The sequence below is a fragment of the Zea mays genome, chromosome 1 (assembly GCF_902167145.1).
Source record: "Zea mays cultivar B73 chromosome 1, Zm-B73-REFERENCE-NAM-5.0, whole genome shotgun sequence".
NCBI lineage: Eukaryota > Viridiplantae > Streptophyta > Magnoliopsida > Poales > Poaceae > Zea > Zea mays.
This window is the reverse complement of record NC_050096.1, coordinates 223489974-223562062: the sequence shown is the minus strand read 5'-3', so window position 1 is coordinate 223562062 and position 72089 is coordinate 223489974. Positions and strand designations below refer to the sequence as shown.

Below are 72089 nucleotides of genomic sequence, written 5' to 3'. Positions count from 1 at the left end.
AGAGTCCTGAGCTGCTCATGACCGTGAGCTCGGCTAGTATACCAGTTTTACACTCTGCAGAGGTGGTACCCTTTACCCACAAGTCATGTTACCCATCTGCCAAGGGATCGCGACTTCCCATACACCTCTACCGAGGAGGCGAGGCAGGGTAACACTACGAGGCCTTTACAAAGTTCCACTAGCTTCAGAAAACCCGCTACAGTTTATAGGAAGCTCCAATGCAGGGTTCTTGCCTGACCGCCATCGCAGCAAAATCAACCAAGGACCTCCCTACACTGACCACTCCCCTACTGCCCTTGCCCCTTTCAGGTAAGGTAGTCCTCCACTAGCTTTCCTAATTAATCAGCCAAGGGCGTCCATAAACCCTTGTGGTGGCACGTGTTTCTCAAGTTAAGCTCTATGTTCCAATTAACATTAATGATCTTGACATGAACATAAATAGAATAACAAAATAACTGGAACATAGATATGATAAATAATTATCCCAAATCCATGTAAAGCAATAGCAAACTACCTAAGTGATTCAGGGGTAAACAAGGTAATGAGATAAACAATCTAGGGTAACCTATTGGGTCCCATCAAAATTAACCTATGCATGAATAAATGATATTAAAGAACATTATTGGGTAAAAAGTGGTCAAGGACACAACTTGCCTGAGACTTGAGATTCCAGGTACCAGGATGATCTTCAGGAGACACGTGTCCTCACGCTAGTCGTAGCAATACAAACAAACATGGTATAGGCAACATAAACATCACACCAAACATAAGAACAAACTACGCAGTAATAATCTACACATTAAAATAAAATCCTAGGAACAGGAATCATAATTTTTGGAGTTATAGGTTTTAAGATATGAATTTTTTTCAAGGTTTAATGTGCTTGAAATAGGATTAAATGAGAAATTAATTTTCTTACTGTTGTCATGATAAAACAGAGGCTCTAAGTGATAGATAATAAAATTATAAAATTTTAGGAACTGGAATGGAGTAATTTGGAGTTAGTATGAATTTTCTATGAATTTATAAAGTTTCTAGAATTGTTTTTGTATTAAAAAGAATTTCCATAATTATTTCACTGTTTTTAATCTTCTCTGGACTAGGCCTCAATTTCCAGAACACTCAGGGGCTACGGCGAAATATACTCTAGACTCAGCGCATAGTGAAGGTGGACGGCGGGCTCTATTTCCTACTTCCCGAGGGACTCATTTGCAATTACCCAGAACGAACGGGTATCGAGCGCTGGCAGACGTCGGATTAGAATTCTATGGCCACGATTAGAATACCACAGAAGCAAACCGGTATGCTATCCCGTTCACCGAATCTTAAATCAACGGTCCTGATTCTAATCAGACGACGGAGTGCATCGTCTAATCGTAATCGCGCCCTCACAATCGGACGGCCCGGATGCGTCGGTCACAGGGCGACTCCCCAATCCCACAGCCACACGGCCGCGCGCGGCGGCGCAAACGCGGACACGACGGCGCCATCGTCGGTGCCATCTAAATCTCACCCCTACGCGCCCAAACTTCGATCGGGCAAGGTCTACATGACTAGGACGCAGCTGCGAATGCTTGGGTGAGGCTCGTACCAGTTTTCCAGTGGTGTGCAGCCCTGCCCACGGCGCACGGCGAAGCCTGGGTGACGGCGAAGAATCGTGGTCACCGGGATCTCCCTTCCTCCCTGCCACCGCCCCCGACGCGATCCAGATGCATGACAGGAGCCTCCTGACCGCGCACCAACCCCCGATGGAGAACACCCGTGGTGAATCCATGCGGCGGCATCACTCAAATCTCTCTGTGCTTCGTTAATGGCGGACGCAATTAGAAGGTGGTGGTGAGGAAGCAACGGTGGCCAGTCCTGGCGGTGATTGTGGTCGAGGCTCGGAGTGGATGAGGTCGCGGTCTGGGAACCCACCTGCCCCCCCTTATGAACCCGGAGCCCAGGCGGTCAGCAGTCTGCGCCATGCGCGGAAGCCGTTGAGCGCAGTTTCAATGGAGGCGACCCGTAGCGCAGAGGATAAGGTCCAACCACCCCTGATGGCGATGGGACGACAACAACACGTGCGAGTTCTTCTCCCTCCCCTGCGGACCGGAATGGGTCAGCGCCCGCGGAGGTCACGCAGATTTCATGGGAGGTTGAGGATGCTTCTGACAGGGTTGCCCCACTAGGTCAGTGAACGAGTCCACGCGTGGATGAAGCCACACGGGGCGACCAGCGCGGAAGATGGGCCGAGGATGCAGGAATTCGGCCCAACAGCAGGTTTGCCTTTTCTCTTTTTTTTATTTTCCTTTCAAATTCCCTTTATTTTAGATTTCAAAATTTAGGTTCTAATTTGGTTGTGAGTTTCTCATTTGGGATAATTGAACAACTTCAAGTCCAAGCATAGGAAGAATCTAGTTTTATTTATGTATTTATTTTCTGTATATAGTATTTTCTCCCTCTCCCCTTTTTATCTGTTATTTAAATTCCTAAATTTGCACATTGGGCCTTACACCCAAGGAGCACTTGAAAATCTTGATGATGTAGGTGATGAGCCACTTAGGGAAGCAATGAAGAACATGCCTATTGGAGCTATCAAACCAAAAGAAGATGAAGAAGAGGTGCAAATCATTGATAGGCCTTCTTCATCAAATGTACCACAAGATGATGAAAAAGATGGGAGGCATGCAAATGAAGATACATTTGTCTCTCATGAACAAGCAAGGGTACAAGCCGAAGATGTTGATGCTCCAGGATCTTCTTCCCAAGTGGTTGACAGGAGAAACTCATCACTACTTCAACCTCATCCTCAAAACCAAATCATCAGGAGTCCTTCACAAGGGGTTATTACTCGATCACATAGACATGCTTCTTTTATTGAACATCACTCCTTTGTTTCTTGTGTTGAGCCTACTTGTATAGATGAGGCGCTACAGGATCCGGACTGGGTGAATGCCATGCATGAAGAACTTAACAACTTCACCCGTAACGAAGTTTGGACCCTGGAGAAGCCCCCACAAGATGCAAGAATCATTGGAACAAAGTGGGTGTTCAGAAACAAACAAGATGATCAAGGTGTGATTGTAAGAAACAAGGCAAGACTTGTTGCAAAGGGATTCTCTCAAGTTGAAGGCTTAGATTTTGGAGAGACCTTTGCACCGGTTGCTCGACTGGAAGCCATCCATATCCTACTTGCATATGCATCATGCTATGATATAAAACTTTATCAAATGGATGTAAAAAGTGCATTTTTAAATGGCTTCATAAATGAACTTGTATATGTTGAGCAACCACCTGGATTTGAAGACCCTAGATATCCTAACCATGCTTACAGGTTGTCCAAGGCGCTATATGGGCTAAAGCAAGCTCCAAGGGCTTGGTATGAGCGCCTTCGCGACTTCCTCATCGAAAAGGGCTTCAAGATCGGGACCGTCGACACAACTCTATTCACAAAGAAACATAACGGTGATATTTTCATTTGTCAAGTATATGTTGATGATATAATCTTTGGCTCGACAAATGACTATCATTGCAAGGAATTTGGTGAGTTGATGTCGAAGGAGTTCGAGATGTCAATGATTGGTGAGCTAACATACTTCCTCGGCTTTCAAGTCAAGCAAATGAAAGATGGTAACTTTCTCTCACAAGAGAAGTATACCAAAGACTTGTTGAAAAGGTTCAACATGGAGAAGTGCAAACCAATCAAGACCCCCATGCCTACAAATGGACATCTCGACTTAGATGAGGGAGGTAACCCGGTTAATCAAACTCTCTACCGTTTTATGATTGGTAGTTTATTATACCTTACCGCATCTAGGCCCGATATCATGTTTAGTGTCTACATGTGTGCTAGATTTCAATCTAATCCTAAGAAAGCTCATCTTCGCGCTGTTAAGAGAATTCTTAGGTATCTCAGGCACACCACAAGCGTTGGTCTGTGGTATCCCAAAGGAGCTACTTTTGATTTAATTGGCTATTCCGATTCGGATTATGCCGGTTGCAAAATTGATAGGAAAAGTACTTCTGGGGGATGCCATCTGCTTGGTAGATCACTAGTTTCATGGACATCCAAAAAGCAAAATAGTGTTGCCTTGTCAACTGCCGAAGCGGAATACATTGCCGCAGGTGCTTGTTGCACACAAATTTTATATATGAAACAAACTCTTCTAGACTATGGTGTAGTTCTAGAAAAGGTACTTTTGTTGTGTGATAATGAGAGTGCTGTTAAAATTGCTAATAATCCTGTACAACACTCTCGCACCAAGCACATTGATATCCGTCATCACTTCCTTAGAGGTCATGTTGCTAAAGGAGATATCATTTTAGAAGGAGTGAGGTCGGAAGATCAATTAGCGGATATTTTCACTAAGCCACTTGATAAGACCCGCTTTTGCATGTTGAGGAATGAACTAAATATTCTTGATCTCAGAAATTTTATGTAAAATGTCAAATGGTGTTGTCAAGCTTGATTTGCATGTTTAAATTTCTTGTATTGCATCTAGGGCTTGTCTAACCTTGTTGAGATAACCGCCAACAAAGCGAGTGAAAAAGCTTAACTCGGATCAAACTTGACAAGTCTTAGTTTTAAGCTTTTAGCACTTAAACTCTTACTTTTTATGCAATTGTTGGTTCTTGAAATATGCATGAGGTACTGCACTTAGGGGGAGTATTCAAAACTCATATCACTCATGAAAACCCCTAGTGCAAGCCAAAATGCAAATTTCACCATTTGCCTATTTTCTCTAAAAATTATCTAGCCTATGGCAAAATATTTTGAAAAGTATATGAGGGTGCCAATACCTGTCCCAACAAGTGTTATTTTGTGTGATTATAAGTTGGGATTTGGTTTGGTTGGAAATTAGATAGAAAAATTCAAAATTTTCCAATCTTCCCTCTGTCTGGGCTCACCGGACAGTCCGGTGTACACCAGACACTGCACTGTGCAATGTCCGGTGCACCAACAGCCGCGCGCTAAAACTCCATCTCCTGTGCGATGTCCAGTGGTTCACCGGACAGCTACTGTGCGCTGTCCGGTGTGCACCGGACAGGCACTGTAGACTGTCCGGTGCGCTCATATCCGGTTTTTAAAAAATCTTTCCCCTCTCGCGCCCGAGGCCTGGTACCTCACTTCTCTGTTCTCAGCCTCTACTCTCGGGTTCTGGCGATCTCCACCCTCGCCGGCGATCTCCCCTCCCCGACGGCGATCCTCCGGCGACCCTGCTCCTGCGCTCATCCCTTCTCCCTCTGGTGAGAAGCCATGTCCTCACCCCACTCTCTCTTCTCTCTGTTCAACTCAGTGAGATCCCCTCCACCGCTTTGTGAGTGAATTCCTATTTCCTGTGAAATCCAGTGAAACCAAGTTGTGCAATGTGTTCCTTTGTGGCCATTGAGTGTCCTTGCAGGTTCCTAGCTCCTTCGTGAGGGTTTTCACTCCTCAAATGGCCATTTCCCCGAAACCCTAACACTCCGCCCACCACGTGTTCGGTGAAATGCCCAAACCAGCCAAAAATGCTCCAATTGAACCCAAATTTTTCAGGCACCTTCACAACACTTCCAGTAACATATTTGCCAAATTTCACGCCAATCCGAGATTCCAGGCTTTAATTTCACCAAATTCCCCGTTTCGAGCGATCGTTTCCGAGCCGAGTGCCCAAATCTCTTTTTCTTCGCCTAAATTCAAACCAAGCACACACTTCACTCATATTCACCTATATAAACCTATTCGTGAAGTATCGGCTCAATTCCATGTCGTTTCGTGCCTCAATTCAAATTCCAAACCTCCTATGGCACTGTCTATCGTTCAAACGTCGTTTTTACGTCGTTTGACCTCTCGATCGTCTCATCTCTTGTTTTCTGTGCCATATTTCTCTGTGTATGTACTTATTCACATCTCATATACTTATGACTATGTGACTAATGCGTGCTCACCTCTTCTGTCATTTCAGTGACCTTGATTGCCCGTGTGCCGTCTCCTGTCCTGCCTGGATTGTCACCTCTCGTGTGAGCTTTCCAGGTAGTCATCTCATCCTTTGCTATTCTATCGGATATTATCGATCTGTGCTTAGTCTCTCTCTCTCATTTGTAGTCATCAGTTCAGGATGCCGCGCACGAAGAATGTGTCGGCGCCAGGGGGAGGCGATGATGAGGATCCTCGTCGCCCCTTTAGGCAGGTCAAGGGCAAGACAGTTTACTTGGAGCAGCAGGAAGGCCGCAAGAAGCGGCGTACGGACAGAGCAGCCCGTGCAGCGGCAGCAGCAGCAGCAGCCGCTGCGCAGGCCGAGCTTGGAAATCAGCCACAGACTCCGTCAGATCAGATCGCATACCGTGTTCGTCGTCTCGCCTCCCGGCCTCGCTCCTCCACTCACACCACTTCTTCCACACCACCACCCACTCTGCCTGCTCCCGTCACCCCTGTTGCGCCATCCACCACCACAGCCATACCCGCTACCTCCACTACACCAACTTCCACTGCTCCTCCTCCCACTCTCGCTTCAGCTCCTCCTATCCCTCCACCTCGTTTCCGGGAGCGCGATGAGACTGAGGTACGACCCCTTGCTGCGGATCCCAAACTTTTTGATCTTCAGCGTGCTACAGCGGCACGGGTACGTAGGTTCAGATACGTACCCGTGTAGTCTTGGTTACCGGCCCAGAGGGACCCTGCAGCAGTTGACCTATTCAGCACCCGTATTCAGGAGTCCTTCTTCAGGGCACAGTTGTCTGCACAGATTGCTCTGCGAGTGCACCGACTTTTGGATCTTCCAGCTTTTCTGCTTGCCGCCGGTGCTGACTCTGAGGCGCACCTCACATATCTGCCTGGCCTTCTGACCCTTTTGACTACCAGCGGTAGGTATGTTGAGGAGTGGGTCCGAGTCTTCTACGCGTCTATATGGATAGACCCGGATCATCACTGGATGAGGTTTCGTTTTGAGCGAGAGGATGTCCAGCTTCTACAGCAGATCCTGGATCCGAGACTGACTCTGACCCCCCGCCGGCGTTCGCTCTGCTGCCTCGACCGCGCCCAGATGCGCCCCCGCCGCCTCCTCCTGCTTCAGATGTTTAGGTTCGGGTACCCTTTTGGTGTTTGACGCCAAAGGGGGAGAGATATGAGTTGTGAGAGCTAGGGGGAGTTAGAGAGTTAGTAGAGAGTCATTTTAATGTAATATATGTGCTTGTTACTCTCTGTACTAGCTTGGTGCTTTTGGCTCACAAACCCTATATATACTCTCGTTGCTTATGATTGACTGTGTGTATTATGTTTTCACCTTATATTTTATCACCAGTCTTCTAGTTCTTGATTCATTGATTTAACTTCACTTTTATATGAACAAGAATCTTATGATGTGTATGCGCTCACTCTTATTATTATGGTACACGTTCTTTCTGTCAAAGATTACTGAGTATAACTAACCATCCTTTCTATTGACAGAAACTTCAAAACAAACTACTCTCACAAATCTTGTAGGGTTGTCATCAATCACCAAAAAGGGGGAGATTGAAAGCATCTAGGCCCCTGGTTGGTTTTAGTGATTAATGACAACGTAATATTATATGTGACTAACGTGTGTTTTGCAGAGACAAATGGTAAGTTAGGTCACATTACAGGTAGAAGTACTACAATAGTGAAAACAAACCCAGAGATAAGAACTCGAAGCGATGGCTAAAACGACGAAACAAAAGGTGAAGGACTACGGAGTCCGAGTGTCAAGGAGATGTGGACACTCGTGATTTAAGTTAGGCCTTTTATTCTCTTTTAGTCGTACTATAAAGAGGGGTTGTCGATGAGTAGTTTGACCAAGAGAGTTCTAGTGTAGTGTTGGTGCACAATCACACTCACATACAGTGCTAGGTGTCACTCTAGAACTCACTCACAAGTTAGAACGAAAACCGATTTGAAAAATAGCTGAAAATCATGAAGTAGGGTTTCTGGCCCTAGGGCACCGGACTGTCCGGTGTGCACCGGACTGTCCGGTGCACCCTCTGCCAAGTGGGGCCAGGCTGGCCCGGGGAAGATCCTTCTCCACGCAGAAACCCGAGAGCGCAGGTTCCAGAGTTGAATTTTAGTGGCGCACCGGATAGCGCACCGGACATCGCACCGGACTGTCCGGTGTACACCGGACAGTGACTGTTCACTGCCCGGTGTGCCATGAGTCCAACGGCTAACTGTCAGAACTAGCCGTTGGAAACGACCGTTGGCGCACCGGTGGCGCACCGGACTGTCCGGTGCGCCATTGCGCAGTGAGATGCCTGTAACGGCTAGTTGGTGGGTGAGGGCTATTTATACCCCCTCCACCCACCATATTCAATGTCTTGCACTCCACATTTATTCCAGCACATTGCTAGAGCATTGCAAGCACCAAAAGCCTAGTGAGGAGATTAGAGAATCTTAATCCGCGTTTGTTCCTCATTAGCGCTAGCAAGAGCCACCTAGAGCACACACCACTTGCATTAGGCTTCTCTTGGTCAAGCGAAAGTCTACGGCTTGTTACTCTTGGTGATCGGCATCACCTAGACGGCTTGGTGGTGTTGGGAGCTCGGTGATCACCGTGAAGATCTTGTTGGTGACCCGACTCAAATTTGTAAGCGGTCTCGAGGGATCCACCGCGCCGGAGTGGCAAAGGATCATCTCGTAGTGAGCACTTGGTTCTTGCGAGGATCAAGGGGGAGCGATACCCTTGCGCGGGTGCTCCAACGAGGACTAGTGGAGAGTGCCGACTCTTCGATACCTCAGAAAAAATTGGAGGAGTCTTCTAAACCTTGCTTTACGTTTCGCACTTAATTCAAGCACTTTACATTGTGTATTTGTTTAGCAAGTATTTGAAGTATTGTCTTAGCATTGTTGCATTTCTCGTATTATATTCTTAGTGCTAGTTGTTGGGGTGAAGTTGGGCTCTTGCTTAGCTCTTGCTTAGGTTTTAATTAGTGTTGATTTTTAGAAAAGCCCAATTCACCCCCCTCTTGGGCATCGTGATCCTTTCAATGTACATGGATGGGACACGCATAACAAGACGCTATAGTTCCCTACCTATTGTTTTGTTGTGCACCTGAGCCCTGTCCGTTTTCGAGTGTTTGGGTCCATCTGTTCGCATGTCAGACGGTCCCAACATTTGGTGCCCACTGTTCGTGCTCCGAAAAACAAAACCCGCAATGGCTCCCAAGAAAGTGACCACCAGAGCCAGCTCCTCTCTAGATGACACTTTGAAGGTGGCCTTCATCGACAAGAAGAGAAAGGGTGCCCTCGCAGACGACATCCTACCCGCCGCAGCTGAAAACAATAAAACGGGGACAGTCAATAGCAAGCACCCTTGTATTGAAGACTTGCCTACCCTTGAAGGCAGCATGCATACATTCATCATCGAACACCTCCCACGCAATGATGCCCCACAAGGTTCTGTCCCCACAGCGCATCTCCCAGCCCAAGAGGCCAAAGACATCATACAAGAAGGTGAAGATATGGGAATCTTAGCTGAACACCAACTCAAACTGTGAGCCCTTCACATAAAAACAATCATCTTCAGAAGCAAAAGGAATTACTTGCAGCCAAGAGGTAGCGAACGAACGTGCAAGCCAGAGTGAGACAACTGATCATGGACAAGGAGGAAAAAGCAAGAGAACTGGAGAAAGAAATTGTAGATATGCAATGTGAAGACCCCTCACTAGCAACTAGCTAGCGTAGTCAACAACCAAAATATTCATCACTTCCATAGGCCTGCCAACATGCAAGTTGCTTTCCAAGGATTAAACTACCTCGATGAGCGAAGCCTTTTATCGACAAAGCTCCAGGCCTCCCGTGGCCACAAAACTATAGAGCAGGCACATATCCAAGTACAACGACAATACAAACCCAACCCAGTGCATGATGAGCTACCAGGTCACCATCGCATCATTGGGAGGAGATGACTCCACCATGGCTAAGTCATTCATCATTTCTCTTGATGCTCCCACCCTCACGTGGAATTCAAGGCCACCACCATTGTCAATTGATTCATGGAAGACCCTTCGCGGTTAATTCTTGCTCAATTTTCAAGGCTATAGACCTGAGACAGATGCATTAGCATGATTGTCCCTCTGCAGGCAGCAGAAAAAAGAGAGTCTTCGCGACTACTACAAGAAATTCCTCCTCCTTAAATCACAACTACCCATATTTGATGACAAGATCACCATCCATTATGCAATCAGTGGCCTTCGTGCATGCGTACTCTACAATCATTGCACAACAGAACCCAGCCAACCTCTAGGAGTTATACCAGCTTTTCAAAAAAAAACGCCTGTTCAAAGGAGCTCCACCACAGGAAAGTTGAGTTCCACAATAAGACCACCCCCACCAAGACCGCGGCCATCAGCTCCAATTAATAATATTGCCAATCAGTGGCAACCAGGCAAAGCCCCCAGCACTAGGACTACCCTCAGCGGTAAGGCCGCGACAGCAGGCAAGCCAAGAGGAAGAGGCCAAGGCAAAGCCCCCCAACAACCCAAAAAGTTTTGTTGCATGTTCCATGACGAAGATTCAGCGCACCCAACCAGAGATTGTCCAGAAACCAAAGACTGCATGGCCAGAGCGGCCCCACAAACAATCAAAGAGCCATCGCTCACACTTATCACCCTCACCAGTACCTCCATCCTCTATACAAAAATAAACACCCATACCACACTCAGTCGCAGCTGAATTACAACCAAAGTGCCCCCATCATCCATAACTCTAGTACCAAGAAAGATTACCACTCCCACCTCCACCGCCCCCTAATTAAACCAGCAACTTGTCAACCATAACCACCCCTAAAGCAAGAAGATGACTTCGCCCACCCTTAGTTAAGGGGAGTCATCCACATGATCGCTGGAGTGTCCAACATAGAATTTGAGAACAAATGACAGAAGAAAAACCACTACCAAAGGGTCAATTAGGGTGCCCTCACTAGCCCCATGGTCCAGACGAAGTGGTCTGACATCTCGCTTACTTTAGACACAAGGGACGTTGACCTTCGCAACGCGCCCCACACAAATGTGCTGGTGATAAATTATAGTGTCGCATGGTGGGCCTGCACAAAGTCCTCGTCGATAATAGTAGCCAAGCCAACATCATATTTATGGATGCCTTCAACCGCATGGGCATAAATCATAGCTTGCTCAAGCCAGCTGACAACCCCCTATATAGCTTTGGAGGAAAACGAACACTCCATCTGGGCAAGATAGAGCTACCATTATCCCTCGACACAGCTTAAAATGCAAGAAGCGAACAGGTCACCTTCAACATAGTCGACATGGTTTACCCATACAACGTTATCATGGGACGGGGTCCATAAACAAACATGAGGCATCTATACATGGATTATACCTGTGAATGAAAATTCTAGGCCCCACGGTATAATAACCGTGTTCAGGGACCAGCAAGTTGCCCGTAACATCGAGCGAGACTTCGTCCCCAGTCAACGCTGCGTACATTGCCTCACCACTAAAAGCGAAGGCCCCAACAACCATCGCCCTGAAAAAACAACACCAATAAAATCCCAGATTCAAAGTAATGAAGAGGCCAAGAAAGTCCCATTGGAGGCCTTAGTACCAAACCAGACAGTCCTAATCAGCAAAGACCTTTCCATAGAGGAGTCCAAATTGCCATCATGCCTAAGTCACAACAAGGACGTCTTCGCCTGGTCAGCTTTAGACCTCGTGGGTGTCAGCCGTGCTATTATCGAGCATAGTCTAAGCATTGACCCATCCATACGCCTAAGTAAGTAGAAGCTCTGCAAAATGGCAGACGAAAAAACAAAAGCCGGAAAAGCCGAAGTCCACACACTGCTTGAGGCCAAATTTATCGAACCAGTTGATTACCCAACCAAGCTCACCAATGCATAGACTTCACCAGTCAATAAAGATTTCCGCAAAGATGACTTCCCTCTTTCCAGAATTGACAAAATCGTCGACCCAGCAGCAGGATGCGAAGTCATATCGCTACTGGACTGTTTTTCAGGGTATCACCAAATATACATGATATGAAAGACAAGCCAAATACGAGTTTCATCACACCCTTCGGCACATACTGCTTCATATGTATGCCCGAAGGCCTAAAAAATGTTGGTTCCACTTTTTGAAGGATAACAAATACAATACAGGAAGATCAACTGGGGTGAAATGTCTTCACTTATGTCGACGACATAGTCGTCGCAAGCAGAAACAAGGAAGACCACATAACATACCTTGCAGAAACATTCACGAAAATGTGTGAAGCAAGACTTCACTTGAACCTAGAAAAGTGCATTTTTGGAGTCTGTCAGGGCAAAATCTTGGTCTACCTCGTATCCCATAGAGGAATTGAGGCCAACCCAACCAAAATAAAAGCAATAATGGAAATACAGCCTCCACAGTCAACAAAAGATGTACAGAGACAGACAAGAAGGTTGACAACATTAAATAGTGTTGGTCTCTTATTTATGATTGCTGAATCACAAAACAAGGCAACACAAGTATTATATAAAAGTACCTTCGTCCTTCGAAACATCAAATCATTTCGAGTTTCATGGTTCTCGAACGAAGGTTATGAAGAACAAGTCTTCATCATCCACAAATACAAATATGTATCTTCAAATGTAACATTACAATAGTTATTTATATCATATTAAACATAAAATAACATTGAAGTTTATATCATTTATCAACAAAGTAATAAATAATATATATTCATTACATTGGTACCTTTGGATTGCTCGAAGGGGAAAATGAGAGTACAATCTCAATTTTGCCTGAACAGTACGGGGGTATTGTTCATCTATTTATAGGCACAGGACGTAGCCCGGATAAAAATATATTTATGACCCTAACATATACACATAATTCTAATGCAAAACGTTAGGGATTAACTAGTCTTTTCCTCTTCGGCTCAACATCGTGTTTAACCTTCATAACCACCTTAAGCTGAAGCTGTCATCCTTCGGCGCTTTATGCATGCTTGTTGTAGCTTCGGCATTCAATTTTGTTGCTTATAGACAATTTCTCTGTCTTGAGGACCTTCGGTAGAGAAGGAGACCCCCAACAAATAGATTTATCTCTCGTTCCGTAGAACAAAACCTACTGTGAACACAAGATTGACTTGTTCCTTGTGGTTCGGGATGATGATGAGTGATTATCAACGGGTAGTGTCTCGGATCGAGTCATGGACTTACTGAGGCATGAGATTATTTACTGTGCTACCATGTCGGTTGGCTTGTGGTGTGCAGGTGTGGAGCACAGGGACGGTGGTCGACGGCTGAGGTGAAGGTCATGCGGGCACATGCTTATGGACAAGGAGCGATGAAGGACGAGTGTTGGGACTTGGCTGACGGACCGGAGCAGCCAAGTGACTAGCCATGGTGGATGACACCTATGACACGCACTCGTGCAAGGACTTGGCGGATTGGGTCGTGTTGTTGGCGTGATCGAGGACTGGCGGGACACGTGCACAGGACGTAGGGGACGCGCATGCGGTGCGATACTCATGGCGGTTTGGTGGTTGAGCCTCAAAAAACCACCTTACGCTACGGATGGCGGGTTTTGCTGAGTTTGGGCCTCAAAACTCGGCGGTGGCAGTTCTGGAGGGAATCGATGGCGACACGCAGCACCACAGTGAATGGTGCGTCAAGGCGAAGCAACTTCGTGTGGAGCATGTTGCCGTCAGATTGAAAACCTAGTAGTTGGTCTATTTTTTCCCTGGTGGAGTGGATAGACTCTATGTAAATAGGTGTACTTTAGTAATGGAAATAACCCTCTATAAATAAGAGGGGAGGGCTAGTTAGTTTAGCATCTCTTTGGCTTAGTTTCATTTGGCTCTTATTTTAGAACTCTTAGTTTTCTCTCTTGGTAGTCACCAGTTTAGCCGGGAGATCCATAGAGATTTCGTTCTGTCGACTGTGTCTTGGAATCCACAATGATTCATCGAGGAAGGGTGGCCAGTTTTGCCCAACCACAAGTTTGGATTGACCTCAATCTCAGTTTGCATCCATTGCTGAATTTTTGTATCACTTTTCTCTTGTGTTCTTCCCTTTCCTTTTCTTATGGATTTGTGGAGAACCCTTGTGTTCTTGTGAAAGGATTTGGTTTGGGGATTTATTGGTGGTGAGTTGCACTTCTTAGATCACTGCATGCACTCCATTGTTGCAGATTTTGGTCATGGTCTGAGAAGAACTCGGTTTGAACTCGAAATAGAAAACCTCAACAAAACTCCACTGAGATAGTGTTTCTGATATGCGCTTTGATCTTTGAGTTTCTCGGGGTCATAATTCACCAGCTGACATCTTTCTCCTCGCGTAAACTTTCTGCAAAGTTTGAGGCAATTCTGTCTGTTTTAGGTGGTCTGGCACTGCCTCCTGTGTGCGCGGCACTGCCGCTGTCCGGCATTACCAGCCTAAGGTTAGGCACTGCCACACCCTCTGTTTTGTGTTTTTACTGTGATTTTTGGCAGACAGTTGGGTTGGTCTGTTTCTAGGTTTTTGATGTGTTCAAACAACACTGGTTTGAAATACGCAGTGATCTGGTTGTTTGTGAGTCCCTTGAGATTTCAAGGTAATTTTTGGGTTTCAAGTCATAAGTGTTGTTCTCGCAGTTTGAGAATTTGTAGTGGCTCCTATTCACCCCCTTTGGTCGCCGCATGTTCTGCCATTCCCATTCTCTGTTATCCCATTTCCATTCCCATTCCCCATTCTCTCTCAAGCTTCGGCTGCCATTCCCATTCTCTGCCTTTCCCATTCCCCGTCCTCTCTCTCGTGCCCACTGCCATTCCCATTCTCTCCCTTTCCGTTTCCCCTGGTTCTGCTACCAGTCGATAAAATGGCCAAAAAAGGGACGCCTATAGGGATCAAACTCTGACCAATACAAACAGCAAACACAACTCAATGCTTCTAACGAATAACACTGTTGTTCTTTCCTCTTATATGAAGGAGCTTTCATTCATCTATTTCTAGGCTTTCTCAGAACCATCATTCTTCCACACCTCGCAATCAACGATGCAGAACCGCTGGCTCCCTCTCAGTCTTGCGTCCATCCATCCCTCCACGATCTCCACTCGCCCCTCTCCCTAGTCACCTAGCACGGCACACGGCGACGACGCGGCCCGCTCCATCTACCACTACTTCCCACCTCATCGACGATCTCGTAGCTACGACGCACATGGTGAGCGAGACCATCTCCGAGGTACTATACTTCACCCTAAACCCTAGCACCTCCTCCCTCTCCTCCCCCTTCTTGATCGCTCCTCCCACTTGGTGTCGGTGACGACACATGCCTCTCAGGCAGTTTCTCGATTATGTGGGTGAGGGGGATGACGTGGAACTAGACGTCTCCATGAAGGAGCAAACTGGATCCCTCCATCGCTGCTCCACATAGGCACACCTTCGCCTTGCCCAACCATTGCCTCGCTCCCGTCCGCCATTCCCCAAATCTCGAGAGATACTATCTGGTCCAATCTGACAGATCCCTTCACGTGCGCCTGAGATTTTAGGTATAGCGCTTTGATTTCCCCGACCCTGCCTATGTGATTTGTGCATTCCTGATTTCTTCTCGACTGCTTGTTCGTGCAAGTCTCAGTGATCTGTGCGACATTTTTTTAGTGAGGGATCATCTGTGTCGAGTCCGGTGTGCCGAGCGACGCTGGGTCCATCCACTTTTCTAGCTCTGTGACCATATCAATTTTGTTTTTTCGATAGAGCAGCCAACTGCATCTTCGATGTCTATAGCTATTGATTCCTGAGTGTAAGCTGATGTGTTTTTTCAATGGCTTCCAAGTGTTTGTGTTAGCCTCCAAGCCAAGTTCTTCTGTCATAGATGATTCTTTCACTACAAGCCACATTGTTTTACTAATTTTGTACTCCTTTAAGTAGAGGATGCTCAAAAGATCATAGGGAGTGTGATGGATTGCTTTGAGAGAGCAAGTCTCCCCTTCCTAAACGAAGAAGAGAGGAAAAAGAATCTTCATTTTGTTGTTGTGGATGGTGGACCTACTACAGTGGAATTTGCAGCATCCATTTGAGCCTATAGGCATATCTAAATGAACTGAAAACTGCAAGAATGAACTGGAGACAATAAACAGACAATATCCATTTGAGCTTCTAAAGGTAAACATTCTTGCTTGTTTGCTAGCATGTTTAATATTGCAATGTTGTCACACCCGGATTTTAGGGCCCAAACCCGGGCGCGATTCACATGTGTGCTGGGATAAAGTCTCACACATATGATGACTCATATTACAGAAACGAATGTCACATCTTTAATATATAACAGAGTTCTATACAAAATAGTTAAATAATTACATCATACAAAGACAACGATCTAGCAACCAAATTTGACTGGGAGACGACAACCTAGACCTCTCACGAACTCATCGCGACATCCTTCATGCGCCTCATCATGCGGTACTTGTTCTTGACCTAGGGGATGTGAGTACAGCAAGAGTAAGCTCACATATGTTCATCGCTCAACAAGTTGTGGGGAATAATGTGCATGAGCTCACTTACAGTGAGGCTCATGTGAAGTGTAAGGCTTACCAAAGGAGATGGTTAAAAGCTGAGCATTGCTTTTAAAGTTGGTCAAAGTTTTATTAGCAGTTACTAGGTGTAAGTAGATGCCAACCCAAAAAATAAGAGATCAAGATTAATAATAACACCCACAATGCAATGTGAAAGGGAATTAGGCTTACACCTAGTTCCCATATAATTTTGGTGGTTGAATTGCCCAACACAAATCTTTGGTCTAACTAGTTTGTTCTAGTGTATAAGTTTTACAGGTGCAAAAGGTTCACACTTAGCCAATAAAAAGACCAAATGTTGGGTTCGACAAAAGAGCAAAGGAGCTACCGAAGGCTCCTCTGGTCTGGCGCACCGGACAGTGTCCGGTGCACCACCGGACAGCGTCCGGTGCACCAGAGGAATCCAACTCCAACTTGTCACCTTCGGGAAAATCTAGAGTCGGCGCGCTATAATTCACCGGACTGTCCGGTGTACACCGGACTGTCCGGTGTACACCGGACAGTGTCCGGTGCTCCAACGGGACGCGGCTCTGGAACTCGCCAGCCTCGGGATTTTACGAAGGCTGCTCCGCTATAATTCACCGGACATGTCCGGTGTGCACCGGACTGTCCGGTGCGTCCTCGGAGCAACGGCTACTTCGCGCCAATGGCTACCTGCAACGCATTAAATGCGCGCGCAGCGCGCGCAGAAGGCAGGCGCGCCCATACCGGCGCACCGGACACTGAACAGTTCATGTCCGGTGCGCCACCGGACATCGAGGCGGGCCCAGAAGTCAGAACTCCAACGGTCAGATTCCAACGGCACTGGTGACGTGGCCGGGGCACCGGACATGTCCGGTGTGCACCGGACTGTCCGGTGCGCCATCGACAGACAGCCTCCACCAACGGTCAAGTTTGGTGGTTGGGGCTATAAATACCCCAACCACCCCACCATTCATTGCATCCAAGTTTTCCACTTCTCAACCACTTACAAGAGCTAGGCATTCAATTCTAGACACATACAAAGAGATCAAATCCTCTCCAATTCCACTCAAGGCTTTAGTGATTAGCGAGAGAGATTTGTCGTGTTCTTTTGAGCTCTTGCGCTTGGATTGCTTCTTTTCTTTCTCACTTGTTCTTGTGATCAACACTCAATTGTAATCAAGGCAAGAGGCACCAATTGTGTGGTGACCCTTGCGGGGAAGTTTTGTTCCCGGCTTTGATTTGAGAAGAGAAGCTCACTCGGTCTGAGGGACCGTTTGAGAGAGGGAAGGGTTGAAAGAGACCCGGCCTTTGTGGCCTCCTCAACGGGGAGTAGGTTTGCGAGAACCGAACCTCGGTAAAACAAATCCGCGTGTCACACTCTTTATTTGCTTGCGATTTGTTTTGCACCCTCTCTCGCGGACTCGTTTATATTTCTAACGCTAACCCGGCTTGTAGTTGTGTTTATATTTGTAAATTTCAGTTTTCGCCCTATTCACCCCCCCTCTAGGCGACTATCAATTGGTATCAAAGCTTGGTGCTTCATTAGAGCCTAACCGCTCGAAGTAATGTCGGGAGATCACGCCAAGAAGGAGATGGAGACCGGCGAAAAGCCCACTACAAGCCACGGGAGCACTTCATCGGAAGAGTCCCGCACCAAGAGAAAGGAGAAGAAGAACTCCTCCAAAGGGAAGGAGAAGAAGTCTTCTTCACACCAAAAGGAGAAGAAGGAGAAATCCTCTTCTCACAAGACGCGTCGGAGTAGGGACAAGAAAAAGAGGATGAGGAAAGTGGTCTACTACGAGACCGATTCTTCATCACCATCCACCTCCGGCTCCGACGCGGCATCCGTCACTTCTAAGCGCCAAGAGCGCAAGAAGTATAGTAAGATCCCCCTACACTACCCTCGCATTTCTAAACATGCACCTTTACTTTCCGTCCCATTAGGCAAACCACCAACTTTTGATGGTGAAGATTATGCTAGGTGGAGTGATTTAATGCGATTTCATCTAACCTCACTCCACAAAAGTATATGGGATGTCGTTGAGTTTGGTGCACAGATACCATCTGTAGGGGATAAAGACTATGATGAGGATGAAGTGGCCCAAATCGAGCACTTCAACTCTCAAGCAACAACAATACTCCTCGCCTCTCTAAGTAGAGAGGAGTATAACAAGGTACAAGGGTCGAAGAGCGCCAAGGAGGTTTGGGATGTGCTCAAAACCGCACACGAAGGAGACGAGCTCACAAAGATCACCAAGCGGGAGACGATCGAGGGGGAGCTCGGTCGGTTCCGGCTTCGAAAAGGGGAGGAGCCACAAAACATGTACAACCGGCTCAAGACCTTGGTGAATCAAGTGCGCAACCTCGGGAGCAAAAAGTGGGATGACCACGAGGTGGTTAAGGTTATTCTAAGATCTCTTATTTTCCTTAACCCTACTCAAGTTCAATTAATCCGTGGCAACCCAAGATATACACTAATGACCCCCGAGGAAGTAATTGGGAATTTTGTAAGTTTTGAGTGCATGATCGAAGGCTCGAGGAAGATCAACGAGCTTGATGATCCCTCCACATCCGAAGCTCAACCCATCGCATTCAAGGCGACGGAGGAAAAGAAGGAGGTGTCTACACCAAGTAGACAACCAATCGACGCCTCCAAGCTCGACAATGAGGAAATGGCGCTCGTCATCAAGAGTTTCCGCCAAATCCTCAAACAAAGGAGGGGGAAAGACTACAAGTCCCGCTCCAAGAAGGTTTGCTACAAGTGTGGTAAGCCCGGTCACTTTATAGCTAAATGTCCATTATCAAGTGATAGTGACAGGGGTGAAGACAAGAAGGGGAGAAGAAAGGAGAAGAAGAGGTACTACAAGAAGAAGGGCGGCGATGCCCATGTTTGTCGGGAGTGGGACTCCGACGAAAGCTCAAGCGACTCCTCCGACGGCGAGGACGCCGCCAACATCGCCATCACCAAGGGACTCCTCTTCCCTAACGTCGGCCACAAATGCCTCATGGCAAAGGACGGCAAAAAGAAGGTTAAATCTAAACCCTCCACTAGATATGAATCCTCTAGTGATGATAATGCTAGTGATGAGGAAGATAATTTACGTACCCTTTTTGCCAACCTTAACATGGAACAAAAAGAAAAATTAAATGAATTGATTAGTGCTATTCATGAAAAGGATGACCTTTTAGATTCTCAAGAGGACTTCCTTATTAAAGAAAATAAGAAGCATGTTAAGGTTAAAAATGCTTATGCTCTAGAAGTAGAAAAATGTGGAAAATTGTCTAGTGAGCTAAGCACTTGCCATGAGACTATAGACAACCTTAGAAATGAGAATTCTAATTTATTAGCTAAGGTTGATTCCATTGCTTGTAATGTTTCAATTCCCAATCTTAGAAATAATAATGATGATTTGCATGCTAAGATTGAAGAATTGAACTTATCTCTTGTCAGCCTTAAGAGTGAAAATGAAAAGTTAATTGCTAAGGCTAAAGATTTTGATATTTGCAATGCTACTATTTCCGACCTTAGGACTAAAAATGATATATTGCATGCTAAGGCTGTAGAATTAAGATCTTGCAAACCCTCTACATCTACCGTTGAGCACACTTCGATTTGCACTAGATGTAGAGATATTGATGTTAATGCTATTCATGATCACATGACTTTAATTAAACAACAAAATGATCATATAGCTAAATTAGATGCTAAAATTGCCGAGCATAACTTAGAAAATGAAAAATTTAAATTTGCTCGTAGCATGCTTTATAATGGGAGACGCCCTGGCATCAAGGATGGCATTGGCTTCCAAAGGGGAGACAATGTCAAACTTAGTGCCCCTCCTAAAAGATTATCTAATTTTGTTAAAGGCAAGGCTCCCATGCCTCAGGATAACGAGGGTTACATTTTATACCCTGCTGGTTATCCCGAGGACAAAATTAGGAGAATTCACTCTAGGAAGTCTCACTCTGGCCCTAACCATGCTTTTATGTATAAGGGTGAGACATCTAGCTCTAGGCAACCAACCCGTGCTAAGTTGCCTAAGAAGAAAACTCCTAGTGCATCAAATGATCATAACATTTCATTTAAAACTTTTGATGCATCTTATGTTTTGACTAACAAATCCGGCAAGGTAGTTGCCAAATATGTTGGGGGCAAGCACAAGGGGTCAAAGACTTGTGTTTGGGTACCCAAAGTTCTTGTGTCTAATGCCAAAGGACCCAAAACCATTTGGGTACCTAAAGTCAAGAACTAATCTTGTTTTGTAGGTTTATGCATCCGGGGGCTCAAGTTGGATCATCGACAGCGGGTGCACAAACCACATGACAGGGGAGAAGAAAATGTTCTCCTCCTATGAGAAAAACCAAGATCCCCAAAGAGCGATCACATTCGGGGATGGAAATCAAGGTTTGGTCAAAGGATTGGGTAAAATTGCTATTTCACCTGACCATTCCATTTCCAATGTTTTTCTTGTAGATTCATTAGATTACAATTTGCTTTCTGTTTCCCAATTATGTCAAATGGGCTACAGCTGTCTATTCACTGATGTAGGTGTCACTGTCTTTAGAAGAAGTGATGATTCAATAGCATTTAAGGGAGTGTTAGAGGGTCAGCTATACTTAGTAGATTTTGATAGAGCTAAACTCGACACTTGCTTAATTGCTAAGACTAACATGGGTTGGCTCTGGCACCGCCGACTAGCTCATGTTGGGATGAAGAATCTTCATAAGCTTCTAAAGGGAGAACACATTTTAGGATTAACAAATGTTCATTTTGAGAAAGATAGGATTTGTAGCGCATGCCAGGCAGGGAAGCAAGTTGGAGCCCATCATCCACACAAGAACATCATGACGACCGACAGGCCACTGGAGCTCCTACACATGGATCTATTCGGCCCGATTGCTTACATAAGCATCGGCAGGAGTAAGTACTGTCTAGTTATTGTGGATGATTATTCTCGCTTCACTTGGGTATTCTTTTTACAGGAAAAATCTCAAACCCAAGAGACCTTAAAGGGATTCTTGAGACGGGCTCAAAATGAGTTCGGCTTAAGGATCAAGAAAATAAGAAGCGACAACGGGACGGAGTTCAAGAACTCTCAAATCGAGGGTTTTCTTGAGGAGGAGGGCATCAAGCATGAGTTCTCTTCTCCCTACACACCTCAACAAAATGGTGTAGTGGAGAGGAAGAATCGAACTCTTTTGGACATGGCAAGGACCATGCTTGATGAGTACAAGACTTCGGATCGGTTTTGGGCCGAGGCGGTCAACACCGCCTGCTACGCCATCAACCGGTTATATCTGCACCGAATCCTCAAGAAGACATCCTATGAACTCCTAACCGGTAAAAAGCCCAACATTTCATATTTTAGAGTCTTTGGTAGCAAATGCTTTATTCTTGTTAAAAGAGGTAGAAAATCTAAATTTGCTCCTAAGACTGTAGAAGGCTTTTTACTTGGTTATGACTCAAACACAAGAGCATATAGGGTCTTTAACAAGTCCACTGGACTAGTTGAAGTCTCATGTGACGTTGTGTTTGATGAAACTAACGGCTCTCAAGAAGAGCAAGTTGATCTTGATGAGATAGGTGATGAAGAGGCTCCGTGCATAGCGCTAAGGAACATGTCCATTGGGGATGTGTGTCCTAAGGAATCTGAAGAGTCTCCAAAAGCACAAGATCAACCGTCCTCCTCCACGCAAGCATCCCCACCAACTCAAAATAGGGATGAGGCTCAGGTTGATGAAAAGGAAGATAAATCAAATAAGCCATCTCAAGATGACGGCAATGATCAAGGGGGAGATACAAATGATCAAGACAAGGAGGATGAAGAGCAAAGGCCGTCACACCCAAGAGTCCACCAAGCAATCCAACGAGATCACCCCGTCGACACCATCCTCGGCGACATTCATAAGGGGGTAACCACTAGATCTCGTGTTGCACATTTTTGTGAGCATTACTCTTTTGTTTCCTCTATTGAGCCACACAGGGTAGAGGAAGCACTCCAAGATTCGGATTGGGTGGTGGCGATGCAAGAGGAGCTCAACAACTTCACTAGGAATGAGGTATGGCATTTAGTTCCACGTCCTAACCAAAATGTTGTAGGAACCAAATGGGTCTTCCGCAACAAGCAAGATGAGCATGGTGTGGTGACAAGGAACAAAGCTCGACTTGTGGCCAAAGGATACTCTCAAGTCGAAGGTTTGGATTTTGGTGAAACCTATGCACCCGTAGCTAGGCTTGAGTCAATTCGTATATTATTAGCCTATGCTACTTACCATGGCTTCAAGCTTTACCAAATGGACGTGAAAAGTGCCTTCCTCAATGGACCAATCAAGGAAGAGGTCTATGTTGAGCAACCTCCCGGCTTTGAAGACAGTGAGTACCCTAACCATGTCTATAAGCTCTCTAAGGCGCTTTATGGGCTCAAGCAAGCCCCAAGAGCATGGTATGAATGCCTTAGAGATTTCCTTATTGCTAATGGCTTCAAAGTCGGAAAGGTCGATCCTACTTTATTCACTAAAACTCTTGAACATGACTTATTTGTATGCCAAATTTATGTTGATGATATTATATTTGGGTCTACTAATGAGTCTACATGTGAAGAATTTAGTAGGATCATGACACAAAAGTTCGAGATGTCTATGATGGGGGAGTTGAAATATTTTCTAGGATTTCAAGTGAAGCAACTCCAAGAGGGCACCTTCATTAGCCAAACAAAGTATACTCAAGACATTCTAAACAAGTTTGGAATGAAAGATGCCAAACCCATCAAGACACCCATGAGAACTAATGGGCATCTCGACCTCGACACGGGAGGTAAGTCAGTGGATCAAAAGGTATACCGGTCGATGATAGGTTCTTTGCTATATTTATGTGCATCTCGACCGGACATTATGCTTTTCGTTTGCATGTGTGCAAGATTCCAATCCGACCCTAAGGAATCCCACCTTACGGCCATAAAACGAATCTTGAGATATTTGGCTTATACTCCTAAGTTTGGGCTTTGGTACCCTCGGGGATCCACATTTGATTTGATTGGTTATTCAGATGCCGATTGGGCGGGGTGTAAAATTAATAGGAAGAGCACATCGGGGACTTGCCAGTTCTTGGGAAGATCCTTGGTGTCTTGGCTTCCAAGAAGCAAAATTCGGTCGCTCTTTCCACCGCCGAAGCCGAGTACATTGCCACAGGCCATTATTGCGCGCAACTACTTTGGATGAGGCAAACCCTGCGGGACTACGGTTACAAACTAATCAAAGTCCCTTTGCTATGTGATAATGAGAGTGCAATCAAAATGGCCGACAATCCTGTCGAGCATAGCCGCACTAAACACATAGCCATCCGGTATCACTTTCTTAGGGATCACCAACAAAAGGGGGATATCGAGATTTCTTACATTAACACTAAAGATCAATTAGCAGATATCTTTACCAAGCCTCTTGATGAACAAACTTTTACCAAACTTAGGCATGAGCTCAATATTCTTGATTCACGCAATTTCTTTTGCTAGATTGCACACATAGCTCATTTATATACCTTTGATCATATCTCTTCTATATGCTATGACTAATGTGTTGTTCAAGTCTATCTCAAACCAAGTCATAGGTATATTGAAAGGGAATTGGAGTCTTTGGCGAAGACAAAGGCTTCCACTCCGTAACTCATCCTTCGCCACCTCTCTGCGCTTCTCTCCATCTTTTGGGGGAGAGTTAAAAGCAAAAGGACTCCATCTTTGGTATAATCTTCACTTATTTATGACCAAAGGGGAGAAAGTAGTTAAAGAGGGCTCTAATGATTCCGTTTTTGGCGATTCATGCCAAAGGGGGAGAAAGTATGAGAGCCCAAAGCAAAAGGACCGCACCACCACCAATTTTGAAAACTTTGTGTTTCCAAGAATATTATCAATTGGTTTTCCTATTGTGTTCAAAAGGGGGAGAAAGTAGTATTTCAAAAATGATATATCAAAACCCTCTTGAACACTAAGAGGAGGATCTCATTCAGGGGGAGTTTTGTTTAGTCAAAGGAGAAGCATTTGAAACAGGGGGAGAAAATTTCAAACCTTGAGAATGCTTTGCAAAATCTTATTCATTTACCTTTGACTATTTGCAAAAGAACTTTGAAAAGGATTTACAAAAGAGTTTGCAAAAACAAAACATGTGGTGCAAGCGTGGTCCAAAATGTTAAAAATGAAGAAACAATCCATGCATATCTTGTAAGTAGTTATATTGGCTCAATTCCAAGCAACCTTTGCACTTATATTATGCAAACTAGTTCAATTATGCACTTCTATATTTGCTTTGGTTTGTGTTGGCATCAATCACCAAAAAGGGGGAGATTGAAAGGGAATTAGGCTTACACCTAGTTCCCATATAATTTTGGTGGTTGAATTGCCCAACACAAATCTTTGGTCTAACTAGTTTGTTCTAGTGTATAAGTTTTACAGGTGCAAAAGGTTCACACTTAGCCAATAAAAAGACCAAATGTTGGGTTCGACAAAAGAGCAAAGGAGCTACCGAAGGCTCCTCTGGTCTGGCGCACCGGACTGTCCGGTGTGCCACCGGACAGTGTCCGGTGCACCAGAGGAATCCAACTCCAACTTGTCACCTTCGGGAAAATCTAGAGTCGGCGCGCTATAATTCACCGGACTGTCCGGTGCTCCAACGGGACGCGGCTCTGGAACTCGCCAGCCTCGGGATTTTACGAAGGCTGCTCCGCTATAATTCACCGGACATGTCCGGTGTGCACCGGACTGTCCGGTGCATCCTCGGAGCAACGGCTACTTCGCGCCAACGGCTACCTGCAACGCATTAAATGCGCGCGCAGAAGGCAGGCGCGCCCATACCGGCGCACTGGACACTGAACAGTTCATGTTCGGTGCGCCACCGGACATCGAGGCGGGCCCAGAAGTCAGAACTCCAACGGTCAGATTCCAACGGCACTGGTGACGTGGCCGGGGCACCGGACATGTCCGGTGTGCACCGGACTGTCCGGTGCGCCATCGACAGACAGCCTCCACCAACGGTCAAGTTTGGTGGTTGGGGCTATAAATACCCCAACCACCCCACCATTCATTGCATCCAAGTTTTCCACTTCTCAACCACTTACAAGAGCTAGCCATTCAATTCTAGACACATACAAAGATATCAAATCCTCTCCAATTCCACTCAAGGCTTTAGTGATTAGCGAGAGAGATTTGTCGTGTTCTTTTGAGCTCTTGCGCTTGGATTGCTTCTTTTCTTTCTCACTTGTTCTTGTGATCAACACTCAATTGTAATCAAGGCAAGAGGCACCAATTGTGTGGTGACCCTTGCGGGGAAGTTTTGTTCTCGGCTTTGATTTGAGAAGAGAAGCTCACTCGGTCCGAGGGACCGTTTGAGAGAGGGAAGGGTTGAAAGAGACCCGACCTTTGTGGCCTCCTCAACGGGGAGTAGGTTTGCGAGAACCGAACCTCGGTAAAACAAATCTGCGTGTCACACTCTTTATTTGCTTGCGATTTGTTTTGCACCCTCTCTCGCGGACTCGTTTATATTTCTAACGCTAACCCGGCTTGTAGTTGTGTTTATATTTGTAAATTTCAGTTTTCGCCCTATTCACCCCCCTCTAGGTGACTATCACAATGCATACGACAAATTAAGTTTAATTCCATAATTTAATCATGTGAGTGTTGGAGTTGCTCATGACCGTGACCACGGCTGATATACCAGTTTTACACTCTGTAGAGGTTGCACATCTTTACCCACAAGTCATGTTACCCATTTGCCAAGGGATCGCGACTTCCCATTCATCTCTGCCAAGGAGACGAGGCAGGGTAGCACTGCGAGGCCTTTATAAAGTTCCACTAGCTTCAGAAAACCCGCTACGGTTTCTGAGAAGGGCAATATAGAAATCCCTCGTCCAAAAAGCCATCGCAGCATGATCGACCCGAGAACCTCTCTATACGCAGCTCCCCTTTCAGTTAAGGTAGTCCTCCACTAGTTTTCTTAATTATAAAGCCCGTACCACCCTTGTGGTAGCACTGTTTTCCTGGGTAGTTCTCCATGTTCCAATTAACATAATGATATTATCATGAACAAAAATTAAGATGGCAACACAATTAGAACATGACCATAATATAACATTAATTTCCCAAACCAGGTAAAGCAATAGCAAATCTACCCAATAGTTCTCTTGTTTGCAAGGTGTGGGATAAACAATGTTAGGGAAACCTATTGGGTCCCATCAAATTCTGAGCATGTCACGGTGATTAACAAGAACATTATTAGGTAGAGAAAAGTGATCAAGGACACAACTTGCCTTAGACTTGAGATCCCAGGTACTTCACCAAATTAGTCTTCAGATTTCTCGTGACCTCACTGCTACTCGTAGCAATACATACAAATAGGCAAGGAGTACATAAACATAACAATACACCAAATATGAGAACAAACAGTGAAAGAATATTCTATACGCTGCTACGAGGTCGCAGGTTCAAGAACCACTGAATTCGGAGTTACGGTTAAAGAGTTATGATTTTCTGAAGATTTAGGTGTTAGATATAAAACAAATTAAGTGCATAATTTTAACCTATATTTTATGACAAAACAGGGTTACCAGATGATAAACAATATTAATACGAATTTAATGCAACCGGAATAGATCAATAAAGTGTTAGAATGAATTAAATATGAATTAAACAAGTTTCTAGAATTATTTTTATACTAAAAATCCTTTTCTTTATTAACTTCACTCATTTTATTTCACCTTTGGGCTGCGGCCACTATTTTAGAATAGTTCAGGGTTTATTTTGTAAATTCTAAGACCTCACTGTAATGATTTTAACATTGACCTGGACGGCGGGTTGATTTCTCTGTTTTCCAGGGACTCTTTAGCAAAATCATCGAGACGAAGGGGTATCCACAATTCTTGGCTGCCCGATCAAACCGAACAGACACGATTAAATCACCATTATGATGAAACGGTACGTGTCCACAGCCATCAGATCTGAGATCTACGACCGCGATTTAAAACAGCTGAGATCCGATCTCACCCGTCCCAGACTAAATAAACGACTCGGATGAGACAACCGAACGGGTACCCTGTTTTCTAATCTGAACCACCCATCGCCGAATCAACGACCTAGGTTTCAAACGCACGAGATCTAATCCCGGTCATCCACACGGAAATCAACGGCCATCGAGTCATCTTCACCCTTTGCCCCATGTCCCGACGCGGTGGCGCAGCCCGCGACGGCGGCCATGGCCAGCCAATGTGCTACAGCCCTTCAGTCCCCCAAACTCCACCCTGAAATATGCAACACGAGCATGTGTTACTGTTGATTACGAGTAGGGGCATCATACCTCAGTCAGAGGCATGGAGTTCGCCGACCACGGAGAAGCACAACTTTGCGGTAGAGAACATGCTCCGGTGAGCAATCGCCCAACACCAGCACCCACACTGAGCACATCGAGGCCCCGGACATCACCGAGGCACCCTAACAAATCTCCTAGGCCACCCGCTCAAGCTTAAACGACGGTGGTAGCCAATTGCAGCCGCGACATCACCGTCACTCTTCCGTCGTCGCCCTCTGCGCTCCAAGCTCACTCCGTGATTGGTTCGAATTACTGGGGTGGAGAAAAGGGCGCTCGCAGCCGTACTTATACGCATCGAGGAACACCAGCACATTGAGGGTCGTGGGATTCATCGTGGTTGTTACCTTTGTACCCCAATTTTCTGAAAAGAAGTTAAATTTCCATTTCTCTTTTCTTTCATGTTCTATGGCATTGGGGTTTGGAGTTTCAGGAGGCATTCCTCAGGGAAATAGTAGATCTTTTGGCATTTTTTTCGCTGGGGTCGGGAGCTCAGATGGGAGAGCGAGTTCGGGCCATTGATCTCGATCCGATGGATGGGAGCCCCCCTCTCCTCCCCAACCCTAGCCGACCCCTCTCCCTCTCCCCAATTGTTGCAGCCGCCCCCTCCCTCTTCCTCTCCTCCCCATTTGCAGCCTCCCTATACCCTCTCCATGACTTCCTCCCCCCTCTAGATCTCCCCACGCTGCAAGGATCGAGAAGAGGAGGAGCACATTGAATTGAAGAGGAAGAGAGGATCAAGGAGATGTTCTACCCCATCTCTTCTTGCAGTTTTTTGGGGAAACCCTAGGTAAGGATAAGATCCATGTTCCTCCCTGTAATTATGTGTTTTTTGAGGTTGTGAATCATGGGGATTGAAGGATTAGAGGTTGGATTAGATGAAGGGTTAGTTTTTGATCTCGAAATTAGTTTCTGCAGAATGGCAGATTCGACGGTTTCTGTTCCTACCAGTTTTCCGTGCTCTTGGTGGCCTCAAAAAAATAAAAAGTCTATCTACGAGTCATAGATAATTTGTAGATCTTTCCGTGGCCGCGAAGAACACCCCAATCGGACATCAGATCAGAAAGTTATTGCAGTTTGATTATAGCAGTTTTTCAGTCTCACAATTCTATGCAGAATCTGTTCTCTTAAGCTTTAGGAAATTTTATCAACAGAAATAAACTTTAGGTTGGTAAAAGAAGTTGTAGATAATTTCATAAGCTTTCCATATTGTTAAAGAGTGCATTCATATGAATTTGGAAACTCCAGTTATGTTTGTTTTACTGTGGCTGTTCTGGTTTTTCTGACAAAAATAAGCGGGTCTGTTCACTGGTAGGTTTCATCTAGTAAATGGCCGAATCGGCTCTTCCAACTATAGAGACTTTTGTAGATGGATAAAAGATCTTACTGCCAGCAGAATTTCATAATTTTTGGTTGAGTAGTTTGGGAGATAACGAATTTTGAAATTAACTCTGCTGCTGTCTGAAACATATTCAGTCAGTTATCTTATCAGATGTTTTAGAACTTATAGATGACTGAATTTAATTATCCATTGAATATCGAAGTTGTAGAGTATTTTGTGTAGATACTCCTAGAGTATTTGTTTGATATCATCACTGTTATAATTTTAAAGATACAAAATTAACAAACAGCACTGCTGCTGTATGGCATGTGGTTCAGGGTGGGAGTCTTTCCACCAGGTCTTGGTTTCCAGTGTAGGAGCGAACTGTTGATTACTGGCAAATATTTGTGAAATATTTGTACTAAGTTTTATGCGCGCTAGCAAGTGGCTACACTCCAGATCATGCCCAGTACATTTTTCTTCTTTGATGAAGGCAAGTGAATGTAGCGGTGGTTGCTACTGTTTTGACCTTTTACTTCTATCGCTTACACTCTAATATTCAGAATTATTAAATTCTTTCATAATTGAACTATATGATGATATTTTACTTGATTGTATTATATTGATGCTCTATCATATATTGATGATGATTATGGTTCGATTATGACCCATGAGATTAATTCACACCCTTGAAGGCAGATGAAGCATTTTTTGAGGTTGGTATTGTATCTGAAGGCAGATGAAGCATTATTTGATGTTGGTATTGTATCTGAAGGCAGATGAAGTATTATTTGAGGTTTGTATTATACTTGAAGGCAGATGAAGTATTAATTGAGGTTTGTATTGTAACTGAAGGAAGTGTAGTTTATTGATAAATGCAGTATGCCATAAACATTGCATGACTCATTTGCATCTGAAGTTTTGTCGTGACCTTTGGTCCAACCGTACCGGTATAACTTAGCATCGTATGTTGCCCGAGGAGGGGTACGATGCGGCTTCATACCCTTATAGGTATGAAGGCAGAGGACATATGCATTGCATTCATATGCATTCATTGAAGTGATATTTGCAGATGATGTGGTTTTATACCCTCAGAGGTATGAAGACAGAGGACCTACACATTGCATTCCTGTGCATACATTGAGTGATATTTGCAGGTATTGTTGACGCAGGGAAGTGTTATACAACCTATCGTGGTTGTTCGAGGAAATGAGATGGTATTGGTTATATTGGGACTAATGAGTTCTATATCTACAAGTATTTCTGATCTTATTTGTGATTCTTTTAGAATGTTGATTAATTCAATTTGTGGTTTAAATATCTCGTCAAAACAATTTGCTTGCTGAGATGTTTCATCTCACTCTTGCATTACTCAATGCAGGTGTTTGTTATTCATCAAGGGGAGTGGGAAGTAGCAGCACATCCACCTTCATTCTCATAATAATGCTGCCTAGGAGCAGTCATGATTTAATTAGAAACTTCTTGTCAAAGGATGTTTGTTTTTAACTAGTCGTGTGCAGTGGTTAATTCAGTTCATGTCGTTATGGTTGTGTTCCCATTGCTAGCAGATTATTAATGTCTGTTATGTTTTCTTATCATGATATCTATTTATACTTTGTTGCTTCTCCGTTTATGTAATTTTTAAAGGGGATGCTATCGAAATTTTATATATGAATGTTAGATGTGTAGTTTAGTAGCATTCTGGGGTATTTGTGGATCCGGGGTGTTACATTATCGGCGCACGGATCTTGGTGAGGAGTTGGGAGGATGGAGCTGACACCCTAGGCCCACGCGACAGGGACAACGAGCGGCGGCTAAAGGCTGGCAAAGGGGCCCATCCGTCCGCGACACATGACGCCGGGGCGCACCCGTCGACCGCCCTGCTCGTGGGACCCACCCATCAGAGGCTCGATGCGCAGAAGAAGGGGAAAATGGAGTGGGCCGCGCGGTGGAAGGAATGGTAATGGGCCAAGGGGAGGGAATTCATCCCAAGAACCACTTTGCCCATTTTTCTTTTCTTTTTCTTTTCTTTTTCTGATTTCTTTTCTTATTCTCATTCAAACTGTTTAAATTCCTGTTTTGAATTTTCACATTTCAAATGCACAATAAAAATCCCAATATAACTCTTCTTGTTTGCCTTAACCTTATTTATTTTATTTCTTTTATATACTTATGATTACATTTCTTCAAATAATTACTCCCTAAAACATGCCATGCACACATATTCTTTTATCTTTAAAGAAATATAATTTCTACCGTAGACTAGTTATTAGGAAATAGTTTAACATGATTTTCTTCCATATACTTCAACTAGGGATAATAGGTCTCTTTTGTTTAATTTTTTTATAGAAAGTATCTACATCTTGGGAAGAGTGACTTCAAAGGTAAAAAAATCCTTAGTCAAATATGTCTTAATTCAAAACCTTGGGAGAGTATTACTAAATTCTTAAAGTAAGATTTTGAGGTGTTACAAATGTGTAGTGTGCAGCTAAGACCTTCAAATCAGTGAAGTGAAATGTAAGAAATTCTAGAACTTCAAATCACGATTTAGGAAATTGTCGGAGGCATGATTAATCATTTTAACCATATCTTAGTTTTTCTGAAGTGTACTATAGTTGTTGACTCGCATGGTATATCGTGTATACTAACTTTCTGAAAAAAAAATTTAGGTTACAGACTGATCCGATGAAGTGAACTAAGTTTTTTTGTAGCAATGGAGATATTTATTGTAGCGTTATTGGAGAGGCCAAGCTATCTTCTGACCCCCTACCTGTGTGTAAGGATCATAGATTTTGGAGGCAGGATGTATGCACAGAGTTTCATCGCCATCGTTGCTCGGTGTTGAATCTTTCATCCCTCGCCGAAGTTTTTGCAGCTTCCTCAGGATCTTCTCCCTCCTTGCGTGGGAGCGACAATGCACGAGGGGTCGGGCCCTCGCCATCTTGCGGCACGGCGGGCCAAGGAGGAGGAACACCAGCAGCTCTTGAGAGTGATACACGGGTATGGTCTTGCATAATTGTGTTGTGTACCTAAATTCTTTATTTTCCCATGAATTTCTTCCCTCTTACATTTATAAACCTGTCGATATATGTGCTTGCATGATGGAGCTAATTTTTTGTGCTATGATACCTTGTGACTGTTATATTGAGTTTATTCTCTCGTAGGTATGGTGGTGGGAATGTGGGATGAGTTCTGCTAAAGCAGCTCTTGAGAGTGATACACGAGTATGGTCTTGCATAATTGTGTACTTAAATTATTTCTTTTCCGATGAATTTCTTTTCTCTTTTACATTTATAAACTTGTCGATATAGGTGCTTGCATTCGAAGCTGGATGAAAAGGCAAAATCAGAGTTAACACCATATCAGTAGGTGCTTTCATCACATAATACTGCTGAACTAAAAAGAATATTAGCATTATAGTTTTTTGTAAACTATTCCTCTATGCCTTGACAATTAACCTACAACTGTATTTATAGGACCTCTTGGGAGCCAAGCACACTCACTGGCTAGTGAATGTAGGTCGGGGCGCCTAAGGCCGCCGAGATCGCCAACAATGGTTGTACGTAGTCTCTATCGGCACCAACGACATCACCATGAACTACTTCATCCTGTCTGTCTGGACCATCAGCTTCCCCACTGTCGACCAGTACAGTGGCTAGCTCATCGCCAGGCTCCAGGGATACATCAAGGTACGTATAATTCGAACCCGGTCTGTTCTTTGGATGTATGGTAGGTTCCAACTACCAGAAAGTATAATTGTTTGTAACCAAAGAACTGAGATTATTTAATAACTAAGTTCATCTCTGTAATGACTTAGATAGAACTGAAATTCAGTTCTGAACTGCACCTGAGTTTCAGCAATTTTCGCCAAGGTTTCAAACATCGGGTTTCCCAAATCGTTAATGTTTCAGCTATGACTCTCGAAGAAATATTGTAGATCAATGAACGGTTTTCAATAGAGGTGTTCTTACTTTGGTATTGATCAATGATTTAGGTAAATATGTCATTTCTGTCCCATTCGCATGCCTTATTTCTTTGCATTATCTAAGCGCTGAGTTTCTGTGTCCCTGTTTTAGGGTGTAAATTTTATTTATAAAACCAAAGAACTGAAAGAAACAGGACAAAAGGTATGTCGATGACAAAACAGTTCCATGGGAATTTTTCAACCTCAAAATACCTATTCCAGGCAAAAATGATTTAACTGGAAATTTGTTTGCAGCTATTGTTTCATAGTTCTGATTTTGGTAATCTATGTAACTAAAATGTGTTGATGAATGTTAACTCATGATAGTACTTGCTTCAAACTATATGGTAGAGGTATGGCAAGTTACTTGCTTTCATCACAACGCTGCCATTGAATAATTCTGAATATTGGTTCTGAAATCTTGCTAGTTGGATCATGTATATCTCCATATTCCTGACTTAAGTATTTTTGAAGTATCATGTTGATTGTTCTGTTGATCTAAACCTTCTATTGCAACCATTTTATAATTTCAACCGCATGGGAATGAGACTTGACTAGCAGGTTTGTTTTATAAGCCGTGTAATTACGAACTCTTTGTCAAGCAATCACTAGACATGATGGCAACGGTATGGTCTGTTCCTTCCATGTGTTTTGCATAGATTTAAATAGTCATCTTGACTTTCATATCCCTTTAATATAGAGTGTTGTAATTGTTGTCCAAGTCTATATTCACAAATACCATTACTCTTCATATTATTTGTTTTTCAGCCACATTTTCCTCATTATTGGTAATTATTAGACCCTGTTTGAGAGAAATCAATTAGAACCTGTTTTTATGTGCAGAGTAGATTCATTATTTTCGTTCGAATGACATTATGGAAGAAGTTTATATGATTGCAAGTAGTAGTACTATCATTTTCTTGTCACTTGCTAGATGGACGCTATTGTGAGGCACTTGTTAGATGGATGTTGCAGCTCAATTGTCCCTTCCATTTTTACCACCAAGGTTGCTAAGAAGAATCCATACAGATAATGGTTAAAATGGTATATGCATTGATGTTTATGTTAGTTCAGTAACTAACGTCTTTGTAGGTTTATGAGGTTAACCGATACATATAGTGCAGCACCAACCGTGGATGCCGGCCTAGGTAGGCATTACAGTTTGTAAACAACAAATGCTCTCTGAAAAAATAGAGAATCTGAATCTGGGAGCCCAAGGAATGCTGCAATGAGCCTTGGCGCCTTGGCGGTGAGCCCTATTGTCACATCTAATTTGAGCCTAATATTCTTCATTTAATATTTCTTTTGTTCCAAATAATAAGCTTTTTTGTACCTAGCATTTAATTTGCTATAAATCACTTTAATAGCAAATATATCTGCCTAGGCTCGAACTTGTTCTTATGCAACACTTTTTTTGCAGGTTTTTCTTCCATCAGGTGGTCAGTTAACCCTAACATGCTCCATGTCTTGGATTTTCAGGTCTAGGTTCTGGTGGTGGATTTAAGAGTCTGCATTATCTACAAGAAACATTTGATCTTCTCATTCAAAATCGGAGTGAAGAACACAACATATCTGATTTCTGATCTACACGATTTCTTGCTATTTTGTCCAGTGCAGGAAAGTGATCCGCTTCAAGCAGCAACTGAAGCTCCATAGCAGAAAGGTGATGCAGCAAGAAGGAACTCCTATGGTTGGTTGATATGGACGAGCTGAACCTATGCAGCCAGCTGTCATGGACCCTCAAGCAGAAAACTTTGATGCATTGGTGACTGCCAAGATCAGTATGGATGCCTCTCTCGCCGGTGGCATAATGGGCAAGGGCAGGGTCAACACTAAACAGACAAGCAGGGTTACATGTGTCAAGCTCTCCATCCGCAACCACGAGTCTAACCCCAAGCTGAAGAACATCGAGCTAGAAGGCAATTTTAACCAAATCAATCAAACCAACGACTTTGCGCGATCTCATCATGACCATCAGTGCAAGCATGCTGGCGAAAAACCCATATGTTGTCGCGCGCGCCAGCGGGAGGGCGAGGCGGCGGCCTTGGGGCAGGAGCAGCAACTACAAGACGAAGTTGTGCGAGATCTTCGTGAAGGGTGCTTGTACTTCCGGCGACCGGTGCCACTTCGCCCATGGCGAGAATGAGCAACGGAGAAGTGCTGCCTGAGAGTCGAGGTGCTCTAGGCATAATGAGATGCCCTGTGCTCTCTCCTTTTGATACTGTGAAATCAAGCTTGAAATGGTTGGTACAAATAGTACAAGTTATTGCTACGGTTATTGGGGACATTGATTTATCTTCTTATACAGTTCTTAGTTTTGTTTCCTTGTGACAAACCTATTTGGTGGACCTACATGTACTTGTACTCAGATGCAATACACTATATCTTGTATTATAAATTTCTGCTTGTTATTTTTCTATCTTACCACAAGGTGGTCGCTGATCGTTGCCCTATTTTGATTATTTAGGTTACCAGGGCAGATTACTTGAGTGGTCGATAAACATTGCAATTTTAATGTGCGTGATGGATTTGTTTGATGTATAATACTTATATAAAAATTATTAACTTTAAAATATGTTAATAAAAATACAAAATAAAATTAATTTTTTAGTTTCAATATATCTTATCATAATATATTCACTCCGTAACAACGTACGGCCGTTCACCTAGTGCTATAATAAGCTATTTAGAGCATCTTGTTGAGAGTATCGCAATCATATTTCAGAGTGATGAACGAAGAACGTCCTCTTCTTCGTGAAAAACAAGCCCATGAATCGAGTCAAGCGCTAATGCTGTGCTGCAATTCACCCACAGATAAATTTTAGAACTAACACGATCATCAATATAGCAGCAGGAGAACAGATTCAGACAACCAATTACTGTTTGAACAAGAGGCCTCCCTTTCACACCGCGAACCTCCAGCAGCAGCTCCCCCCTTCCCTACCAAAATTGCCTACACACATCACCTGAACCCTGAAACGGCGAACACATTTACGCTGTTTGTGTAATGGTGACGATTCATGTAGGCTACACTACAATTCTGGATTAACACACCCTCCTAGAATGAACCATTGAGAGGCAGAAGACGGTGGAATTTACATGCTTCCCAGCTAATAATTTTTCGAGTAACTAAGTGGTGGTGCCTAGTCCACGTAATCGAGCACGCCTCTGAAGGTCACACGCCCATGGCTGGCACTGACATCCTGCCGCTGCGAGGGGATGCGGGTTACATTCTTGAGCAATCTGATTACTTCGCTGGTGTCGTCCACATAATATTTTGCTTTGCTGGGCTTCTGACCGACTGAACAGGCAAACAGCTCCGGCATTGTGGGTGATAAGACAGCGTTGGAGGTCATACCGTTGATGCTTTCAAACATGTCCTCATCAGATCTGTCGTTGCCGACGCACATCAGGAAATCCGGTGCCTTCCCGTTCTTGACCAGTGTGTGAATCAGCTTGTTGACAGCAAGCCCCTTGCTAACTCCCTGCATGAGTGAAGTTGTTCAGTTAATATTGAGGTGTAACCAATACAGCAGTGAAATGGTAGTGATTAGGACGCCGAAGGGAATATAATACCTGTGGTTTCACCTCTACAATATAATGACCACACTTCACAACAACAGGCTCATTCGATAGCACCCTCTCAAGATGACCTTGTAGCTCCTTTGCTTGGAAGGAACCGAAATCATGGTCCGCGTCCAAATAGTGCCATACTAGGGCGCTTTCCTTTGACTCGATTGAAGATCCATCTGTTGTCTCTGTGTATACCTGCATCACAGGTTCGGCAATGTGCTTCCATTCTTGCTGCGGCCTTGAATAGCTTGACTCCCATGCGGCTTCCTTGCTCCATCTGAAAACGGGTAGTTCATCACATCCTGAGAAAAGGATAAAATAGCGTGCGGGCAATGTACCAAGACTTTGTATCCCCTTGATGTTAAGTTCTTGGTAACCTTTTTATAAAGCTTCCTTTATCGAAAAAGTGTGCGGGCATGTGCGTGTGTGTGTGTAACAATAATGATAGCTTGGCATACCTGATAAAATAGCCATGTTCTGCCGCTAGACCAAGCTTCTCACACGGAGAAAACCACTCATCAAGGGAATCACGTCCTCGTCCACTTACTATAAACACAATGTTCTTTGGATCATTACATAAGGTGTTAAGAACGGAAATGACTTCTTCACTTGGAGCTTTGTTGATTGATGACTGGGGCACAAGTGTGCCATCGTAATCAAGAAATATTGCTCTTCTAGAAGCCTTGTTATAAGAAGAAACAAAGTGCTCTGACGACAGCTTTCTGAAGCCAGGAGAAAGAGCAATAACTCTAAAATTCAGACCGAATCCAATCGCCCAACACCTTCTGCTATAATGATCTTTGCATGCTCTTTCCAGATCTTGAGCAAAGCTGCGTGCCCAGTAAGCAACATCATGAGTACTGACATAGCGATAATGCTTTTCATGCCGCAGCCGTTTCTCGGATTCAGTCAAATCAGTTGCACGGCACAAGGCATCCGCCACATCATCGACACTCCAAGGATTTACCCTGAAAGCACCACTAAGAGATGGGGAGCAACCCACAAACTCCGAAACAATAAGTGTGCTTGTGTGATGGGTGTCTTTGCCAAGACCTCTGAGTTTATCAATCTCCTCATTTCCCTGTCGGCAAACAGTATACTCATATGGTACTAAGTTCATGCCATCCCTCACAGCATTTACAATACAGCAATCAGACGCAGCATAGAATGCAATCTTTTCATAAAATGGTATGTGGTGATCAATTAGGACAACAGGCTTGTAACTTGAAGAACCATAATTTGTATTAATCCTTTCAGCCACAGAGACAGCTTCTGTAATAGCTTCTTGCACGTCCTTCCCTGTGCTTCTTGCTGGATTGATGATTTGTACAAGGACAACCTTCTCTCTAAGCTTTGGGTTTCTGTCCAGAAGAAGCTCCAGTCCAAGAAATTTCAGACTTATCCCTTTGAAGATGTCCATGTCATCTACACCTAACATCAGTATCTTGCCCTTATACCTTTGTTCAATTTCTTGAACCTTACTAACTGTAGCAGGCAATTTTAAGACAGATTCAAGCCGACCAATATGGACACCCACGGAAAGGATCTTCAGGCTCACTGTTCGGCCAAAATACTCTATTCCAATGTAACCACGTTTTGACTCATAATGCAGGCCTAGCAATCTGCTACAGCAAGATAGGAAGTGGCGGGCATAGTCAAATGTTTGGAAACCAATGAGATCAGCATTAAGCAGTGACTTCAGGATTTCATCCCTTACAGGCAGAGTCCTATAGATTTCTGAGGAGGGAAAAGGACTGTGAAGGAAGAAACCAATCTTTATTCGGTGTAACCTCTTCCTCAAGAATGTAGGGAGCAACATGAGATGATAATCATGAACCCAAACGAAGTCATCATCTGCATTGATTGCTTCCATAACTTTATCTGCAAAAAGTTTGTTGGCTCGGACATAAGCTTGAAACAGGCTGCGATCAAATAGCTCACCCTTGTCAAGGCAAATTGGAAGCATATAATGAAAAAGTGGCCATAATTGTTGTTTACAGAAGCCATGATAGAACTGCTGCTGTAGGTCAGATGGGAGAAAAGTAGGTATGCATCGATATTCTCTAAGAAGCTTCTGTGCAACTTGGTCCTGCTCACCAGGATCTACCTGAACCTTCAAACTGCCCACATACACAACATCAGTCTCATTTGAAAAACTATCTTTAAGTTGCATGAGAAGCGCATCATGATCCAATGAGAAGGAAAGCACCCCAGTTTCATCTCTTGTACAATTCAACGGAAGGAAGTTGGCAACGATTATTTTCCTCTCAGTAGAAGATGCTGAACCAACTGAATCACCATCACTTATTGTATCCCAATCAGTGTCAGATATAATACCAGGAGAAGTTACGACACGAGGAAGAGACTTAAAAGGTTGTCGAAAGTCAAATCCATCTCCAGAGGTCAGGTCTAGCAGATTTGAGTATGATTTTGAAACCATGGTTCCAGTGTTCTTCTCTTAGGCTAGATTGTTTATGCCTCTGTATCAAAGTCGTTAGCACTGTACGAAATGAATTCCTGTCAAAGAATAAACAGAGTACATCAGCCAACCTTGATGTTAACTACCATTTTTTGGTACACTATCAAATATAATGCATTAATCTTGGAACACTCGTAATATCCCTACTACAAACAAACATATAAAGCGAGAAATGGATGTATGTCAAGTCATTGATTAATAGCCCAATTTCACCGAAGTGTAGCTTTGCAATAATCATATCAAATAATACTTGTTTATGATGTATAAAGCACAAAAGTGTTACAAAATTGCCCACTACATTGTAACAACTTGCGATAGTTTAATTACATACATTGAGTGGATTGACTCAGTTCATCAATTCTAGCGTTAGGAATCTAAAGCAAGTAAATATGAATAATATCGGCACAGAAGAGCTTAGGTGATGGAAGACAGACTGCATACAGAGTAGTAAAAAAACAGATGCAATATTTATAACCCAATTGATTGTATTGACAAGGAGGAGGAAGATCGCTTCATATCAAGCACATTAACACTTCATTCCAGCACAACAATGTCAACAAGAAAAAAGATGATAGGCAAGCAACTGTTAGGTTACACCTTTGAAGAGACCTTATTGAGGTCTGAGAAATAAGGATGCTTTTATCTACTGCAACAAAAGTCTTAGACAGGCAGTGTAAAATATGGAACGCGGAAATGTAGATGACACTATTTGACACTGTTTGCAGAGTGAAGTTAGAAATAGGGAATGAGATAGGGGATGGAATAGAAGATCTGCCGGAGATAGCCTATCGCACATCCCATCTCCAAAGATCCAAAACACAAACATATTTGCTTCAGTTGAGGCCCACAATATCCATTCCAGAAGGAACTAATCAAACAACAGCATGGTCCACGCGCCCTTGCATGAAAACATAAGAATGGAAATACCAGGACCACCACTACAGTACCAATACCACACTCCATCAGCATGACGCAACAACTCCCTGCAGACTCCAGACACAGAGTACTTGGCATTCCAATCCAGAGGGGTCCAGGATCCATAATGCGCCACTCAAGGAAAAAAATTGCGACACCTATTCGACCAGAGATGACCTACACAACATGCTATCGTACTGCTGAACAACGCATGGCAGAGCAGACACGGGAACATGATCCAGGACCCCATGCAACTCGAGCTAGCTGCTGAAGAGCTGATGCCATTTGCATCATGGTGTTAAGCACAACTTATCAATTTCGATCAATTTACATCAAACACCAAATCTAATTGCATTGAGCAGCAGGAGTTTACACTTGAAACAACTACATGGCTGCTCTGCAGAAGTGTCACTACTTGGCATGGTCAGCTAACTGGGGCAAAATCTTGGGCTTTATGATCACAGTGAGACATCACACACTGTAATCTTGTTGGGAAATAGAATGTTCTAACCAATGAGGAAAAAGCTGATGGCTCATGGCTATCGATATACAGGACATGACTAGTTTCTTGGTGAAGAAAAGAATAGTATTATTCTAACTCCATAGTAATCACATTTCTGGCTTTCCATCGCTAGAAATGCATAGGAAGTAAAAAAAAATCTCAACGAAAATAGCAAGTAACGTGCCTAAAGATGAACCGAGTGTCTGAATCTAAACCGGTGGTTGATTTATTGCGTGAAACGAACAGATCAACAGTGAAAGGACACATCCTAAAATTGATCAAACTGAAACAAAACGGCACGATATGCTTATAGATAGAACAATGTAACAGCGAATACCAAAGGACACATCCTAAATTTCACGCCCGGTTCGAGAATACAAAAACGACCAAACATGCCCAGTGTTTTGTACGGTAGTGCAGTAATAACTAAAGATCAAAAAATCTTTACGACAAAAGAGGAATGGGATGGGAATGTAAGATTAGAAAGTTTTGAAGAAGATTGCAAAAGCAGCATCAAATTTGTTTGAATCCCCCTTCACGTTACATATCATTTCAAACGAACGGTAGCCAAAACCAAATCAACTTCTCACAGGAGACCAGACAGAGAAGCAGATTGCAGCCACTCGCGACGAATGAAAAAAAAAGAATTTCACAAAATCCCTAAACCAAAATCGCCGCTGCATCCAGTTCAAAACTGCTGCCAAGATCGAACCTTCTACAGCCAGCAGCCCTACAACTGGAAACCCGAAGAAACAGCAAAAGGTAAATGAAAGCACGGCGCAAGCCGGTGCTCACCCAGATCAAACGAGACGCGCTCACTCTTCGATCGTGGCCCTTCCCTTCCTCCTCTCCTTCGCCTCAGCTTCGTCACCGAATACTTGGTCCACCGGCTTGTTTTGCTCCAGCTTCCTCGCTCGCTCGCTCGCTTCTCTCGCCCTCCTCCTATGAGAACATTAGACTGGAGTTGGGAGAGAGGAACAGATAGAGACGGGGACGCGGCCACGCGGGCGAGGTTAAAGAAATTGTTAGAATAGGAACCCATACCCTAATCAGGGGTTGGGAGTGGTATTAAATAGGGAGAGTAACTGGGCCAAGGCCCATTACACAGGGGTATAACGGTCATTACACAGGGAATAGCACAAACCCTAGACGGGTAGTCTAACACCCCCCGCAGTCACAACTCTATCCTGTACAGATGTTGAGACTGGATCGGAAGTCTAAAAAGACACTCGACGGTAACCCCTTGGTAAAGATGTCGGCGAACTGAAGCGTGGTGGGGACGCTGAGAACGCGGACGTCACCGGCAGCGACACGCTCGCGGACGAAGTGCAGGTCGATCTCCACATGCTTCGTGCGCTGATGCTGCACGGGGTTGGTAGAGAGGTAGACCGCGCTGACGTTGTCGCAGTAGACGAGGGTGGCGCGCTGGAGGGGACTGTGGAGCTCGTGGAGGAGCTGGCGCAGCCAGGAGGCCTCGGCCACGCCATTGGCCACGGCACGGTACTCGGCCTCAGCGCTGGAGCGAGAGACGACGGGCTGCCTCTTGGCGGCCCAAGAGACGAGGTTGGCGCCCAGGAAGACGGCGTAGCCGGAGGTGGACCGACGCGTGTCGGGACAGCCAGCCCAGTCAGCGTCGGTGTAGACCACGAGCTCCGACGTCGGGGATGGGCGGAGTAGGAGACCGTAGTCGAGGGAGCCGCGGAGGTAGCGTAGAATCCGCTTGAGCGCAGTGAGATGGGGCTCCCGCGGAGTGTGCATATGCAGGCACACCTGCTGGACGGCGTAAGCGATGTCGGGCCTGGAGAACGTGAGGTACTGGAGCGCGCCGGTGAGGCTCCGGTAGGACGTCGCGTCGGCGACCGGAGGCCCGTCGTCCTCAGAGAGCTTCGCCTGAGTGTCGACAGGCGTGGAGCAGGGCTTGCAGTCAGACATGCCAGCCCGCTCCAGGATGTCGATGGCGTACTGGCGCTGGTGGAGGAAGAGACCCTGGGGCCGACGTTCGGCGGTGACGCCGAGGAAGTGGTGGAGGGGCCCCAGGTCCTTCATCGCGAACTCTCGCTGAAGGGCGACGATCGTGCGCTGAAGGAGGTCGGCGGTGGATGCCGTGAGCACAATGTCGTCGACGTAGAGCAGGAGGTAGACGGTGTCGTCGCCGCGCCGGTAGATGAACAGGGACGTGTCCGACTTGGCCTCGACGAAGCCGACAGAGGCCAGGTAGGAGGCGAAGCGGCTGTACCAAGCCCGTGGCGCCTGCTTGAGGCCGTACAAGGATCGGTTCAGCCGGCAAACCAGGTCCGGACGGTCAGCGTCGACGAAGCCGGTGGGCTGGCTGCAGTAGACAGTCTCCGTCAGAGTGCCATGGAGGAAGGCATTCTTGACATCGAGCTGATGGATCGCCCAGTCGCGGGAGAGGGCGAGGGAGAGGACGGCGCGAACAGTGGCGAACTTGACGACAGGGCTGAAGGTCTCGTCGTAGTCCACTCCGGGGCGCTGGGTGAAGCCCCGAAGGACCCAACGGGCCTTGTAGCGGTCGAGGGAGCCGTCTGAGGTTAGCTTGTGGCGAAATAGCCACTTGCCGGTGACCACGTTGGTGTCTGGTGGACGCGGCACCAGGTCCCAAGTGTGGTTGGCCAAGAGGGCCGCGTACTCCTCCTCCATAGCGCGACGCCAGTGTGGGTCGGCGAGGGCAGTGCGAACGGAGGAGGGTACCGGGGAAGCGTCGGGTGGAGTGCTGGTCGTAGCGGCTGCCAGGATGAGCCGGTCGACGGGGCGGAGAACGCCAGCAGCGCGTCGAGTCACCATCGGGTGGACGTGCCCGGGGTCGCGATGGATGGCGACCGGGTGGTAAACGGATGACTCGGAGTGAGCCACCGGAACGTCGGGAGCGGCAGGAGGGGCCGGCTCACGGCGGTGATAGACGACGGCGGGGTCGGCGAAGCGGGCCGCGCTCGTCGATGGGCACGCGTCGGGGGGTGCCGAGGTAGTGGCGTGGCCGCGGCGATGGTAGACGAGGGCGGGGTTGGCGAATCGAGCCGGAGTCGACGGGGCCGCGCGTGGCGCAGGCGGGGTCGACGGGGCCGCGCGTGGCGCAGGCGGGACCGACGGGGCCGTGCGTGGTGCAGGCAGGACCGACGGGGCCGCGCGTGGCGCAGGCGGGGTCGACGGGGCCGCGCGTGGCGCAGGCAGGGTCGACGGGGCCGCGCGTGGCGCAGGCGTGGTCGACGGGGCCGCGCGTGGCGCAGGCGGGGTCGACGGGGCCGCGCGTGGCGCAGGCAGGATCGAGGTGTCCGCGCATGACGCAGGCATGATCGTCGTGGCCGCGCGAGGCGCAGGCAACGGCGCAAGGCGTGGCGCCGGGGGTGGGGGGAACCGGATCGGACTCGAGGAGTGAGTCGAGATCGGTGGGTGTGGTGGAGCCTGCAAGGGGAAACACATCTTCGTCGAAGACGACGTGACGAGAGATGATGATGCGGTGGGAGGTGAGGTCAAGACACCGATACCCCTTGTGGTCAGGAGAGTAGCCGAGGAAGAGGCAGCGAGTGGAGCGAGGAGAGAGCTTGTGAGGGGCGGTAGCGGAAGTGTTAGGGTAGCAGGCACAGCCAAACACGCGCAGGTGGTCGTAGGAAGGGGCTGTGCCGTACAGGGCGAAGTGAGGTGTAGGGTGGCTCACCGCCTTCGAGGGAAGACGGTTGAGGAGATGCGTGGCGGTATGAAGGGCCTCTGCCCAGTAGGTAGCAGGGAGAGACGCCTGAAAGAGAAGGCAACGGATCATGTTGGTGGTGGTGCGGATCATGCGCTCGGCCCGGCCGTTCTGAGCAGAGGTGTAGGGGCACGAGAGACGCAGCTGGACGCCGTGAGTGAGGAAGAATGATCGGGAGGCGTTGTTGTCGAACTCGCGACCATTGTCGCACTGCAAGGCACGAACCGGGCGCCGGAACTGGGTGGATACCCAGGCGAAGAAGTGAGTGAGGGTGGTGAACGTGTCGGACTTCAGCCGAAGGGGGAAAGTCCAAAGGAAATGAGAGTAGTCGTCCAGAATGACCAGGTAGTATTTGTAGCCGGAGAGGCTAAGGACAGGAGACGTCCAGAGATCACAGTGGACAAGATCAAAGGCCTGAACAGCCCTGGACGTGGAGGTGGAAAAAGGAAGACGGGAGTGACGGCCAAGCTGACAAGCATGACAGAGGTGCGCAGAAGAGCCCCGAGTATAGGATATGTCAGAGTGGCCGGCAAGCTGGGACATGACGTCAGGTCCAGGGTGCCCAAGGCGACGGTGCCAAATGGCGGAGGAGGTGGTGGTAGTAGTAAGGGCAGGAGATGAGGCTGCTCCGGTGTGGGGAGTGGTGGGCAAGTGAATGGAATAGAGGGGGCCGGAGCTGTCACAGCGAGCGAGCACAGCATGTGTGGGAAGGTGGCGTATGGTGAGACCCCAGGGGTCGAACTCCATAGAGCAGTGGTTGTCACTAGTGAAGCGACGAACCGAGAGGAGGGAATGAGTCAGTCCAGGAGCAACAAGGACGTCGTTAAGGCAGAATGGTCCTGGAAGAACCGATGCACCTACTGAGGTGACCGGGAGGGTGGAACCGTTCCCAACGACTATGGAGGAAGGATGTGAGGGGTGTGGTGGATGGGAGTGGAGTAACGAACTAGTTGTGGGGGTAGTGTGGAAGGAGGCCCCGGAGTCAACCACCCAATCGGTGGTGGGAGGGGGAGGTGTTGGTGGCGAAGGTACGGTGTGAGCGGAGAGGGCTAAAGAAGGTGCCCCGATAGAGGCGCTAGGTGGGGAGGGAGATGACACGGGCTCAACCGCTAGGGAGGCGATCGCAGCACATGGGAAGACTAGCGGTCCAGGCACGTGGCGGCCCGCCTGAGGGTGGATCTCAACGCAGTCCCGGAGAATAGGGTTCCAGACTGGATCGAAGGACACGAACATGCCCCGGATGAGCTGGCCGTTGTGGAGGAGGGCACGCACAGTCACAGGAGCGACGGGCGAGGTAAAGCTCATGTACAGCGGGGGTGACGTCATGGAATCGGTGTGGGTGGGGAAAACACTGGTAGGGGAAGCGCAGCGGCGCGAGTAGTGAGGAGGGCCGTCCAGAAGGGCGCACGCTGCCAGGAGGATCGAGTCGGGCGGCTTGGCAAGGAGTTGGGGCCGACAACGTCTGACGGCAAGTGAAGAGGAGGCCGCAGCGGGGAGTGCTCGCGGCAGAGAGAAGGGCGGCTGGGGACCAGCGGATGACGGGAGCGAGGGGAGGAGGCCGGCTGGACACCGGCCGACAGAGAAGGGGAAGAAGCGAGCCGGGGCGGATCCGGCGGCGCTGGCGCGGAAGGACACAAGCCGCGCACGGCACCGGCGGCTGGAGGAGACGGCGCAGGTGCGTGGCCCGGTGGGAGCAGAGGGAGAAGGCGCGGAGTCGCGTCTGGGCGCGGGCCTGAGGCGGCCGGGCGCGCGGGATCGGCGAGGTCGGCCTTGGGCGGCTTCCTGGCGCGGCGGTTGCAGGACCGACGGTCCGGCCGGAGCGCGGGGCGGCGCGTGGCCCTGGCTGGGCGGCTTCCTGGCGCGCGGCCCAGGCTGGGCGGCTTCCTGACGCGGCGGCGGGAGGGTCCGGCCGGCGCGGCGGCTGGGGGGGGCGTCGGGTCCGGCCGTCGCGCGGCCCTGACGGCTGGAGGCGCGGACGGCGGCGCGCCTGGGGAAGCACGGCGCGCGGCGGCGCGGCAGGCAGGGGATGCCGGGCCTGCAGGCGGCGCGGGCGTTTGAGGGAGATGGGCCGGCGGGATGGGGGCTGGCGGCTGGCTGGGGGCCGGCGGCTGGCTGGCTGTAGGGGTGGCGGCTGCAGGGGAGGAGAGCTCCCAGCGGCTGCAGCGGTTGCAGGAAAAAAACCCTAAACCTAGGCTGATACCATGTTAGAATAGGAACCCATACCCTAATCAGGGGTTGGGAGTGGTATTAAATAGGGAGAGTAACTGGGCCAAGGCCCATTACACAGGGGTATAACGGTCATTACACAGGGAATAGCACAAACCCTAGACGGGTAGTCTAACAGAAATGTCGACAGGAAAGAGAGAAATTGCTATGCGCCTCGTTTTTTTAGGCAAAAGGTTTTGAAGAAGACCACTCAACCTAGGAAGACAAAAATGACAGTACACTAGTCGGTTGCTCGTACGTTACGACGGTTTATAACAATATCTATGTAAAATATAAAAAAATCAATATTTTTTATTGATTGTCTCCGCTCTCTATATAATATTTTTTTTGATTTGGTTAACTGATGTTATTGTTTACTCCATCCAATGTGTATTGGTACAACACGACCAATAAAGTGAGCGATTAGAAGAGAGTTCACAACGACTGACTGAACGAACAGAGATTATAAAATGACATAATTCCACCATACAGAGACCAAATTAAAGAAAGTTTGTGAGCTCAAGTTTCTAAAATAAGTCACATGAACTCAAACTTATAAAAAAGATAGATCAAAATATGGAGTGATTGCTAAAGTAATGCATCAATAAAAACTGGATGCGCTTCATATAAATTATGCTACTTCGTAGCAATTACTAACGTTTAAAACCAACAAATAACCTTTTATTTTAGTGACAAATCATTGTTGCTCCATCCAATTCAGCAACCTCAAACACCATGGAGTTCATTGCGTCAATGTGGTCTCAGAAACGACCTAATGTTTGCAAGAGCCAAGAACGTCGTGTCGTGCTTGGGTTGTAGCCTCGGCCCGTAGTGTTGGACCGGCCCGACACGATTATATTTTTTTATTTTACAAAAAAGACGTATATACATATATACAATTTATATTCAATATTAAAAACATCTGAGCATGATGTTCTACTAGTTAGACAGCTTCACCTAGTGTCTTCTGCCCTTCTTCAATCAGAGCATGGGTTCGAACCCCACCTCCTACATCGTTTTTAACATTTCACGCTAATTTAATCAAATGGATCGACAGGCTAACAGGCTATTTGGCTATCTATAGGCGTGCAACGGGTTAATTTAAAATAGCTGTGAGAGGTTATTTGTAAAAAGATGACGCGAGACGACCGTTGAAACTGGTGCTTTAAGTATAGCATAGAAAATTAAAATTTTCGTATAATCACTTTATAATTAACTACTAAAAGTTATTTTTTGAAAAAAATTATAGATATATCTCTACTACTCTATAAGGTTTTACTGTAGGCGTCCACAGCTATCTTGCGCACGGTTCTGCCCGCTCTGCGATTCTCCCAGCCAATACGCGCAGATCCCAGTCTCCTCCGCCATCCACGGAAGGTCGCCGAGGATCTCCTCCCCCTCTCCTCCACGATCCCCGTCATCCGCGCCGCCATCAACGCCCCTGAAAGTCGCCTAGAGGGGGGTGAATAGGGCGAAACTGAAATTCTCAAAAATAATCACAACTACAAGCCGGGTTAGCGTTAGAAATATAATCGAGTCCGCGAGAGAGGGTGCAAAACAAATCGCAAGCGAATAAGGAGTGAGACACGTGGATTTGTTTTACCGAGGTTCGGTTCTTGCAAACCTACTCCCCGTTGAGGTGGTCACAAAGACCGGGTCTCTTTCAACCCTTTCCCTCTCTCAAATGGTCCCTCGGACCGAGTGAGCTTTCTCTTCTCAAATGCTTGGAACACAAAGTTCCCACAAGGACCACCACAAGATTGGTGTCTCTTGCCTCAATTACAAGTGAGTTTGATCGCAATGAAGAATCAAAGAAAGAAGAAAGCAATCCAAGCGCAAGAGCTCGAAAGAACACAAGCAAATCTCTCTCACTAATCACTAGGGCGTTGTGTGGAGTTTGGAGAGGATTTGATCACTTGGGTGTGTCTAGAATTGAATGCTAGAGCTCTTGTAAGTAGTTGAAGTGGGAAAACTTGGATGACTTGAATGTGGGGTGGTTGGAGGTATTTATAGCCCCAACCACCAAACTAGCCGTTTGGTGGTGGCTGACTGTCGTATGGTGCACCGGACAGTCCGGTGCACACCGGACAGTCCGGTGCACACCGGACATGTCCGGTGCGCCAGCCACGTCACTAGGCCGTTGGGATTCGACCGTTGGAGCTTCTGACTTCTGGGCCCGCCTGGCTGTCCGGTGTACACCGGACAAGTACTGTAGATTGTCCGGTGCACCGTCCCGCGCATGCCTGACTTCTGCGCGCTTCTGGCGCGCATTAAATGCGCCTGCAGGTGACCGTTGGCGCGAAGTAGTCGTTGCTCTGCTGGTTCACCGGACAGTCCGGTGTACACCGGACAGTCCGGTGAATTATAGCGGAGCAATTTCCCGAAGCTGGCGAGTTCCAGAGCCGCTCTTCCTTGGGGCACCGGACACTGTCCGGTGTACACCGTACAGTCCGGTGAATTATAGTGGAGCGCCTCCGGATTTTCCCGAAGGTGATGAGTTTGCCTTGGAGTCCTCTGGTGCACCGGACACTGTCCGGTGGTGCACCGGACAGTCCGGTGCGCCAGACCAGATGTGCCTTCGGTTATCCCTTGCTCTATTTGTTGAACCCCATACTTGGTCTTTTTATTGGCTAAGTGTGAACCTTTGGCACCTGTATAACTTGTACACTGGAGTAAACTAGTTAGTCCAATTATTTGTGTTGGGCAATTCAACCACCAAAATCATTTAGGAAATAGGTGTAAGCCTAATTCCCTTTCAATCTCCCCATTTTTGGTGATTGATGCCAACACAAACCAAAGCAAATATAGAAGTGCATAATTGAACTAGTTTGCATAATGTAAGTGCAAGGGTTGCTTGGAATTGAGCAAATATAAATACTTATAAGATATGCATGGATTGTTTCTTTGTTTTTAACATTTTGGACCACGCTTGCACCACATGTTTTGTTTTTGCAAATAGTCAAAGGTAAATGAATAAGATTTTTGCGAAGCATTTTCAAAATTTGAAATTTTCTCCCCCTATTTCAAATGTTTTTCCTTTGACTAAACAAAACTCCACCTAAATGAAATTCTCCTCTTAGTGTTCAAGAGGGTTTTGATATATCAATTTTGAAATACTACTTTTCTCCCCCTTTTAAACACAATAAGATACCAATTTGAAATTTATCAATTGAGAATCATACTAATTTGAAAAACTCTTTTTAAAATTAGGTGGTGGTGCAGTCCTTTTGCTTTGGGCTATTACTCTCTCCCCCTTTGGCATGAATCGCCAAAAATGGAGTCATTAGAGCCCTTAGAATTACTTTCTCCCCCTTTGGTCATAAATAAATGAGTGAAGAATTTACCAAAGTAGAAGAGTGATCTCTCCTCCAAAGATGGAGAGTTGCTCGGAGTGATGGCGAAGGATGAGTTACGGAGTGGAAGCCTTTGTCTTCGCCGAAGACTCCAATTCCCTTTCAATACACCTATGACTTGGTTTGAAATAGACTGGAAAACACATTAGTCATAGCATATGAAAGAGACATGATCAAAGGTATATGAATGAGCTATGTGTGCAAATCAACAAAAGAAGTTCCTAGAATCAAGAATATTTAGCTCATGCCTAAGTTTGTTAAAGGTTTGTTCATCAAGAGGCTTGGTAAAGATATCGGCTAATTGATCTTTAGTATTAATGTATGAAATCTCGATATCTCCCTTTTGTTGATGATCCCTTAAAAAGTGATACCGAATGGCTATGTGTTTAGTGCGGCTATGCTCAACGGGATTATCCGCCATGCGGATTGCACTCTCATTATCACATAGAAGAGGGACTTTGGTTAATTTGTAATCGTAGTCCCTAAGGGTTTGCCTCATCCAAAGTAGTTGCGCGCAACAATGGCCTGTGGCAATATACTCGGCTTCGGCGGTAGAAAGAGCTACGGAATTTTGCTTCTTTGAAGCCCAAGACACCAAGGATCATCCCAAGAACTGGCAAGTCCCCGATGTGCTCTTTCTATTAATTTTACAACCCGCCCAATCGGCATCGGAATAACCAATTAAATCAAATGTGGATCCCCTAGGATACCAAAGCCCAAACTTAGGAGTATAAACCAAATATCTCAAGATTCGTTTTACGGCCGTAAGGTGAGCTTCCTTAGGGTCGGCTTGGAATCTTGCACACATGCATACGGAAAGCATAATATCCGGTCGAGATGCACATAAGTAGAGTAAAGAGCCTATCATCGACCGGTATACCTTTTGATCGACGGATTTACCTCCCTTGTCGAGGTCGAGATGCCCATTGGTTCCCATGGGTGTCTTGATGGGTTTGGCATCCTTCATTCCAAACTTGCTTAGAATATCTTGAGTATACTTCGTTTGGCTTAGGAAGGTACCTTCTTGGAGTTGCTTCACTTGAAATCCTAAGAAATACTTCAACTCCCACATCATAGACATCTCGAATTTTTGTGTCATGATCCTACTAAATTCTTCACATGTAGATTCGTTAGTAGACCCAAATATAATATCATCAACATAAATTTGGCATACAAACAAGTCATTTTCAAGAGTTTTAGTGAAGAGTGTAGGATCGGCCTTCCCGACTTTGAATCCATTAGTGATAAGGAAATCCCTAAGGCATTCATACCATGCTCGTGGGGCTTGTTTAAGCCCATAAAGCGCCTTAGAGAGTTTATACACATGGTTAGGGTACTCACTATCTTCAAAGCCGGGAGGTTGCTCAACATAGACCTCTTCCTTGATTGGTCCATTGAGGAAGGCACTTTTCACGTCCATTTGATAAAGCTTAAAGCCATGGTAAGTAGCATAGGCCAATAATATACGAATTGACTCAAGCCTAGCTACGGGTGCATAGGTTTCACCGAAATCCAAACCTTCGACTTGGGAGTATCCCTTGGCCACAAGTCGAGCTTTGTTCCTTGTCACCACACCATGCTCATCTTGCTTGTTGCGGAACACCCATTTGGTTCCTACAACATTTTGGTTAGGACGTGGAACCAAATGCCATACCTCATTCCTAGTGAAGTTGTTGAGCTCCTCTTGCATCGCCACCACCCAATCCGAATCTTGAAGGGCTTCCTCTACCCTATGTGGCTCAATAGAGGAAACAAACGAGTAATGTTCACAAAAATGTGTAACACGAGATCTAGTGGTTACCCCCTTATGAATGTCGCCGAGGATGGTGTCGACGGGGTGATCTCGTTGGATTGCTTGGTGGACTCTTGGGTGTGGCGGTCTTTGTTCTTCATCCTCCTTATCTTGATCATTTGCATCTCCCCCTTGATCATTGCCGTCATCTTGAGGTGGCTCATTTGCTTGATCTTCTACTTCATCAATTTGAGCTCCGTCCTCATTTTGAGTTGGTGGAGATACTTGCGTGGAGGAGGATGGTTGATCTTGTGCATTTGGAGGCTCTTCGGATTCCTTAGGACACACATCCCCAATGGACATGTTCCTTAGCGCGATGCATGGAGCCTCTTCAATACCTATCTCATCAAGATCAACTTGCTCTACTTGAGAGCCGTTAGTCTCATCAAACACAACGTCACAAGAAACTTCAACTTGTCCGGAGGACTTGTTAGACTCTATATGCCCTTGTGTTTGAATCATATCCTAGTAAAAAGCCTTCTACAGTCTTAGGAGCAAATTTAGATTTTCTTCCTCTTTTAACAAGAATAAAGCATTTGCTACCAAAGACTCTAAAATATGAAATGTTGGGCTTTTTACTGGTTAGGAGTTCATAAGATGTCTTCTTGAGGATTCGGTGTAGATATAACCGGTTGATGGCGTAGCAGGCGGTGTTGACCGCCTCGGCCCAAAACCGATCCGAAGTCTTGTACTCATCAAGCATGGTTCTTGCCATGTCCAATAGAGTTCTATTCTTCCTCTCCACTACACCATTTTGTTGTGGGGTGTAGGGAGAAGAGAACTCATGCTTGATGCCCTCCTCCTCAAGGAAGCCTTCAATTTGTGAGTTCTTGAACTCCGTCCCGTTGTCGCTTCTAATTTTCTTGATCCTTAAAGCGAACTCATTTTGAGCCCGTCTCAAGAATCCCTTTAAGGTTTCTTGGGTATGAGATTTTTCCTGCAAAAAGAACACCCAAGTGAAGCGAGAATAATCATCCACAATAACAAGACAGTACTTACTCCCGTCGATGCTTATGTAAGCGATCGGGCCGAATAGGTCCATGTGTAGGAGCTCCAGTGGCCTGTCGGTCGTCATGATGTTCTTGTGTGGATGATGGGCACCAACTTGCTTTCCTGCTTGGCATGCGCTACAAACCCTGTCTTTCTCAAAATGAACATTGGTTAGTCCTAAAATGTGCTCTCCCTTTAGAAGCTTATGAAGATTCTTCATCCCAACATGTGCTAGTCGGCGATGCCAGAGCCAGCCCATGTTAGTCTTAGCAATTAAGCAAGTGTCGAGTTCAGCTCTATCAAAATTCACTAAGTATAGCTGACACTCTAACACTCCCTTAAATTCTATTGAATCATCACTTCTTCTAAAGACAGTGACACCTACATCAGTGAATAAACAGTTGTAGCCCATTTTGCATAATTGAGATACAGAAAGCAAATTGTAATCTAATGAATCTACAAGAAAAACATTGGAAATAGAATGGTCAGGTGATATAGCGATTTTACCCAACCCTTTGACCAAACCTTGATTTCCATCCCCGAATGTGATAGCTCGTTGGGGATCTTGGTTTTTCTCGTAGGAGGAGAACATCTTTTTCTCCCCTGTCATGTGGTTTGTGCATCCGCTGTCGATTACCCAACTTGAGCCCCCAGATGCATAAACCTACAAAACATGTTTAGTTCTTGACTTTAGGTACCCAAATGGTTTTGGGTCCTTTGGCATTAGAAACAAGAACTTTGGGTACCCAAACACAAGTCTTTGACCCCTTGTGCTTGCCCCCAACATATTTGGCAACTACCTTGCCAGATTTGTTAGTCAAAACATATGATGCATCAAAAGTTTTAAATGAAAGGCTATGTTCATTTGATGCACTAGGAGTTTTCTTCTTAGGCAACTTAGCACGGGTTGGTTGCCTAGAGCTAGATGTCTCACCCTTATACATGAAAGCATGGTTAGGGCCAGAGTGAGACTTCCTAGAATGAATTCTCCTAATTTTGTCCTCGGGATAACCGGCAGGGTATAAAATGTAACCCTCGTTATCCTGAGGCATGGGAGCCTTGCCCTTAACAAAGTTGGACAATTTCTTAGGAGGGGCACTAAGTTTGACATTGCCTCTCTGTTGGAAGCCAATGCCATCCTTAATGCCAGGGTGTCTCCCTCTATAGAGCATGCTTCTAGCAAATTTAAATTTTTCATTTTCTAAGTCATGCTCGGCAATTTTAGCATCTAGTTTTGCTATATGATCATTTTGTTGTTTAATTAAAGCCATGTGATCATGTATAGCATCAATGTTAACATCTCTACATCTAGTACAAATAGTAGTATGCTCAACAGTAGATGTAGAGGATTTGCAAGAATTAAGTTCAACAATCTTAGAACGCAATATATCATTTTTGTCTCTAAGATCGGAAATAGTAGCATTGCAAACATCAAAATCTTTAGGCTTAGCAAGCAATTTTTCATTTTCATTTCTAAGGCTAGCAAGAGAAATGTTTAGTTCTTCAATCCTAGCAAGCAAATCATCATTATCATTTCTAGGATTGGGAATTGAAACATTACAAGCATTTGAATCAACCTTAGCTAACAAATTAGCATTTTCATTTCTAAGGTTGTCAATAGTTTCATGGCAAGAGCTTAGCTCACTAGAAAGTTTTTCACATTTTTCTACTTCTAGAGCGTAAGCATTTTTGACCTTAACATGCTTCTTATTTTCTTTAATAAGGAAGTCCTCTTGGGTGTCCAAGAGATCATCCTTTTCATGAATGGCACTAATCAATTCATTAAGTTTCTCTTTTTGTTGCATGTTGAGGTTGGCAAAAAGAGTGTGTAAGTTATCTTCCTCATCACTAGCATTTTCATCACTAGAAGACTCATATCTAGTGGAGGATTTGGATTTAACCTTCTTCTTTTTGTCGTCCTTTGCCATGAGGCACTTGTGGCCGACGTTGGGGAAGAGAAGGCCCTTGGTGACGGCGATGTTGGCGGCGTCCTCGTCGGAGGAGGAGTCGCTAGAGCTTTCGTCGGAGTCCCACTCCCGACAAATATGGGCATCGCCACCCTTCTTCTTGTAGTACCTCTTCTTCTCCTTTCTTCTCCCCTTCTTGTCGTCACCCCTGTCACTGTCACTAGAAATAGGACATTTAACTATAAAGTGACCGGGCTTACCACACTTGTAGCAAACCTTTTTGGAGTGGGGCTTGTAATCTTTCCCCCTCCTTTGTTTGAGGATTTGGCGGAAGCTCTTGATGACGAGCGCCATTTCCTCATTGTCGAGCTTGGAGGCGTCGATTGGTTGTCTACTTGGTGTAGATTCCTCCTTCTTTTCCTCCGTCGCCTTGAATGCAACCGGTTGAGCTTCGGACGTGGAGGGATCGTCAAACTCGTTGATCTTCCGTGAGCCCTTGATCATAAATTCAAAGCTCACAAAATTCCCGATTACTTCCTCGGGAGTCATTAGTGTATATCTTGGATTACCACGAATTAATTGTACTTGAGTAGGGTTAAGGAAAATAAGAGATCTTAGAATAACCTTAACCACCTCGTGGTCATCCCACTTTTTGCTCCCGAGGTTGCGCACTTGATTCACCAAGGTCTTGAGCCGGTTGTACATATCTTGTGGCTCCTCCCCTTGGCGAAGACGGAAGCGACCGAGCTCCCCCTCGATCGTTTCCCGCTTGGTGATCTTGGTGAGTTCATCACCCTCGTGTGCCGTCTTGAGCACGTCCCAAACATCTTTGGCGCTTTTTAGTCCTTGCACCTTGTTGTACTCCTCCCTACTTAGAGAGGAGAGGAGTATGGTTGTGGCTTGGGAGTTGAAGTGCTCGATTTGGGCCACCTCGTCCTCATCATATACCTCATCCCCTACGGATGGTACCTGTGCTCCAAACTCAACAACATTCCATATACTTTTGTGGAGTGAGGTTAGATGAAATTTCATTAAATCACTCCACCTAGCATAATCTTCACCGTCAAAGGTTGGTGGTTTGCCTAATGGAACGGAAAGTAATGGAGTATGTCTAGAAGTACGAGGATAATGTAAAGGGATCTTACTAAACTTCTTGCGCTCATGGCACTTAGAAGTTATGGAGGGCGCGTCGGAGCCGGAAGTGGAAGGTGATGAAGTGTCGGTCTCGTAGTAGACCACCTTCATCATCTTCTTTATTTTGTCGCCACTCCGATGCGACTTGTGGGAAGAAGTCTTCTTTTCCTTCTTCTTCTCCTTCTTCTCCTTGTTGCGGGACTCTCCCGATAGAGCTTTCTTGTTGCTTGTAGTGGGCTTTTCGCTGGTCTCCATCTCCTTCTTGGCGTGATCTCCCGACATCACTTCGAGCGGTTAGGCTCTAATGAAGCACCGGGCTCTGATACCAATTGAAAGTCGCCTAGAGGGGGGGGGGGGTAAATAGGGCGAAACTGAAATTCTAAAAAATAATCACAACTACAAAGCCGGGTTAGCGTTAGAAATATAATCGAGTCCGCGAGAGAGGGTGCAAAACAAATCGCAAGCGAATAAGGAGTGAGACACGTGGATTTGTTTTACCGAGGTTCGGTTCTTGCAAACCTACTCCCCGTTGAGGTGGTCACAAAGACCGGGTCTCTTTCAACCCTTTCCCTCTCTCAAACGGTCCCTCGGACCGAGTGATCTTTCTCTTCTCAAATGCTTGGAACACAAAGTTCCCACAAGGACCACCACAAGATTGGTGTCTCTTGCCTCAATTACAAGTGAGTTTGATCGCAATGAAGAATCAAAGAAAGAATAAAGCAATCCAAGCGCAAGATCTCGAAAGAACACAAGCAAATCTCTCTCACTAATCACTAGGGCGTTGTGTGGAGTTTGGAGAGGATTTGATCACTTGGGTGTGTCTAGAATTGAATGCTAGAGCTCTTGTAAATAGTTGAAGTGGGAAAACTTGGATGACTTGAATATAGGGTGGTTGGGGGTATTTATAGCCCCAACCACCAAACTAGCCGTTTGGTGGTGGCTGACTGTCGTATGGTGCACCGGACAGTCCGGTGCACACCGGACATGTCCAGTGCGCCAGCCACGTCACCAGGCCGTTGGGATTCGACCGTTGGAGCTTCTGACTTCTGGGCCCGCCTGGCTGTCCGGTGTACACCGGACAAGTACTGTAGATTGTCCGGTGCACCGTCCCGCGTGTGCCTGACTTCTGCGCGCTTCTGGCGCGCATTAAATGCGCCTGCAGGTGACCGTTGGCGCGAAGTAGTCGTTGCTCTGCTGGTTCACCGGACAGTCCGGTGAATTATAGCGGAGCAATTTCCCGAAGCTGGCGAGTTCCAGAGCCGCTCTTCCTTGGGGCACCGGACACTGTCCGGTGTACACCGGACAGTCCGGTGAATTATAGTGGAGCGCCTCCGGATTTTCCCGAAGGTGATGAGTTTGCCTTGGAGTCTTCTGGTGCACCGGACACTGTCCGGTGGCACACCGGACAGTCCGGTGCGCCAGACCAAATGTGCCTTCGGTTATCCCTTGCTCTATTTGTTGAACCCCATACTTGGTCTTTTTATTGGCTAAGTGTGAACCTTTGGCACCTGTATAACTTGTACACTGGAGTAAACTAGTTAGTCCAATTATTTGTGTTGGGCAATTCAACCACCAAAATCATTTAGGAAATAGGTGTAAGCCTAATTCCCTTTCAGCCCCCCTCGCGCCCTCCATTACCTCTACTCCGCGATCCGCCACCTCATTCGGTTCCGTTGAGCTCGCTCCCTCCGAACGCGTACCCGTCACGACAGTTTTCGCCCCCACCACGCCCAAGCTCACTGTCGTCGTGCACCACGCCTCCTCCCCTCACCCGACGTCGGGGCTGCTGGCCACGAGCGCGCGCACGCCATCTGGGCGTTGGATTCACTACGCACTCGCGCTTGCCCTACCTCCTCCGCCTCCACGAGCTGACCCGGCTCCAGATCTGGATCCTGAGTTCGAGTCCTCGCTCAAGGCCATGGTGCTACTGCAGCGCTCCGTCGCGGCAGTGGGAGTTACCCAAGGACGACATCTCCTCCATGGAGGACAAGGTGGATGAGATGCTTAGTGAAAGGGAATTAGGCTTACACCTAGTCCCTAATTAATTTTGGTGGTTGAATTGCCCAACACAAACAATTGGACTAACTAGTTTGTTCTAGTGTATAAGTTATACAGGTGTCAAAGGTTCACAACAAGCCAATTAAAAAGACCAAAGTTGGGTTCAAAATAGAGAGCTAAAGGCATCCCGAAAGGCTCCCTGGTCTGGCGCACCAGACAGTGTCCGGTGGCGCACCGGACAGTGTCCGGTGCACCAGGGGACCTCGCGCAGAACTCCTCAGCCTCGGGAATTTTCAGAAGCCGGCGCGCTATAATTCACCGGACTGTCCGGTGTACACCAGACAGTGTCCGGTGCTCCAAGAGGACGCGGCTCTGGAACTTGGCAGCCTCGGTAATTTGACACGGCTGCTCCGCTATAATTCACCGGACATGTCCGGTGTACACCGGACTGTCCGGTGCAACTACGGGGCAACGGCTACTTCGCGCCAACGGTCGCCTGCAACAGCAATTAATGCGCGCCAGAGCGCGCAGGCGTCAGGCACGCCCATGCTGGCGCACCGGACACTCTACAGTACATGTCCGGTGCGCCACCGGACATCCAGGCGGGCCCAGAAGTCAGAGCTCCAACGGTCGGAACCCAACGGCTTTGGTGACGTGGCTGGCGCACCGGACATGTCCGGTGTACACCGGACTGTCCGGTGCACCATACGACAGTCAGCCCCACCAAACGGCTAGTTTGGTGGTTGGGGCTATAAATACCCCCCAACCACCCCACATTCAAGTCATCCAAGTTTTCCAGCTTCCAACCACTATACAAGAGCTAGCATTCATTGCAAAGCACACCAAAAGAGATCAAATCCTCTCCCAACTCCACACAAAGCCTTAGTGATTAGAGAGAGTGATTTATAGTGTTCATTTGAGCTCTTGCGCTTGGATCGCTTCTTTTCTTTGGCATTCTTTCTTGTGATCAAACACTCACTTGTAATTGAGGCAAGAGACACCAATTGTGTGGTGGTCCTTGCGGGAAGTTTGATTCCCAAAGTGATTTGAGAAGAGAAGCTCACTCGGTCCGAGGGACCGTTTGAGAGAGGGAAAGGGTTGAAAGAGACCCGGTCTTTGTGACCACCTCAACGGGGAGTAGGTTTGCGAGAACCGAACCTCGGTAAAACAAATCCTTGTGTCACACTCCTTATTTGCTCGAGATTTGTTTTCCACCCTCTCTCGCGGACTCGTTTTTATTTCTAACGCTAACCCGACTTGTAGTTGTGTTTATATTTGTAAATTTCAGTTTCGCCCTATTCACCCCCCTCTAGGCAACTATCAATTGGTATCAGAACCCGGTGCTTCATTAGAGCCTAACCGCTCGAAGTGATGTCGGGAGATCATGCCAAGAAGGAGATGGAGACCGGCGAAAAGCCCACTACAAGCCACGGGAGCACTTCATCGGGAGAGTCCCACACCAAGAGGAAGGAGAAGAAAGACTCCTCAAAAGGGAAGGAGAAGAAGAAGGACTCCTCCAAAGGGAAGGAGAAGAAATCTTCTTCACACAAAGAGAAGAAGGAGAAATCCTCTTCCCACAAGCCGCAGCGGAGTGGGGACAAGAAAAAGACGATGAGGAAAGTGGTCTACTACGAGACCGATTCTTCATCAACATCCACCTCCGGCTCCGACGCGGCATCCGTCACTTCTAAGCGCCAAGAGCGCAAGAAGTATAGTAAGATTCCCCTACGCTACCCTCGCATTTCTAAACATACACCTTTACTTTCCGTCCCATTAGGCAAGCCACCAACATTTGATGGTGAAGACTACGCTAGGTGGAGTGATTTAATGCGATTTCATCTAACCTCACTCCACAAAAGTATATGGGATGTTGTTGAGTTTGGTGCACAGGTACCATCCGTAGGGGATGAAAACTATGATGAGGATGAAGTAGCCCAAATTGAGCACTTCAACTCCCAAGCCACAACCATACTCCTCGCCTCTCTAAGTAGAGAGGAATATAACAAGGTGCAAGGGTTGAAGAATGCGAAGGAGATTTGGGATCTACTCAAGACCGCGCACGAGGGTGATGAACTCACCAAGATCACCAAGCGGGAAACGATCGAGGGGGAGCTCGGTCGCTTTCGTCTTCGCCAAGGGGAGGAGCCACAAGATATGTACAACCGGCTCAAAACCTTGGTGAACCAAGTGCGCAACCTCGGGAGCAAGAAATGGGATGACCACGAGGTGGTTAAGGTTATTCTTAGATCACTCATCTTCCTTAACCCCACTCAAGTTCAATTAATTCGTGGTAATCCTAGATACACACTAATGACTCCCGAGGAAGTTATCGGGAATTTTGTGAGCTTTGAATGTATGATCAAGGGCTCAAAGAAAATCAACGAGCTTGATGGTCCCTCCACGTCCGAAGCACAACCGGTGGCTTTCAAGGCGACGGAGGAGAAGAAGGAGGAGTCTACACCAAGTAGACAACCAATCGACGCTTCAAAGCTCGACAACGAGGAGATGGCTTTGATCATCAAAAGCTTTTGCCAAATCCTCAAGCAACGGAAGGGGAAGGATTACAAATCCCGTTCCAAGAAGGTTTGCTACAAGTGTGGTAAGCCCGGTCACTTTATTGCTAAATGTCCATTATCAAGTGACAGTGACAAGGATAACGACAAGAAGGGCAAGAGGAGAGAAAAGAAGAGGTACCACAAGAAGAGGGGCGGCGATGCCCATGTGTGCCGCGAGTGGGACTCCAACGAGAGCCCCACCGACTCCTCCTCCGACGAGGACGCCGCCAACATCGCCGTCACCAAGGGACTCCTCTTCCCCAACGTCGGCCACAAGTGCCTCATGGCAAAGGACGGCAAAAAGAAGAAGGTTAAATCTAAATCCTCCACTAGATATGAGTCCTCTAGTGATGATAATGCTAGTGATGAGGAAGATAATTTGCGTACCCTTTTTGCCAACCTTAACATGGAACAAAAGGAAAAATTAAATGAATTAATTAGTGCTATTCATGAAAAGGATGACCTTTTGGATTCTCAAGAGGACTTCCTAATTAAGGAAAATAAGAAACATGTTAAGGTTAAAAATGCTTATGCTCTAGAAATTGAGAAATGTGAAAAATTATCTAGTGAGCTAAGCACTTGCCATGAGACAATAGACAACCTTAGAAATGAAAATGCTAATTTGTTAGCTAAGGTTGATTCTCATGTTAGTAATGTTTCAATTACCAATTCTAGAAATAATGATGATGATTTACTTGCTAGGATTGAAGAATTGAACATTTCTCTTGCTAGCCTTAGGATTGAAAATGAAAAATTGCTTGTTAAGGCTAAAGATTTTGATGTTTGCAATGCTACTATTTCCGACCTTAGAACTAAGAATGACATATTACATGCTAAGATTATAGAATTAAAATCTTGCAAACCCTCTACATCTATCGTTGAGCATGTATCTATTTGTACTAGATGTAGAGATGTTGATATTAATGCTATTCATGATCACATGGCTTTAATTAAACAACAAAATGATCATATAGCAAAATTAGATGCTAAAATTGCCGAGCATAACTTAGAGAATGAAAATTTTAAATTTGCTCGTAGTATGCTTTATAATGGGAGACGCCCTGGCATCATGGATGGCATTGGCTTCCAAAGGGGAGACAATGTCAAACTTAATGCCCCTCCTAAAAGATTGTCTAATTTTGTAAAGGGCAAGGCTACCATGCCTCAGGATAACGAGGGTTACATTTTGTACCCTGCCGGTTATCCTGAGAGCAAGATTAGGAGAATTCACTCTAGGAAGTCTCACTCTGGCCCAAATCATGCTTTTATGTATAAGGGTGAGACATCTAGTTCTAGGCAACCAACCCGTGCTAAGTTGCCTAAGAAAAGAACTCCTAATGCATCAAATGAGCATAGTCTTTCATTTAAAACTTTTGATGCTTCTTATGTTTTGACTAACAAATCCGGCAAGATAGTTGCCAAGTTTGTTGGGGGCAAACACAAGGGCTCCAAGACTTGTGTTTGGGTACCCAAAGTTCTTGTTTCTAATGCCAAAGGACCCAAAACCGTTTGGGTACCTAAAGTCAAGAACTAAAATTGTTTTGTAGGTTTATGCATCCGGGGGCTCAAGTTGGATACTCGACAGCGGGTGCACAAACCATATGACAGGGGAGAAGAAGATGTTCTCCTCCTACGAGAAAAACCAAGATCCCCAACGAGCTATCACATTCGGGGATGGAAATCAAGGTTTGGTCAAAGGTCTTGGTAAAATAGCTATATCTCCTGACCATTCTATTTCCAATGTTTTTCTTGTAGATTCATTAGATTACAATTTGCTTTCTGTATCTCAATTATGCAAAATGGGCTACAACTGTCTTTTCACTGATGTAGGTGTCACTGTCTTTAGAAGAAGTGATGATTCAATAGCATTTAAGGGAGTGTTAGAGGGTCAGCTATACTTGGTAGATTTTGATAGAGCTGAACTCGACACTTGCTTAATTGCTAAGACTAACATGGGCTGGCTCTGGCATCGCCGACTAGCACATGTTGGGATGAAGAATCTTCATAAGCTTCTAAAGGGAGAACACATTTTAGGACTAACAAATGTTCATTTTGAGAAAGACAGGGTTTGTAGCGCATGCCAAGCAGGAAAGCAAGTTGGTGCCCATCATCCACACAAGAACATCATGACGACCGACAGGCCGCTTGAGCTACTCCACATGGATCTATTCGGCCTGATTGCTTACATAAGCATCGGCGGGAGTAAGTATTGTCTTGTAATAGTGGATGATTATTCTCGCTTCACTTGGGTATTCTTTTTGCAGGAAAAATCTCAAACCCAAGAAACCTTAAAGGGATTCTTAAGACGATCTCAAAACGAGTTCGGCTTAAGGATCAAGAAAATTAGAAGCGACAACGGGACGGAGTTCAAGAACTCTCAAATTGAAGGTTTCCTTGAGGAGGAGGGCATCAAGCATGAGTTCTCTTCTCCCTACACGCCACAACAAAATGGTGTAGTGGAGAGGAAGAATCGAACTTTATTAGACATGGCAAGAACCATGCTTGATGAGTACAAGACTTCGGATCGGTTTTGGGCCGAGGCAGTCAACACCGCCTGCTACGCAATCAACCGATTGTATCTACACCGAATCCTCAAGAAGACATCTTATGAACTCCTAACCGGTAAAAAGCCCAATATTTAATATTTTAGAGTCTTTGGTAGCAAATGTTTTATTCTTGTTAAAAGAGGTATAAAATCTAAATTTGCTCCTAAGACTGTAGAAGGTTTTTTACTAGGATATGATTCAAACACAAGGGCATATAGAGTCTTTAACAAGTCCACTGGACAAGTTGAAGTTTCTTGTGACGTTGTGTTTGATGAAACTAACGGCTCTCAAGAAGAGCAAGCTGATCTTGATGAGATAGGTATTGAAGAGGCTCCATGCATCGCGCTAAGGAACATGTCCATTGGGGATGTGTGTCCTAAGGAATCCGAAGAGCCTCCAAATGCACAAGATCAACCTTCCTCCTCCACGCAAGCATCTCCACCAACTCAAAATGAAGATGAGGCTCAAGTTGATGAAGTAGAAGATCAAGCAAATGAGCCATCTCAAGATGATGGCAATGATCAAGGGGGAGATGCAAATGATCAAGACAAGGAGGATGAAGAACAAAGGCCGCCACACCCAAGAGTCCACCAAGCAATCCAACGAGATCACCCCGTCGACACCATCCTCGGCGATATTCATAAGGGGGTAACTACTAGATCTCGTGTTGCACATTTTTGTGAGCATTACTCTTTTGTTTCCTCTATTGAGCCACACAGGGTAGAGGAAGCACTCCAAGATTCGGATTGGGTGGTGGCGATGCAAGAGGAGCTCAACAACTTCACTAGGAATGAGGTATGGCATTTAGTTCCACGTCCTAATCAAAATGTTGTAGGAACCAAATGGGTCTTCCGCAACAAGCAAGACGAGCATGGTGTGGTGACAAGGAACAAAGCTCGACTTGTGGCCAAGGAATACTCCCAAGTCAAAGGTTTGGATTTCGGTGAAACCTATGCACCCGTAGCTAGGCTTGAGCCAATTCGTATATTATTGGCCTATGCTACTTACCATGGCTTTAAGCTCTATCAAATGGACGTGAAAAGTGCCTTCCTCAATGGACCAATCAAGGAAGAGGTCTATGTTGAGCAACCTCCCGGCTTTGAAGATAGTGAGTACTCTAACCATGTTTACAAACTCTCTAATGCGCTTTATGGGCTCAAGCAAGCCCCAAGAGCATGGTATGAATGCCTTAGGGATTTTCTCATCACTAATGAATTCAAAGTCGGAAAGGCCGATCCTACTCTATTCACTAAAACTCTTGATAATGACTTGTTTGTATGCCAAATTTATGTTGATGATATTATATTTGGGTCTACTAACAAGTCTACATGTGAAGAATTTAGTAGAATCATGACACAAAAGTTCGAGATGTCTATGATGGGGGAGTTGAAGTACTTCTTGGGATTTCAAGTGAAGCAACTCCAAGAAGGCACCTTCATTAGCGAAACAAAGTATACTCAAGATATTCTAAGCAAGTTTGGAATGAAGGATGCCAAGCCCATCAAGACACCCATGAGAACTAATGGACATCTCGACCTCAACACGGGAGGTAAATCCGTGGATCAAAAGGTATACCGGTCGATGATAGGATCTTTACTCTATTTATGTGCATCTAGACCGGATATTATGCTTTCCGTATGCATGTGTGCAAGATTCCAAGCTGACCCTAAGGAAGCTCACCTTACGGCCGTAAAACGAATCTTGAGATATTTGGCTTACACTCCTAAGTTTGGGCTCTGGTATCCTAGGGGATCCACATTTGATTTGATTGGTTATTTGGATGCCGATTGGGCAGGGTGTAAAATCAATAGGAAGAGCACATCGGGGACTTGCCAGTTCTTGGGAAGATCCTTGGTGTCTTGGGCTTCAAAGAAGCAAAATTCGGTCGCTCTTTCCACCGCCGAAGCCGAGTACATTGCCGCAGGCCATTGTTGCGCGCAATTGCTTTGAATGAGGCAAACCCTGCGGGACTACGGTTACAAATTAACCAAAGTCCCTTTGCTATGTGATAATGAGAGTGCAATCAAGATGGCGGATAATCCCGTTGAGCATAGCCGCACTAAACACATAGCCATTCGGTATCACTTTCTAAGGGATCACCAACAAAAGGGAGATATCGAGATTTCTTACATTAACACTAAAGATCAATTAGCCGATATCTTTACCAAGCCTCTTGATGAACAAACTTTTAACAAACTTAGGCATGAGCTAAATATTCTTGATTCTAGGAACTTCTTTTGTTAAATTGCACACATAGCTCTTTTATATACCTTTGATCATGTCTCTTTCATATGCTATGACTAATGTGTTTTCAAGTCTATTTCAAACCAAGTCATAGGCATATTGAAAGGGAATTGGAGTCTTCGGCGAAGACAAAGGCTTCCACTCTGCAACTCATTTTTCGCCATCACTCCGAGCAACTCTCCATTTTTGGGGGACAAAGCATGAGCACCAAGCAAAAGGACTTCATCTTTGGTATAATCTTAACTCATTTATTTATGACCAAAGGGGAAGAAAGTACTTCGAGGGCTCTAATGATTCCGTTTTTGGCGATTCATGCCAAAGGGGGAGAAAGTATGAGCCCAAAGCAAAAGGACCGCACCACCACCTAATTTTAACTTTGGGGATTTTCATTTGGTAAATTTCAAATTGGTATCTTATTGTATTCAAAAAGTAGTATTTCGAAAATGATATATCAAAACCCTCTTGACACTAAGAGGAGGATCTCATTTAGGGGGAGTTTTGTTTAGTCAAAGGAAAAGCATTTGAAACAGGGGGAGAAAATTTCAAATCTTGAAAATGCTTTGCAAAATCTTATTCATTTATCTTTGACTATTTGCAAAAAGAACTTTGTAAAGGATTTACAAAAGAGTTTGCAAAAACAAAACATGTGGTGCAAGCGTGGTCCAAAATGTTAAAAACAAAGAAACAATCCATGCATATCTTGTAAGAATTTACATTGGCTCAATTCCAAGCAACCTTTGCACTTACATTATGCAAATTATGCACTTCTATATTTGCTTTGGTTTGTGTTGGCATCAATCACCAAAAAGGGGGAGGTTGAAAGGGAATTAGGCTTACACCTAGTCCCTAATTAATTTTGGTGGTTGAATTGCCCAACACAAACAATTGGACTAACTAGTTTGTTCTAGTGTATAAGTTATACAGGTGTCAAAGGTTCACAACAAGCCAATTAAAAAGACCAAAGTTGGGTTCAAAATAGAGAGCTAAAGGCATCCCGAAAGGCTCCCTGGTCTGGCGCACCGGACTGTCCGGTGGCGCACCGGACAGTGTCCGGTGCACCAGGGGACCTCGCGCAGAACTCCTCAGCCTCGGGAATTTTCAGAAGTCGGCGCGCTATAATTCACCGGACTGTCCGGTGTACATCGGACAGTGTCCGGTGCTCCAAGAGGACGCGGCTCTGGAACTTGGCAGCCTCGGGACTTTGACACGGCTGCTCCGCTATAATTCACCGGACATGTCCGGTGTACACCGGACTGTCCGGTGCAACTACGGGGCAACGACTACTTCGCGCCAACGGTCGCCTGCAACAGCAATTAATGCGCGCCAGAGCGCGCAGGCGTCAGGCACGCCCATGCTGGCGCACCGGACACTCTACAGTACATGTCCGGTGCGCCACCGGACATCCAGGCGGGCCCAGAAGTCAGAGCTCCAACGGTCGGAACCCAACGGCTTTGGTGACGTGGCTGGCGCACCAGACATGTCCGGTGTACACCGGACTGTCCGGTGCACCATACGACAGTCAGCCCCACCAAACGGCTAGTTTGGTGGTTGGGGCTATAAATACCCCCCAACCACCCCACATTCAAGTCATCCAAGTTTTCCAGCTTCCAACCACTATACAAGAGCTAGCATTCATTGCAAAGCACACCAAAAGAGATCAAATCCTCTCCCAACTCCACACAAAGCCTTAGTGACTAGAGAGAGTGATTTATAGTGTTCATTTGAGCTCTTGCGCTTGGATCGCTTCTTTTCTTTAGCATTCTTTCTTGTGATCAAACACTCACTTGTAATTGAGGCAAGAGACACCAATTGTGTGGTGGTCCTTGCGGGAAGTTTGATTCCCAAAGTGATTTGAGAAGAGAAGCTCACTCGGTCCGAGGGACCGTTTGAGAGAGGGAAAGGGTTGAAAGAGACCCGGTCTTTGTGACCACCTCAACGGGGAGTAGGTTTGCGAGAACCGAACCTCGGTAAAACAAATCCTTGTGTCACACTCCTTATTTGCTCGAGATTTGTTTTCCACCCTCTCTCGCGGACTCGTTTTTATTTCTAACGCTAAACCCGACTTGTAGTTGTGTTTATATTTGTAAATTTCAGTTTCGCCCTATTCACCCCCCCTCTAGGCGACTATCACTTAGCAAGGCCATGGTGGTGGCGGCGTGGTCGACCGTATCGGCACGACAGCATCGGATGAGCGGCCGCCGGCGGGTGCTAGGCAGAAGAGCGTCACCATCAGCCCGGAGCTGTCGCAGAGCCAGAACCGCATCTACCTCCATGGCACCGTCAGTAAGGACCTCTTCACACACAAGTAGGTCATCCAGCTCTCTAGGAAGATCCGTGGCCAGAGTCGACTATGGAGTCCGAGAGGGGCAAAAGTTATGACACGATTGTTATTAGTTACTTGAAGGGCTCATCGCCAGCATGCCTCACTTCACCGGTGGCGCCGCGGTACAGCACGCGGCTCCGCATCTCTTCGCCCTCGACGCCGAACATCTCGGACAGGCGGCCGTACAGCTCGTCGAACGAGCCTAGCGCCGACAGGTCGAGGTTGCGGCCGACCGTGTCGGACTCGACGAACACCTTGCATTGCCCGGGCTCGAACACCTGCTACTTCAAGTCCACGGATGGCCACGTCGGGAACTGGTCCTTCTCAACTGCCCGCCTCAACCTCCACCTCGCCCTCCTCGCTGGTGCGTGCTGCTTCTGGCGCCATCTCTCCTCCCTCGCTCGCCGGCCAATGGAACCGCCCACCCCCACCATTCGTGCTCGGTCATGAGGAGGAACATCGGCCTGGGCGACACGAGAACCATGTGGCCCGGGTGTGCAACGACGAGGTACATGCTCTGCTCCAACCAGGTCCTCACGTCATCCCAGGCGCGTCCCTCAGGCTTTGGTGTGCGGATCCAATCCTATCTTCCCCGGATCTAGTGTCCTCTCACCCGGGAGAGGGCAAGTGCGGCGGGTGCTGCGCTGCCCACCGGCGCACGACACATGGAGCCCTATAAACGCGGACCTAGCAGAGCAGCTCCTGGAGGGCTTCGTCGAGAGGACGAGCGGCAGGGAGCCGATCGGAGTTGGCCTCGCTGACGTCCTCCAGGTCCACGGGGACGCCAACATCGCTGGAGCAAGGTGGTGCGCGGGTCCCAGCTCAGAGTCCAGGTCCCGTCCGACAGGGTCGTCGAGCTGGTCTCCTCCCTGATCGAGTTCGGCGCCAAGAACAGGGACATAATGTAGTATGATTTATTTATAGCACAAGCTTGATATGAAAAAAATGTTGCATTGGGTTTCCTTCTCTGAGCTGCTAAGGTGGTGTCCTCGACGGGCATGAACATCTCTGGAGTGACCTAATTTAGTTATAGCACAAGCTTGATCTAAAAAATGTTGCATTGGGTTTCCTTCTCTCGGCTGCTAAGGTGGTGTCCTCTGCAGGCATGAACATCTCTAAAGCGGCCAGCGCTGGTGTCATCAAGTCTATCCTCTGCAAGATAATCACTAACCAATTTATTTGAATTGCCTGCTCCTGATTGCTGGTTAGCATGGTTGATTATCTGTAATGTGTCTTGTTGTTGACTGCTGACTGTGACTCTGGGTTGCGGGATCCCCAGGTTGCACGCCCCGTGCTCGATTATTTGCCTGATGATAGAAAATGAAAGCTAGGGGGTTACCGTGATGGCATTTGTTTTTCTCCCTTTTTTGGTGAATACTATGTAGTTTTTCCTTCATATAATTGTGCCACTACCATTGATCTATCATATAAGTATTCAGTCAAATACTATTGGATCTCGGAGTGCTGGACAACTAGGGGTTACCGTGATGGCATTTGTTTTTCTCCCTTTTCTGATGTTATCTCTCTAATTTTAAAGCTAGAGTTTTGTTTCTATAGAAGGAATACTCTATTTTGCAACATTTTATTTTTTAGTTTACCAAATAAAAATAAGTATCTATAGAAGTAAACAATGTTTTGATGTCTCAGAAAACTGAAAACATTGCGACAGGCAAGAAAGGTGTAAAATAGCGGTCAGAGATGTATTGACCAGACAAATACCTTGTAGGGACAAGTAGTTTTCAATCTATGCTGCTCTCCATCTGGTATATTACTCCTCTCATTTGCTTAGTTCCTCTAAGGAGCGGGAAGCAAGAAAGGTGTAAAATAGCAGTATGAGATGTATTGACTAGATATGCTATTAATATTTTGGGGCATTTTCATCTTGTTCGTTGTATATGTTGTCTTACTAGCTGTTTCTTTTAATTGTCGGTACCTTCCTTCACAGGTGACTGTTGGAGGACTCTACAAGAGCACACTCGTCACTTGTCCCTTTCAACAAGCCAGTGAATTGGCTTGCTTGCCCACTTGTAACTCGTGTTTTTAGTCTGTGTGCTTGGCTAATTCCTATGTTAAGACCATATATTTAATCTGGACTATGCACATCTATGAAGTGTTGTTGTGTGGAACTCATATTTACTTCTACCTTCTCCAGTGTTCGGCTACGCCGCACATCGTAAGGTATGCTCTAACCTCACGGCTGGACATCGTAAGGTATGCCCATTGTGTCAAATACTCCTGGTGCTTATTTCCACTTTTATGTGTCGTAAATTGATCATCCATGTCTCTTATCATATGCCATAACAGTGATAGGGTTAGCACTTAGGGGATGTTTGGATCTTGGGCTAAAAATTAGCCCATCTTGAGACAATGGGCTAAACAGGGGCTAATAAGAGCTAATGGGCCTAACTACCAATTAGCCTCCACTAGCTCTTATCATCCCATAATTAGCCCATGTAAGGAATATGAATATAACAAAAACACTTAAGTGAAACCACTTAAGCAAAACATTGGCAGATCATCGGATCTCAGTTTAATTCCACCTTCAAGTTCAATTATCATGTGAGGAGTCCAGGTCGCTCTTAACCGGGAGCACGGCTGGTATATCAGTTTTACACTCTGCAGAGGTGGTACAACTTTACCCACAAGCCATGTATCCCATCTAGACTGGGTTGATCGGACCCTTAAACACTGACGAGGTGAATGGCTAGGGATCCATTATGAGGCTTTCACAAAATACACTTAATACGAAGCAACCCGCTAAGGTTTCTAAAGACGATGGTGGTGGCCCCCTGGGTGAGGTACCTTAGACAAGAATACGTCTCCATGTTAACGTGGGCTGCCAGCACCTACCGCTCCCCCTCTTGCCATATTTCAGGTAAGGTTGCTAGGCACTAAGCATATAAAGCTAATTACCAAAGCCAGAGCCATGATAGCACTTGTGGTTGCACTGTTATCCTGGGTGGTCACTCCATGTTCCAATTAATATGAAATAATGTTGTTTTAACCATCAGGTTAATGTCATAATTGCCAATTTAAATTTTTGGAACATTAATACCAACTAATGAGTGACATTAAAATCATTAAGTTGAGCGGTAGCACAAATTAGCACAGCTTAATAATTTCCTAGGTTAAACAAGGAATACAGTTGGTAAATCTAGGAAATCCTTAATTAGGTAAAACCCATCAAATTATGCAATATATCAAAAAGTAAACATTATTATATGTAATGATTGGGTACAAAAAGAATATGCAGAGGGAGAATCCACTTGCCTTGCTCAAACGTGTCATGTGGTTCGTCTTCGAATGTATTCGAATCCTCTACCACACAGTTAGCTTCTAATAGAGTCGCACATCGCACATATAGAAATAAAACATACACCAATAAATAAACACGCATCATTACATAAACATACACCATTAAATGCACATTAACATATCACACTTATCACACTTTAAATACGTCCTAAACGCGTAAATACTTATTAATTCAATTATAGCTATTATTGTGAGTCCTAAATGATGAATTTATGAGTGGGTGCAATAAATACAGTTTTAATTAGTATTAATATATTTTAACATCATCAATAATAGTTATCGTCTTTAATACTAATAAATAAATTAATAGCTTTTATCCTTTTTCTTTCTAACTCGAATTATTGAGTATAGAAAAAATGAATTTAACATTCTAAAAATCCCTATAAATTATCAATTGAACTTTTTATAACACAAGCGAGGTTATTTTGACATAGTACTTTACTAACTCTAAAAATTTAGGTGTTATATTTGCGAACATGTTTATTTGGCTAGTAGAAATCTACTCTCCATCCTACTAGTGATATTTTCTCTTTTCTTTCTAAAAGAAAATATTAATAGAATAATCGGATAAATCATCTAAAAATCCTATATTATTCATATGACATGAGTTCTATACCATTTTCTAAATTCATTAAGATGAACCTATGACTATAATTCTCCAATTAGTTTCTAAAGTTTATTGTGACCAAATTTGACTACAAAGTTTCTTATCTAGTATTTTTATCACAAACGTGTGACTACTAAATCTACGTCATATTTCTCTAATCCAAAAAATCAACGCATCGATTAACATGAATTATCACGGTGCACTAATAATCGCATATCTCTAACAAAAATTCCATAACGCACGTACACATGAATTGTGGATCACACGTGTTCATATTACAACGAACTAAATATACAATTCATGAATTAAATCAAAAGTAATTTATAAAATATTTTTGGGTTGTCTTCAACCTTGAGTTCGCACGTGTGATGGGGAGAGTTCGATGGGGGTTCGGTCGGGTGGAGAAGAGCAAGGGCTCGACTTCGGACGGCGGATGGCGTAGCTCCGGCGAACTCCACGGGCTCCGGTGAACTCCGGCGACGAACGGCAACCTCCGGCAACGAGCAGCGCGGCGACGAACACTGGCGCAGACGGCGGACAGGATGGCGAGCACGGCTTCGCTGGTCGTCGGTAGTGAGTGGCAATGGGAGAGGGAGCTCGGAGTGGGCTTGGGACGGACGAGGACTGGCTCTATGGGGGTATGGTTGAGTTTTATAGAGGTGTGGAAAGGTGTAACGGACTCCGGTAGAGCTTCATTGGCCATTAAGGGCGGCGACGGTTACATGGGAGTGATGGGGGAGAGGAAACAGAGTAGAAACGGTAGAGCTCCAATAATCGCGCGTAGAATAAACGGACGGCGGAATCGGCGTTGGGCGGTTCGGCTTCGGGCGCGCGGGTCGTCGCGACGGCTGTGCACGCAGGACACGCCTGGGCGGGGTCGCGCGGCGTCGCGCG

The 72089-nt window shown here is 45.9% G+C and overlaps 1 protein-coding gene and 1 pseudogene across 1 annotated transcript; one reads left to right on the top strand and one right to left on the bottom strand.

Annotated features, from left to right (window-relative positions):
- The first annotated feature begins 34573 nt into the window (after positions 1-34573).
- On the top strand, positions 34574-35397 carry LOC103645307 (zinc finger CCCH domain-containing protein 31-like; annotated as a pseudogene).
- A 434-nt stretch (positions 35398-35831) lies between these two features.
- Positions 35832-41694, bottom strand: LOC103643324 (probable alpha,alpha-trehalose-phosphate synthase [UDP-forming] 9). Its single transcript, XM_008666475.3, has 4 exons — positions 41322-41694; positions 37089-39147; positions 36634-36907; positions 35832-36542 (listed from the first exon to the last, which is right to left on the bottom strand). Exons 2-4 carry the CDS (start codon positions 39068-39070, stop codon positions 36201-36203), a joined length of 2598 nt encoding a protein of 865 aa, XP_008664697.1. The 5' UTR covers positions 39071-39147; positions 41322-41694; the 3' UTR covers positions 35832-36200.
- Between the last annotated feature and the right edge of the window lie 30395 nt (positions 41695-72089).

Excerpts from the sequence above, each read along its gene's own strand:
- LOC103643324 (XM_008666475.3), bottom strand. The coding sequence starts at position 39,070 with ATGGTTTCAAAATCATACTCAAATCTGCTAGACCTGACCTCTGGAGAT. Across the intron at positions 36,908-37,088 it reads GAACATGGCTATTTTATCAG|ATGGAGCAAGGAAGCCGCAT; the intron begins GTATGCCAAGCT and ends ACCCGTTTTCAG. Across the intron at positions 36,543-36,633 it reads TTGTAGAGGTGAAACCACAG|GGAGTTAGCAAGGGGCTTGC; the intron begins GTATTATATTCC and ends TCACTCATGCAG.